The 72,089-nt window shown below is 33.5% G+C and overlaps 4 protein-coding genes across 10 annotated transcripts; 3 read left to right on the forward strand and 1 right to left on the reverse strand.

Annotated features, from left to right (window-relative positions):
* Positions 1-15,742: 15,742 nt before the first annotated feature.
* Positions 15,743-21,280, forward strand: LOC114191713 (26S proteasome regulatory subunit 4 homolog A). The gene is made up of 6 exons (XM_028081071.1): positions 15,743-16,329; positions 17,063-17,308; positions 18,772-18,941; positions 19,075-19,291; positions 19,894-20,034; positions 21,013-21,280. The coding sequence occupies exons 1-6, from the start codon at positions 15,856-15,858 to the stop codon at positions 21,094-21,096; spliced, it is 1,332 nt and encodes a 443-aa protein (XP_027936872.1). The 5' UTR covers positions 15,743-15,855; the 3' UTR covers positions 21,097-21,280.
* Positions 21,281-24,222: 2,942 nt separating this feature from the next.
* Positions 24,223-26,679, forward strand: LOC114190820 (ankyrin repeat-containing protein BDA1-like). Its single transcript, XM_028079869.1, has 2 exons — positions 24,223-25,380; positions 25,704-26,679. Exons 1-2 carry the CDS (start codon positions 24,619-24,621, stop codon positions 26,562-26,564), a joined length of 1,623 nt encoding a protein of 540 aa, XP_027935670.1. The 5' UTR covers positions 24,223-24,618; the 3' UTR covers positions 26,565-26,679.
* Positions 26,680-32,069: 5,390 nt separating this feature from the next.
* Positions 32,070-39,236, forward strand: LOC114190453 (zinc finger HIT domain-containing protein 3). Of its 4 annotated transcripts, XM_028079343.1 has the most exons (9): positions 32,077-32,276; positions 36,685-36,729; positions 37,188-37,290; positions 37,386-37,417; positions 37,655-37,696; positions 38,308-38,394; positions 38,501-38,589; positions 38,722-38,772; positions 38,874-39,236. In XM_028079343.1, the coding sequence occupies exons 3-9, from the start codon at positions 37,217-37,219 to the stop codon at positions 38,895-38,897; spliced, it is 399 nt and encodes a 132-aa protein (XP_027935144.1). In that variant the 5' UTR covers positions 32,077-32,276; positions 36,685-36,729; positions 37,188-37,216; the 3' UTR covers positions 38,898-39,236. The 4 variants fall into 4 exon arrangements, with proteins under 4 accessions (XP_027935142.1, XP_027935144.1, XP_027935143.1 ...); XM_028079342.1 differs by lacking the exon at positions 36,685-36,729 and having other exon boundaries at positions 32,078-32,276; XM_028079344.1 differs by lacking the exons at positions 32,077-32,276; positions 36,685-36,729 and adding an exon at positions 36,975-37,023.
* A 5,410-nt stretch (positions 39,237-44,646) lies between these two features.
* LOC114191853 (transcription factor PIF1-like) lies at positions 44,647-50,198 on the reverse strand. 4 transcript variants are annotated; one of them, XR_003606028.1, is made up of 9 exons: positions 49,696-50,193; positions 48,885-49,605; positions 47,551-47,649; positions 47,408-47,473; positions 47,219-47,284; positions 46,368-46,760; positions 45,846-45,918; positions 45,103-45,203; positions 44,647-45,028 (listed from the first exon to the last, which is right to left on the reverse strand). XR_003606028.1 is itself a non-coding variant. In XM_028081286.1 (9 exons), the coding sequence occupies exons 2-9, from the start codon at positions 49,776-49,778 to the stop codon at positions 45,193-45,195; spliced, it is 1,512 nt and encodes a 503-aa protein (XP_027937087.1). In that variant the 5' UTR covers positions 49,779-49,785; positions 49,905-50,192; the 3' UTR covers positions 44,647-45,192. The 4 variants fall into 4 exon arrangements, 3 of the variants coding, with proteins under 3 accessions (XP_027937087.1, XP_027937086.1, XP_027937085.1); XM_028081286.1 differs by having other exon boundaries at positions 44,647-45,203; positions 49,696-49,785; positions 49,905-50,192; XM_028081285.1 differs by having other exon boundaries at positions 44,647-45,203; positions 46,389-46,760; positions 49,696-50,198.
* Between the last annotated feature and the right edge of the window lie 21,891 nt (positions 50,199-72,089).

A 72,089-nucleotide genomic window follows, 5' to 3' on the forward strand; every position in this document is an offset into this window, starting at 1 on the left:
TTATTACATGTTCATAATAGAGAAAAGCATCATAAACTTTATTACAAAATGCATGGAAGTAAAACATAGAGAAAAATCCCCCATCGTTTGTCCGGCTCCGTCTCTATGCATCGGCATTCTCACCTAGATTTACATCTACTCCCGCATGACAAGTCACACGATCATCGTCAAACACAAACAGAAAGGGTGAGTTGAGAAATAAAATATAATATATTCAATGAATAATAACAATTACCCCTCACCCAATCTATCTTAGCCAATTAATTTATTGACTTCTCTATATTTGTTCCCACCACAATCTCATAACCTATATGAGAAAGATCCATATACAACCTTGGTCTTCCGGGATTATCATGCTCCCACGAACCTACCCGTTTGTAATCCCACACAAGAGTACAAAAGATACGCATCAATCACGCATCTCACATCTCCATTAAGAACCTCCCCACTCGTAACTAATCCAACATATCCCTGGCCAAGCCATCAAGATCATCCATTCAAATCCATCTGCACCGGACCCCTGCCCCTACACTATCGTCTGGCGCTGCCTAAGTGTCGCCAAGGGAAAACATGCTCCAGACCGCCTGACGGTAACTCCCTGCCGCCAAGCGCCACGCTTCAAGTGACCCTTCTGTTTGTGGCTTATCGCCTGGTGGAGCATCCCTTACCGACAAACGCCACACCAGTAAATCATATTTCTACTAGTTTAGGCACAACCACACATTTTCTAGCACATTCAAGCATACCAATCATACAATCAGAATATCAAATTCATATTATTACAGTTCACATGCCACATAATTCATCATCACCATTCTTTAGCACTGATGAAGCATAAGCACTTAAGCCTTTTAACTTAAGATGCTACATAACTTGCAATTAGTCAAGCATATATAGAGAAAACATGTGCTCTTAAGTCCAGTAGTACCATAAAGCATACAATTTCACCATCACAAAATCAATACTACTCCTGCATCCATAAACATCATGCTTCATTTCACAATTCATACAACTCTATCATCAACCAAGACATGCTTAAATATCTCAATAATTATTTTATTCACTTAGTAGCTTTCATATACAAGTGGAAGACCTCCAATTTTTCATTTCTAGATTCTTAAGACATAAAATCAGTTTATCAAAATCAATAGTGTTTTTCTACTCTACTTCTCAATCCATGACTCATACTAATACAAGTTCCATATTAAGTATATAACTTAAACTCATGCATCAATATCACTAAATGTACACCTATACATCATACAATCACACTCATCCCAAAAACCATCCTAGTAATCACAAGTCTAAATTTTCCACTGAGCACACTAAAACCACTACTGGCCACTCAGTATCGTCTAGTGGCACGCTTTATACCACCAGGCGGTGCATCAGGATACTAAAATTTCCAATTTCCTTGCACCTACTGAAAACGATAATATACCCAATCCTTAAATCAAGTTTTAGTTACAATTCTATCACAACAATTACACGTTCAACATGCATTCAAATTTCTATTCATCCAATCCAATCATACAATAATCAATTTCCAACTTCTTACGCATTATAATTTGCAATCAAAACCAAATCCATATTTATCCCTCATTTGCACCCAAACCCCAATTCATCAAATTACCATTTAAAAGCATTTATCACCATTCAATTATGCTAAGAAACATATGATCAAGCTCACATAATTGCAGAACGTCCAACACATCACAAAAACACCAAAAATGTATAGAACTATGCGATTCCAGTGCATATCGCCTAACAGTTCTTCATTGTCGTCAGGACCCAGAAAACCAAGAGGAAATGATTGTGTCACTTGGTGATATAGACGTGTCGCCAGGCGGTTTCTGGGCAAAACCCATAATATACGAAAAATAACGCAGTTCAAAAGATGATTCACACATTCATACCAGATATCTTTCAATACATAGTTAAACGAAAATAAAACACATAAGGCAACTCCCTATACCTGGTTTTCTCGCTCCTAGTGCACTATTAATGATCCTTTCTCTTCCCCAACGCCTCAACCCTTGTTCCTGCTCTAGCACTCTTTTCCAGCACTCCCTTTCTCTCCCTCGCTTGTCAATTTCGTTTCTCTCTCTTACTGTCACACTCACGCACCTTTGTATTCCCACTCAACCTCTCCTTTTCCCCTAATTTTCCAGTCCAAATTAATAAAAAAACTCATTAACACAAAATTAATTAACAATGTAAACATCAATGGTCATTTAAATTGTGCCTTACTTCCCTTAACAGTTCCTCTACGTTGCCCCTCTAGTTTCTCACAGTAGCTCTAGAGTTTCTAGGTTTTTCCTTCTTTAGCAAAAACATTAAACATAAAAAAAAAATAACTTATGCTAACCAAGGTTCGAACTCACATCCTCCCCCTTCAAGCATAACCATAACCATCAAACTATCATATATTTCATGTTTAATTCACACACACACACATACACACACACACACACACACACACACACACACATATATATATATATATATATATATATATATATATATATATATATATATATATATATCATGTTAAGTCCTACCTCCGCATTCACAGTATATTTGTAAAATAAAACACAATTAAATAAACATACAAATGACATACATGTTGAAAGGGGTAGCTATTTCAACCTATATGAAGATGGTTTTGGTGATGTCTACTAGTATAGAATTAGTCCTGTTTTGTTAGATTGTGCATTAGGGTGTTAGAGTGAAAATATCATATGTAAAACAAGCTTGCATTAAGTTGTATTAACCATCAAACTCTTACTTGTGCATTCATAAATCGATTGGCTATTTAACTAATAGATTAACTGAGGGTACTGCACTAAGGAAGTTAAAACACACTCGCGATAATCTATTAGGAAATTCCTAATCTATTAATGACAGTAGAGAACTCGGTATAAAAGCAATTTCTGAAATCAATTGTAAGTGTGGAAAAATTACAAAGTCCCTGTGAAACATTCTGAGAAACTGTCCTTTGAGATTTACAAAGTTCTTAAGCATTCTTGAGAGATCATTCTAGTGAAGATTCAAAGAGATTGATGGTTGATTCAACCTTGATGGGTCTAGCTTGAATCTAGGAGCAAATTGACAAATTTGCACAACAAAAGGTGTATTCATTTCTTGATTCTTTATGATTGTATTTTTGTTTACAGTTGATTCACTGTGTGAAGTGAAGGTCTAGGGGCAATTGTGTGAATGCATTGCTCCTAGGGGGAGTTCTTGATTTGTAGATCAAGCTCCTTAGTCTTTAGGGTCTTGAATTATATAGATGCTCTTGTAATTCTTGGATCTCTATTGAGTTAGTGGAATCCTCCTAAATGGGTTTACTTAAGAAAAGACTGGACGTAGATTCATCTTGAATCGAACCAGTATAAACTACTGTGTTCATGGTTTCTCTCCTCTCTTACAATCTTTCTTGATTGCTTTACACAGTCCATTAACCCAGAACTGTAAAATTGGTTAATTGGGTTATAAGACTTAAAGATAATTTCAAGTTTCAATCTAACTAAGTGAAAGACTCATTATCCAATTCAGATCCCCTTCTTGGTTAAGATTTTTAGACATATATGTTTCAACAATTGGCACCAGAGCTAGTCAATCGCAAGATAATCGATTAGAAAGATCATGATATGTCTAATACATCTCAAACCTTTGCTGAAGGGACATCCATTAACAGGCCCCCTCTGTTTGCTAGTGTAAATTACCCTTTTTGGAAGATTAGAATGAAATTTTTTCTTGAATCAGTGGACAAAGGGATATAGGATGTTGTGGTGAATGGACCCTTTAAACCAATTAAAATAGTGGAAGGAGAAAATTTTCCCAAAGAATTCTCACAATGGACCTTTGATGAGAATAAGAGGGCACACTATGATGTTAAAGCCAAAAATATTATATCCTCTGCACTAAAATTGGATGAATTTTACAGGATATCTATGTGTGAATCAGCCAAAGAGATGTGGGATGTCTTGGAAGTTACCCATGAGGGCACAGATGAGGTTAAAAGAGCAAGGAAGAATACTCTTATTCAGGAGTATGAGATGTTCACAATGAAGTTGGGGAAAACATATGTGATGTAAAGAAGATATTTACACATATAGTAAATCACCTCTTAGCTCTTGGCAAGACTTTTGACAAAGAAGAACTGAATATCAAGATCTTGAAGAGCTTAAACAGGACATGGCAGCCCAAAGTCACTGCAATTTCAGAATCCAAAGACCTCACTAGCATGAACATAACAACACTCTTTGGGAAGCTAAGAGAACACGAACTAGAGCTTGGAAGACTCAAGACAGAAGAGGATGGAGAAAAGAGGCACACAATAGCCTTAAAGAGTGCTATAAAATCTGCAGCAAAACTGAAGAAAGCTGATTCTGCAGATGACTCTAATGATGGAAACTCTGACAGTGAAGCCTTGAGTTTAATGGTGAAAAAGTTCTCTAAATTCTTGAAGTTTAAGAATAAAACTAACAACAACTATGTAGGAAACAAGAATCAGTCCAGAAAACAGGAACGCTCTGACACTCAAACCTGTTATGAGTGTGGCAAAACAAGACACATCAAGGCAGACTGCCCTGTGCTGAAGATGAAGCAGAAACTGGAAGAGAAAAATGAGGCAGAAAAGCACATGAAGAAAAAGAAAGCATACATTGCCTGGGAAGAAAATGATTCTAGCACATCCAGTGAATCTGATGACAGCACTGAGGAAGAAAATAATCTGTGTTTGATGGCTGGAACATGATCATCCAAAAGTAGCGTGAGTAGTTTCAAATCTGAACATGAAGAAAATAATTACTATGAACTGCTTGATGCTTTTAATGAATTGCATAAGGAAGCTTGCAAAAGTCAAATAGCAAGCGCAGAGGAGAAATTAAATGGCTTAAAGGTAGAGTAAAATAGTTAGAAGAGGAAAATGAGAATTTGATAACTTGCTTGGAGAAACTAGAAAAATCTTAAAAGTATCCTAGGTCCAGATGTGAGCACTGCCAAGGGCAGCTAGAAAAGATAGAGTATTTGATGAAAACCCTCTCAAAATTCACCCTAGGAAGATCAAACCTAGATGTTGTACTAGGATCTCAAAGGAGTGTGCTTAATAAAGAGGGAATTCGTTACAGTGGCGACTCTAATCGATTAGGCTCCAGAAATTTCCTTAACATCAGTAAACCATCCTCTATCATTTGCACCTCCTGTTCTGAACCTGGCCATTTTTCTAACTCCTGCTACTTTAAAAACAGCGGGGTTCCTAAAGGGAAATTTAAATGGGTACCCAAAGGCACTGCAAAATAGTCTAACATAAAAGAACCCATGTTTACCTGGGTACCTGCTTCATCAAAATAATCTGTTTTGCAGAAACATGCTGAAGCTAAGCAGTCAATGTGGTATCTGGACAATGGTTGTTCAAGACACATGACAGGTGATAGCAAAAAATTCTGCAAAATCTCTCACAAGGTAAATGGACATGTTACATATGGCGACAATAACAGAGGTAAGATTCCAGGTACAGGTAAAGTAAGGTCCTCATCAACTGTAGAAATTGAGGATGTATTGCTAGTTGATGGACTTAAGCACAACTTGCTTACTATTAGTCAATTGTGTGATAAGAATCTAAAAGTAACCTTTGAAGCTAATCATTGTTTAATCTGTCATGCATCCACAAATGAACTAGTGTTTGTTGGAAAAAGGATTCAGAACATATACTTGGTAGATTTTGAAAACACTTCATTTGATTATATTGCTTGTTTATTTGCTAAAAATGATGAACCTTGGATTTGGCATAAAAGACTTGCACACATACACATGGGGCACCTAAATAAGCTCGTGTCAAAGCATTTAGTCACTGGTTTGCCTGACATAAAATTTAAACCAGATAAATTGTGTGATGCATGCCAAAAAGGTAAACAAGTAAAGACATCCTTCAAGTCAAAACATCATATTTCCACTTCTAATCCATTAGAACTGATACATATGGATCTGTTTGGGCCATCCAGAACTAGAAGCTTAGGTGGAAATTACTATGCACTTGTACTTGTTGATGACTATTCTCGTTTTACCTGGACCTTTTTTATCCCATCTAAGAGTGACACCTTCCAAGTCTTTAGAAAATTTGCCAAAGTTGTTCTAAATGAGAAAGATTTGAAAATCAAGTCTATTAGAAGTGATCATGGGGGTGAGTTTCAAAATGAATCCTTTGAAAAGTTTTGTGAACATCATGGCATCTCTCATAATTTCTCAGCCCCTAGAACACCACAGCAAAATGGTGTTGTTGAAAGAAAAAATCGATCTTTAGAAGAGTTGGCAAGAACAATGCTCAATGACAACTCTTTGCCAAAATATTTTTGGGCAGATGTTGTAAGCACAACTTGTTATGTGTTGAACAGGGTCTTAATCAGAAATGTTTAGAAACTCACACCATATGAAATCTTCAAAGATAGAAAACCAAATGTGTCTTATTTCAAAGCCTTTGCTTGCAAGTGTTTCATATTAAATAATGGTAAATCCAATCTTGGCAAGTTTCATTCTAAAGCTGATGAAGGAATCTTCCTAGGTTATTCCTTGACTAGTAAAGCTTATCGAGTCTTTAATAAACGAACATTAACCATAGAGGAATCCATTCATGTTATATTTGATGAATTTATTGAAAGTCAAGCTAACTCCTCTGGTCCAAGAAACAATGCAGATTTAATTAGCACAAGTGCAAATTTACACAACCTAAATCTGAAATAGCAGCAGATCAATCATCTGGTGCAACTGCAACCTTATCTTATGTAGTAGAACTGCCTACTGATTGGACTGTGCCTAAAAATATGTCTCTTGACAACATTATAGGAGATATCTCTAAAGGTGTTTCCACTCGAAGTCAGCTGAGCCAATTCTGCATGAACGTGGCGTTTGTATCTCAACTTGAGCCAAAATCAGTGAGTGATGCTCTCAAGGATGACCATTGGTTCCTAGCAATACAGGACGAGCTGAATCAGTTCAAGAGAAATGATGTCTGGGATCTAGTTCCAAGAACTAAAACTCAACAAATTATAGGCACCAAGTGGGTCTTTCGCAACAAGTTGGATGATTCTGGTATGATTATCAAAAATAAAGCTAGATTGGTAGCCAAAGGGTACTGTCAAGAAGAAGGGATTGACTATGATGAGACCTATGCCCTTGTAGCACGACTTGAGGCCATCCAGATTCTCCTTGCTATTTCTTCATTACTACAATTCAAGCTTTTCCAAATGGATATGAAAAATGTCTTTCTAAATGATTTCATCAAGGAAGAAGTCTATGTAGCACAACCACCTGAATTCACAGACTATGAGTTTCTAAACCATGTGTATAAACTAAAAAAGGCACTCTACGGACTTAAGCAAGCACCTCGATCATGGTATGAAAGTAGACTCTACTCTCTTCATCAAGAAAGCTAAAAATGATCTACTATTTGTTCAAATCTATGCGGATGACATCATTTTTGGCTCCACTAACACTCTCTTATGTCAAGAATTCTCTAAGAGCATGCAAGATGAGTTTGAAATGTCCATGATGGGGGAGCTACACTTCTTTCTTGGTCTCCAAATCAAACAAGGAAAGCATGGTCTCTTCATTCATCAACTAAATACTGTATTGAACTGTTGAAAAAGTTCAACATGGAAACCTGCAAGGAATCTTCAACTCCTATACAAACTGTTATCTAGATACTGATGAGACATGCTCTGCAGTGGACCAAACTAAATATCGAGGAATGATCGGATCACTACTCTACCTCACTACAAGTCGTCCAGACATTATGCACAACGTGTGTGTATGTGCCAGATTTCAGTCCTGCTCCAAAGAGTCCCACTTAAGTGTTGTTAAACGCATCCTCAAATATCTAAAAGGCATTAGAAACTTAGGTTTATGGTATCCTCATGGTTCCACTATATCTCTGGTAGGATATAGTGATTCAAACTTTGGGGGCTGTAAAAGTGATAAGAAGAGCACTAGTGGAATCTGCCATCTCTTAGGTTGCTCCCTAATCTCATGGCACTCCAAGAAGCAAGCCTGTGTTGCTCTTTCCACTACTGAGGCAGAATATATAGCTATTGGCAGCTGCTGTGCCCAATCCATCTGGATTAAAAATCAACTTGAGGACTATCGCATCTATCTTGATCACATTCCTCTGAAATGTGACAATACAAGTGCTATAAATCTCACTAAAAATCATGTTCTGCACTCTAAGACCAAGCACATTGAGATCCAGCACCATTTTATTAGAGATCATGTGTCAAAGGGAGACTACAAGGTTGAGTACATTGACACGCAAAAATCAACTAGCAGATATCTTTACCAAACCCCTTGCCAGAGAAAGGTTTTACACTCTTAGAAATGAGTTAGGTATTTTAGACATCACTTGCTCTCATTAAACATACTTAGCAAACTTCTATTCTGTTTTAATTTTCTCTTTATTGCTTTGTTTGTGTGTTTTGCTTGTCAATTACTTACTATGTATGTTGTTATGTTTCATTTCCAGTCACATGCATATTGCATATATAGCTAGCATAAATCCGTCCATACCTGGTTCATTTTGTTTCTGCATCTGCTGGTGTGCATTTTGTGTGCAGTCTGCGTAGTTGGTAGCCTAACTCTAGCTTTAATCCATTATCGTGCCCCATTCAGTAAGGTTTCTCACTAATTACTTGCTTCATAATTTCTAAAGAGGACCCTGCTAATCCATTAGGTTAGTACCTTTCTGCACCTAATGCTTCTCTAACTCCCTGCACCCAAGCCCCCCTGTCTTGACCAAACCCTCTGAAACCCTAGGCTTCCACCTTTCCCTTTCCATCTCTGTTCCTTTACTTGTTAGCACCAATCACCCATCTGTCATGGCATCTTCTTCCTCCTCTCGAAAACGCCTTAAGAGGGTTGCAACCAAGCAATGTGATCCCGACATTGATGGCTGGATCAGTGACCCCGAAGCCCAAGACAACTTTAGCAGTTCCTTTCGCAACCACAAGCACGTCGAACTTTCCTTCTTCCGCACTCATGATTTTGCCTTTCTCGAGCTTCTTTCCTTTTAGAACTTGGAGACCTTCGTCCAACTCAAGGGTAATGTCTACCCAGATCTGGTTAGGGTTTTCTACGCCAACTTACAGTGTAGAGAGGATCTTCTTACTTCGCGAGTCAAAGGGGTAAATATAGTCTTAACCCCAGAAATTTGGACCTCTATTGCTGGTTTCCGGATAGTTGGCATTTCGGCACATCGAAGGTTTCCTAGGACAAATCGCTTAGACATCCACCAATCCTGTTTGAGGGATCCCACTGCCAAACGCGATTACAACATCTTTCGGGCCGGCGGGATGAAGAAGGACGAAAGGGTGCTCGCGTTCATCATCGCTTGGATTCTGGTTCCACGCAATGGTAATCACGCTCAACTCACAATTAAGGATGTCTTCCTCATCCACGCCTTCAAATCCAACATTCTCATCGATTGGTCTGAAGTCGTCTATGATACGATGCAAAAACCTATCAAGCTACCCAACTACCCCCTGCCATATGTTTTCTGGTGTAAAGTCTTTGAACATTATAAGATTGATTTCTCTGGAGAAGCTTCCTATACATAGAATCATACTAGTCTGATTGGTGTCAATGCTCTTCATCACATGGGAATGGCGTTTTGGGGAAATATCTGGGGCTTCAATAATGAACCTGATGCAAAACTAGTTGATATTGTCAAACCAGTTGATACTGCTGAACCCTCCTCTACTGCTTCCCAAACTCCATATGAGAAGGAAATGCTGCGCATGGTCACTACGCTTCTCGATTATCATCACACTTGGATGTCCAAGCTGGATTTTATTGAGCATTAACTCTCCTATGTTCAAGAATAACTTGCCCTGCTCAATACTGGTCGTGATCCTCCCAACCCAGTAGCTGCTGTAGACTCTGCAGAAGGAAGTGATAGCGAGCAGTTTGAAGATGCCACTGATGATGAATAACTCAGTCTGATTCCCGCACACACTCGCTTTTGTCTAACCATCCTTTAGGCTTACATTTTGTGCCTTTTAGCCTTAGTCTTTCCTTTAGCCTCTTGTGAGGAGGTGTGTGTTAATTTTAGTTATCCTCACATAGTTCTTTAGATAGGGATTCCTCTCTTTTGGCCTGTACTGCATATGCACTCTGTTTAGCTCTCTTACTGTGCTTACTTGATGAATGCTTAATGCTTGACATTATTACTTGCTGCATATATACATCTCAATTACCTTCGTGCTATTTAAATGCTACTCTGATGTATTTCTTTGTGCTTATCTACCATATACTATCCACCCTATAAGTTTAATTCTCAATTGCTATCACTACTCATCCCAATTTGTTGTCTTCTGCTGTGGATTCTATCACTACTTATATCAATTGCTGCTTAATAATGTTTTTTTTGCTAATGTCTAAAAGGGGAGAAAGCTGTTTTTTATATTGCAGGACACCCAATGTTGCTGTGATTATAGGACAATTTTTGGCCATCATAAAAAAGAGGGAGATTGTTGAAAGGGGGAGCTTCTTCAACCTATATGAAGATGGTTTGGATGATGTCTACCAATATAGAATTAGTCCTGTTTTGTTAGATTGTGCATTAGAGTGTTAGAGTAAAAATATCATATGTAAAACAAGCTTGCATTAAGTTGTATTAACCATCAAACTCTTGCATGTGCATTCATAAATCGATTGGCTATTTAATTAATAGATTAACTGAGGGTACTGCACTAAGGAAGTTAAAACACACTCGCGATAATCTATTAGGTAAATTCCTAATCCATTAATGACAGTAGAGAACTCTGTATAAAAGCAGTTTCTGAAATCAATTTTAAGTGTGGAAAAATTACAAAATCCCTGTGAAACATTCTGAGAAACTGTCCTCTAAGATTTACAAAGTTCTAAAGCATTCTTGAGAGATCATTCTAGTGAAGATTCAAGGAGATTGATGGTTGATTCAACCTTGATGGGTCTAGCTTGAATCTAGGAGCAAATTGACAAATCTGCACAACAAAAGGTGTATTTGTTTCTTGATTCTTTATGATTGTATTTTTGTTTACAGTTGATTCATTGTGTAAAGTGAAGGTCTAGAGGCAATTGTGTGGATGCATTGCTCCTAGGGGGAGTTCTTGATTTGTAGATCAAGCTCCTTAGGAGAAGATTGGACGTAGATTCATCTTGAATCGAACCAGTATAAACTGTTGTGTTCTTGGTTTCTCTCTTCTCTTACAATCTTTCTTGATTGCTTTACACATTCCATTAACATAGAACTATAAAATTGGTTAATTGGGTTGTAAGACTTAAAGATAATTTCAAGTTTCAATCTAACTAAGTGAATGACTCATTAACCAATTTAGATCCCCTTCTTGGTTAAGATTTTTAGACAGATCTGTTTCAACAATACACACAAGACTCGAACTCAAGCCCTCTCTACATACTTGAGTACTCTCAACCACTTGAGCAAACATTATTCCTTGTTTAGGGCTTATCAAGAAACTCCCTTAGGTTATTCTTAATCTCTCATTCCTCGTACCTTATTACTTATCATTTGGATGAATTTATTGGGTCTTACATTTGGCGCTTGGCGATGTAAGTGGTCCTGCCAGGCGGTGTGTTGTAGAACTAGGCTTGGACAATGGGCTTGGACTCGGCGACGCCAAGTGTCCTACCAAGCGATCTGGAACCAGACAGCGCCAAGCGATGTGTGTGATGCGCCAGGCGATTTCAGGTCTCGAGCTGGATCGCGTGGAGGATTCTACACAACTTTATATGGAGGTCTTGAGGCGATGCTTTTCTGGGGGCCAATTACGAGTGAAACTTGTATTGGGGTAACACGTGGCCACTCGAGGTTGTAGCCTAGTGGTTTTGGAAATCCAGTGGAGTGTGCGAGATCGTGGCTCGTACGGATGGATTTTGGAAGAATGCCCTCCTCAGTGTTATTCGACGAGTTTGGTAGTCTTGGGACAAATACGAACTGTGGTCGTATCAGGGAACTCCACTTGGTGTTGCGGATTGTGGCTGTAACAAGTTTATTTCCGCATGTGGATTATAGGTAGTGGCTTGTAGTCGGAGGAGCGAGTAGACACTCGTGGCAGTAAGGATCAATCAAAGTAATCATCAATGGGTGTAGAATCAAGAGGCGTCTAGAGGAAAATGTGAAAGTTTGGGTCTGAGATTGGAGTGTATCAGTAGTGTCAGGGGTTTTAATTTGTTATTATAATGTACCTTATGATGTATATTTTATTTTTGAGCTCATCCTATTTGTGTGTGTTTGGCGATGATCATGTAACTCGTTACATGGAAGCAGATGTTGATGCATGTGGAGCACATGGATACTTAGAGCTGGAGTGGGACCAACATGAGAGTTTTTACATAGAAATACTTTTATGGATTTATGAATTATTTTTGTAATCAGTATTATGAATCGTTTTATTTTTGTAAGAGGTGAACATTTTTATGGATTTTGTTTTTGGCTCGTTTGAGATAAAGTTTTACTTTTTCTCGCGGTTTGGGAAAAGGATTTCATTAATAAATACAATTTATTAATATTTTTATTATTTTAATTTTAAATAAGTAATTTTCGGCTAGGATGTTACAACTTGCATTTGGTGGTGCCACAAGCACCTCAACATTCAGTATTTGGATTTTTCGCAATTTTGGCATTTGATATTTGGATGTATTGCAATTTTTGCATTTGGTATTTGAATCTTTCACAATTTTGGCATTTGGTATTTGAAATTTTCATAATTTTGACATTTGGTATTTGGACCTTTCACAATTTTTGAATTTGGTATTTGGATCTTTCGTAATTTTGGAATTTGGTTTTTGGATCTTTCACAATTTTGAAATTTGGTATTTGGATCTTTCACAATTTTGGCATTTGGTATTTGGATCTTTCACAATTTTGGCATTTGGTATTTGAATCTTTCACAATTTTGACATTTGGTATTTGGATCTACCTTTTGCAATTTTGGCATTTGGTATTTGGACCTTTCGTAATTTTAGCATTTGGTATTTGGACCTTTTGCAATTTTGGCATTCTCGTTTGGGTCATGTGTTTGCATCTCATTTAAAGTTTTTTAGCGGTCTACTGGAGTCTTAAGTACTTTGGACCGTCATGATGTTTCTAATTGTAGTGGTTGTAAACTGACAAAATTTTCTGCTTTACACTTTCGTTGTTTTTTGTTTTTATTTGACAAACTCTTAATGTATTTAGATGTAGCATTATGAGTTTGGGGATGGTAGCATAGGCCCATTTACTTATTGCTCTTAGGGTTACCTTTATGTGTATATATAAGACATCTCTTGTAATGTTTTAATACACACTCAATAATACATAATTCCCTTATCCATATATTTCTTTGTTCTTTGTTTTCTACACTTTTGTGATTGCAGTGGCTAAAAAAGAGTTCAAGATTGCTTGTTTATGACCATTAAGATATGTTCAAATCATTGATTTGAGTTTTCTTTGTGTAGGTAGAACATCTTGTGTTGGAGTGTTTGGAGCAAAGTTGAGTTAGACACTCAATATAAGTAAGAGAAACTAACTATTTTGTTTATTCTTTTAGTATATTAACTGGTTGAGTAAGGTGAATGAGAATTTGATGAAATATGTATAGTAAATATGATTGTTGAATACTAATTGAGATTTGTTGTTGAATGTGATTATGTGGTGTTTTGTATGGTTGAGATATTGTTATTGAATTATGATTTATGGGATATTTTAGTTGTTGTACGATTATAAATCATTGAGAAATATCAACTAAGTCAACTAGTTCTAATTGAGATAATTGAATGTAATAAGAAATTAGTAAGATCACTTAAATAGATCAAAGGGATCAACTAATATATCTATTAGATTTTTGCAATTATGTAAAGAGAACGGTAGATTATAAGCTGTGTATATTAGTTTAGATTATTTGGTTTAAGGTTTTAGAATTGAATAATACCTTTTATGACTTATAAAAGAGAGAAAAACACCGGTTGGAGCTAATAATAACAAATTGATATATTTATTAGTTTTCTATGTTATGCAGATAATAACTTGCTAGACGATACCAACGATGGATAAGCTAGCTAGCCGTTGAGCGAGAGTGAAAATTTAAATTCTAGAGAGAGTTTTAAACAATACACTCGTTGAACGAGCTAGACAATTGTAGAACGAGAGTGAAAAATTAAAATTCTAAATAGAGTTTTAGACTATAGACTTAATGGACAAACCATAACTCGTTAGGCAAAAGTGTTCGAAATTGCTCCGAGGAATTGTGTTGATGTGAAAATGATATTATTACAGAACGAAAATAAAGTTATGAAAATCCAAAGAATTCATAGTGGTTGGCTCATTTTGAAAATTTTGAGTAATTGACTCGTTTTGAAAATTGAGTAATTGACTCGTTTTGAAAATTTTGAATAACTTGTCCATTAAAAGAAAAAGGAAGATTTTTGGAAGAAAAATAAGTAGTTTAAGATTTCAGAAGAGAAGTGAGATAGACTTAGTAAATTCAATTTAAAAGCCATTATGATTATTATCTAGGGCTTAAATATACATTTGGTTCCTATTTTTGTTAAAATTATTCAATTTGGTCCCTATTTTCGTTGTTTGTTCAATTTGGTCCTCATTTTTGTAAAATCGCATTCAATCGAGTCCTTTTGGCAAATGGTGTTAAAATTGTTAACGGAATAGTGACACGGTGGAACTGTTTGGGTTACGTGTCAAATTTTTGGCAGTGACGTTGGCATAGTGAAATTTTATGGCCGTTGTAGGTTTAAAAGTTAGTGAAATTGATTTGGGGAAGAAATTAGGGTTCGAAAGGTTTCAAGCAAAATTGTGCCCAGCAAGAAACTTGTGCATAATCCAGTTGGTGATTCAAAATTCGTGTTTGAGAGGTATGTCTCCTCTTGCTTGACAACCTCCAAGCACAATCTCGAAGCTTCAATCGCAAATCACTCTCCAAGCGCAAATTCCCCTCTTCGCAAACCCTAATTGATGAACAAGAAACTCCACCACCCAAGAACCCTAATTTTTCCCTTTCTCACCAACCCTAATTTTTCCCTATCTCTCGACCTCTCGAATGCCCAATTTCAATTTTTCACTCAACGAACTCTCGAACTCTCAAATGCCCAATTTCCTCTCGAACTCTCGCTACAGTAAACCCTCAATTCAAATTTTTTAGTTTTTTTAACTTTACCATGTTTTATCTTTTTATGTAATTCAAACTTTTTTCTCCAATTTCTTTTCAACGAAAACACTGTGCCAACATGTGTCATCATATATTAAAAATTTTGACACGTAACCCAAACAATTCCACGTGTCACTATTCTGTTAACGTTAACAATTTTAACACTGTTTGTCAAAAGGACTCGATTGAATGCGATTTTACAAAAATAAGGACCAAATTGAACAACCAACGAAAATAGAGACCAAATTGAATAATTTTAACAAAAATAGGAACCAAATGTATATTTAAGCCTATTATCTAGTGTATGTGATGTTACATTTTGTAATTAATATAAAATAATTTTACAATAATTTTTGAGTTTTATTAAAAACATATTAAATATAAAATTTTTAATTACTTAATAATTTTTTAATAAAATTTAAATTAGAAATATTTAAATTTATAAGAAGTTAAAATTTGATGAATTAAATTTTTAATAAAATTAATTTAGCATGACATTTTTTTTATTATTTTAAGAAAATTGGAACCAACTAAAGAGTCTATTAGGTAGATAGACTTGACAGAAGACCACATCACACAATTTTGAGCTTCTCTACCGGTGACTTGGAGTGAACCCTCGTTGGGGTGTGTCTACGCCTTCTTCACCTTTTGAATTTTGGAATCCATGGGTCAGGGAACTCCGGGCGGCATGAACCGGCAGGGCGACCGGAAGCCGGATGGCGGCGACAAGAAGGAGAAGAAGTTTGAGCCTGCGGCGCCGCCGACCCGCGTCGGGCGGAAACAACGGAAGCAAAAGGGTCCGGAGGCGGCGGCGCGTCTGCCTACGGTGACTCCGGTGACGAAGTGCAAGCTGAGGCTACTGAAGCTGGAGCGAATCAAAGACTACCTGTTGATGGAGGAGGAGTTCGTGGCGAATCAGGAGCGCCTCAAGCCTCAGGAGGAGAAGGCGGAGGAAGACAGATCCAAGGTCGACGATCTTCGAGGCTCTCCCATGAGCGTCGGTAATCTCGAAGAACTCATCGACGAGAACCACGCCATTGTTTCCTCCTCCGTTGGCCCGGAGTACTACGTCGGAATCTTGTCTTTCGTTGATAAGGATCAGTTGGAGCCTGGTTGTGCTATTTTGATGCATAATAAGGTTTTATTTTACTCGCTTTACGCTTTTTTGCTTTACTTGTGGAAATGAAATGTGTGAAATTATTGGAAGCTCGTTGCCTAGGGTTTGACTTTGTGATCGATAAGAATCACTAGTTCGTCTGCGTGCGTGAAGCTTATATTAATTTTTTGAACAAAAAATTTTCTTGTGTGGAGCTTTTATTTCCAGGCTAGGTTTTGTTGCTTTTTCATGGTATTGTTGGAAATTGCAGACAAAAATGGCTTATGTGGCCACGATTGCGGTCACTGAGATCCCAAAAGCCTCTTTTGTAGCCAAGACTGCACTCGCAGATTTATTTTTTAAAATCTTATATCTATGTTATTTCAATGGACTTTAACTAGGAAGTCATGGAATATGTATCCTTAGATTGTTCAAGTTTTTATGTGTGTGTGTATGAGGCTGTTGACAGTAGGATGTTGGAGTAGATAGTTTTTGAATAGGAGTCATGGTAAATTGTCTGACATTTACACTACGTATAAGTAAAGAGCAGTCCTATCTTTTCTGAAGTAATGAGTTTAATTTGTGTGATTTCGGAGTATCCGAAGCTGATAAGAGAGTAGGAGAAGTTGTGATTTAAATATTCTTTTGAAGCATAACGTGATCTTTGATTTTGACTTGATTATTGTTTCCTTAATCGAATTGGTCAAGTATCTTGGTGTGGTTCAGGTGGTTACATGCTGGTGGTTTAATGATTGTGTTCTGTTTTTTTTATCAGGTTCTCTCTGTTGTTGGGCTTCTTCAAGATGAAGTTGATCCTATGGTCTCTGTAATGAAGGTTGAGAAGGCTCCTCTGGAATCTTATGCTGACATTGGTGGTTTAGATGCCCAGATACAGGAAATTAAGGAAGCAGTTGAGCTACCCTTGACGCATCCTGAACTATATGAAGACATTGGTATTAAGCCTCCTAAGGGAGTCATATTATACGGAGAACCTGGAACTGGGAAGACATTACTTGCGAAGGTTTGCATTAACCTTTGCTTCTTATAGTGCCTTTTCAATGGAGTTTCGGCATTGTCTTTTCTGTCTCTTATTTTCTCCTTTTCACTACCTTTATATTTAGGTGGTGTTTTTGATTTAAGGAATGTTTTAATACTTGGGAAAGTGACATGCAAATAAAAGTTTACCATGTTTGGCAGAAGAGAATAAAAATATTTGCAAGACATAAAAGATTATTGGGAACCTTAATATGTCAATAAATGGGAATAAAACTTTCCTGTGATAGTTGACTACAAAGTTATTGAACTTTCTCTTAGTAATTGGTAATAACTATACTATTCCCAGAAAAGTTCAATAATAATAAACTATATTTTATAAACTTTCCTGGGAATCCTATTTCTGGGAATTCATTTTCAGGAAACTGATTTAGTGGGGAATAAAAGATTCACAGTTCCAAAGTGCTGAGAATGCTCCATGATAAGTTAATGCTATGTGGTTTTGAATAATTTGCTCTAATGTATATGGACAAAAAGAGATTGTGTCATTGTCTTGTTTGTACTGCGTGGAAATCATAGTCTGTGTCTGACTTGTTAAATGGTACTTTAAGGAATTCTCTAGTTGTTTGCTAGCTATTGTTTGTGGCTTTGATGATCACCAGTAGGAAAAAGAGAATACAAACACAGAATTACTGAGGTTCATTGTATTATTGGAATTCTGAAACTATTCACTGCTACTAAAACCTAATACTTCACACCTGCCTTCCGCACTCCCCTTTGCTTCCCTAGAATGATGGCTAGCTCAGCTGAATAGCAGGTTTATCCCTCACGTGAACCCAGCCACCCTCCTCGAATATACCTTCCGTAGGGTGGCTTTTTTTTGGACCTAGGCCTAACAATTTGTCTTCCTCTAAATCCCTTATGTCCAGCCCAAGATTACTGTCATGCTTTTCAGAAGTTACTGATGGCATAAGGAAGTGGTTATTGGATGTCACAATGAAAATTTCTCTGTTGGATTTGAAATACCTGCATGCACAACTGACACTGTTAAGTATGACCAATCTAGTAATGTATTGATATTGAAGACTTATGCTACAAGATGTTTTCATCCCGTGTTCACTCTTATGTGATGTCTTTTAAATACTTCCATTCCATGTTCTTTTCACTGCCATGCAATTGAGTGTATTGATTACTATAGATTCTAAAGGTGCATGCAATGTCAAAGTTGTTTAATCTTTCTGGTTGGTAGAAATTACTGTAATATTGTCCTTGCAATTTATAGACTCTTTTAGGAATGAATGGAACTATTTGTATGGAAAGAAGAAACTGACAAGTTACTTTTATTCAATAATCCTAGAGTGTATATATTCTTTGATCTCTTAAAACAAACTTGACCTAGGCAGTTATAAGCATTACTGACCTGGGTCTTCTAATGCATGATTGTCTGTAATGCTATTTCTTTTAATAAGATAATGCCTTTTGTGTATTCAGGCTGTGGCAAACTCAACATCAGCTACATTCTTACGTGTTGTTGGTAGTGAATTGATACAAAAATATTTGGGAGATGGCCCAAAACTTGTGAGGGAACTTTTCAGAGTTGCTGATGATCTTTCTCCTTCTATTGTATTCATTGATGAAATTGATGCTGTTGGTACAAAGAGGTAATTTTAACCACCCCAACTTCAACAGTCATGATAGGGTGGAGGTGGAAGAGTGATGTATTGTATCACTCCATGAGCTCCTATAGGATTCTTTTCCTATATTCATTAGCTTACCAGTACACTGTTTTTACAGGTACGATGCTCACTCAGGTGGAGAACGTGAAATCCAAAGGACCATGTTAGAGTTGTTGAACCAGCTAGATGGTTTTGATTCAAGAGGAGATGTAAAAGTGATTCTGGCAACCAATAGAATTGAAAGTCTTGATCCAGCTTTGCTGCGACCTGGTCGAATTGATAGGAAGATAGAATTTCCTCTTCCTGATATCAAAACTAGGAGACGTATTTTTCAGGTAGGCATGATTAATTTTGTGAGGCAATACGCACACTATGTTTTTGGTTGTGCTTTATCGTGTGCTCTTTGTTTTTTGTTTTTTAATTACAACATGTGTTCAAAAAATCATATTAATTTTGAGGCAATACGCACACTATGTTTTTGGTAATGCTTTATCGTGGTCCATCTAGCTAGATGGTTTTTCAGGTAGGCATGATAATTGTGTGTTCAAAAATTTATAATAATTGTGTTATTTTTTTGAAAAAGTAAAATATTAAAGGAATTCTGTATTATTCCTTTTCTGCATGAACTAAATATGTAATATGTTTCGGTACCAATAAATTACGAGAAACTATCACTGTTCTTATAAAAAATTCAGTAGTTGCAAAATGATCTGAAAAAGCTGTTTTGCAGAATTACCTTTATAAATGGTCAATCATGGGAAATAAAATTATATTTTTTTTTCTCAAATGTCTCTTAGGAAGCTATTTAAAAAAACTATTATTTTCCTAAATAAACTAATCCAAATTCACACAATGTTATTTCTTTGGAATTTGTGTGATATCTTAATATGCATGCTCTGTTCAACCATACCTAAAGTTTTCATACTTTTAAATTAAGATACACACTTCGAGGATGACATTAGCTGATGATGTCAACTTGGAAGAATTTGTTATGACTAAAGATGAATTCTCTGGAGCTGATATAAAGGCAATATGTACTGAAGCTGGTTTACTTGCTCTGCGAGAACGTCGAATGAAGGTGAGAAATCTCATCGTGGCTCTATTGTTTATGTGATATAAAAATAGTCTTGAATGTTTGGAGGTTTCTAGTTTTTACAAGCTCATTTTGATTAGGCTATGTTAAGCCAAGTAGAACTGACTATTGCTTTGGTGGATTTCTTCAAAAGTTGCAATTCTAGAAATCTTTCTCAGGGAATGGGTAGCTGTGAAAAGAGGAGGGCGGGGGGGTGGGTTATAAATTATAATGCTAGAAATCTTTCCGAGGAAATGTAAAAGAATATTCCTCAACTCTATCTCGATGAATGTGCAGGATTGAATAATGCTGTACCTGTAGAGTTGATTTTGTGTATTTTTGTTGCAGCTCTATTTATCAATGTTTTTTTTGTTAGGAAATGTAAGAATGTGCATGGCATCCTTTAATCCTGTAGTACGAAAAGAAAACGAAGCTAGAAATAAGTTGGAAAAAGAAGAGAAAAGAACTCGTAACCATCCTAAACTATTTTTTTTTTTTGCAAATATAGATTCCTTGAACTTCGTTTTAGTTTTAACCAGTCTGCAGACTTCTACTCTTTTTATATAATGAACCCTTCTACTAACTTGGGGTTAAGTTACTAATGATAAACAAAACTAAACCTCTTTTAGTTTTATTTTATAAGCGAAACAGTATACAATGATCCTAAATTTTATGCCTTGCAAATAAACTTGAGATTTCGCAGTTTATCTCGAATATATTTTTTTGAATCTAACAGTTTTTAAACTATTATTTTTAAGTTAATAATAGTAGTAGGAGTTTGAGGATTAATTGGGATGAAATGAAATTTGAGTATACCTTTCTGTAAAAGGCAGAGATTTTCGCACCTCCTCTTTTTAATGTATTTGTTTGTATTCTCTTTGGTTTGTATTGTATATCTATATCTATATCTATAAAACATTTGAAGTGTTCTCTCCCTAATTTATGATATATAATTGCTAATATTTGTTCTGTTGGCTCGTTTAGGTGACTCATGCCGACTTTAAGAAGGCCAAGGATAAAGTGATGTTTAAGAAGAAGGAAGGGGTGCCTGAAGGGCTGTATATGTGAAATAGTTCCTATATTATCCCCAGTCCTCTCGTCCTTTTTTTAATGTACTAGTCACGGGAACAAATGTCAATTCATTTGTATTATGCAAACAAATGTCATTTATATTTTGGGGGCTTTGAGTCTCGAACTATGATTGATTTTAATTCAATATATAGTTTTTCTACCAATTTCATTGATTTGGAAATCGATCCATATTCTGTTTAGTCATGTTAACGATGACCATGCTTCACTGCTGTTGAATTATAAAGCTCAATTGACGAGAATCTGATGTTTAAACTCTTGGAGGGACAGTCTGATCGTTACTTTCAGAAATTTACATCCGTCGACTATTGCTTGGGGAACGATGCTTTTAGCTTTAACTCTCACTCCGCTTGGTCTCTGGGTATAAGAAAAGGAAGAAAACTGCATAACCACAAGAATTAGTTATTGAGAGAGAGAATTTCCCTGTTTGATAACATGTATACGATTATCAAAATAAAAATCAACACATTCTCCTTCCTTTTGGAAAGTATTCTGGAAACATTTCAAGATGTTTGTTTGGTAATGAAAAGGGGCTTGTCTTAACTTTTAAAGGGTCCAATGAGCTGGATTTTTTTTTTATGCTGAAAGCAGGATTTGATCATTAAAAATTCGGCAAACACCATGAGGGAAACATATTTGGTTTTCTGGCGAAAGGAGATCACACTTTTCAAGTTTCAACTTGGAGCCCTATGGAAGAAGCGAATTTTAGATTCACATTAAGTTATAGAATATTAATTAAAACAATTTTAGTTAAATGTTGACATTTTGATCCCATCGTGCGGAATTAACCATGTCCATGAACTGAAACCATTTACCGAATAACGAAATTGAAAAGGAAATAAAAGGTAAATACAACATAAAAAAATTTTAATTACTGAAAAGATGAAATGATAAATTATTGATCTTGATACTTGGGACATCGAGATCCTTGGTCTTCAACCAAGCTCAGTTGTCAACAATCAAACCCCTCGATGGAGCATAGTTCAGCAAACCCACACACACGTCCTACATCCCATTTTTTGACCATCATTGTCTAAGTACAACATGACCTTGCTTCCTTCCCTTCACCCACACTTCTACCCTAGACGTCATATTTACGTGCCGCGTTGTTTACAATCGATTTCAAAAACGCAAAGTAAAACACGAAGATGCTTCCTTTTCCTTATTATGCAAGTTTTGTTATGGTTTTCCTGATGCTCTCTTTTTCATCTAAAGATCTTTGATTGAATAATAAGGTTTTTTTTTTTTTTACATGGGGCAGATTTGTCTCGGAAATGAGCAGATAAAAAAAAAATATTAGACATGAGTTAAGTCGTGCTCAGTCATGATGATTTTGAAAACAAAATTATCTAGATTCATGATGATTTATATGTAAATAGATAAAAAAGTGAAGTCATCAAGACTGGTGACGATTTATTTGTAAACAATTTTGCATTGAAGTTGGCAAGGTGACGATTTCCAATTGCGTTCGGGAAATTAAAACGTCATGATTCATAATGACTTTACATGCACAGTCATGACGACTTCTCTTGTATAAAAGTCGCCAAGAGTCATAATGATTTTTATTTTAGATTTTTTTATAATTGGCGTGTTGCTGTGATGCTTGTTTAAGTTGTGAAAATTAGTTTTGTTCTTTTCAGAAAGATGACACATTATTCATAATTTAAGATATATATTTAGTAGAACAAGATGAAGATGAAGTGTAATTCATAATTAAGATTTTGAAAAGTACAAAATATGAATACTTAATTATGAAAGGGACAAGTTCCCTGTGATGACTTTCATTGTGACAATAAGAACATTTTTTTGCCTTATCAGGATTTGTTGATCCATTTTGTTGTGGATATGAGTAATTGATGATCGTCCTGATGCCCTAACCGCATGCAAGGGTCTTGTATAATATTTGACACTGTATTGATGGACCAGTAATCTTTATTTTTAATCAGATGAAATTAGACTTCATATGTCTTATTAATGGTACGAAGGTTGTATACAAGATGAATGTATATCGTGAAGTCTAAATGGGAAAAAGAGCACACATGTTTTGCAACCTCAAGCATGGCATCACCATCTGCGCACAATCTCAAATCTTCATCAATGCCTTTTAATCCCCTAAGAATGTATTTTCAAGGTTCACAAGATGTTGTTCACTTTCCTCAAACTAAATAGAGTGATGAAGATAATGAACCCTCCAAGCACTACAAGAAAATCGTTGATTATCTACGAAATTTTTTTCCTGGATAATTTTGTTTTATCTACAAAAATATTTCGTAGATAACAACTATATTGGTAGGTAACACAAAAAAAATAATTATTTATAAAATTTCGTACATAAAGATAAATAACTTTAACAAAAAATTTTCATACAAAAATTTAACTACGAAAGAAATCATGGAAAATAAATATTATAAAAAATAAAATAAAAAATATTATATACGAAAATAAATTTCGTATGTAACAATTATATATATTTTTTAATTAAAAATAATATGTTATCTACGTTTAAAAATTTCGTAGATAACATTTTTTCACCTACTAGCCTTAGGTTTTATTTGAACTCTGCTTACACATCTTCACGACATTCTCTTATCTCCCTTTTCACCTTCTTTGTCACCTTCACCACCTTCTCTAATCACCTTTGACACCTTCTCTAATGGCCATCGTGAATCCAGTCGTCGGCAAACCTATTGTCGTGCAACCCTCATGCCAACACATTGTGGAACCCTAGCATTGTCAAACCCTTGTTCGATAGAAGAATTTTCGCTGAATCCCTCATCCCCAAGGTATTATCTATAAACCCTAACTCCAATTTCACACAAAATCTTTTTCTTCGCTTCGTTCTCAATCGAACTATAGCTTTTTGCGAACCAGAGCTCGTTGTCGTACTCAACAAAGAGTCCAAGAAAAGACCTACACGTGGCATCAAAGGTCACAAATAAATGTATTTCAAGTATTATGTAATATAAACTTTTGTGTATGGTCATCAACACAATCTTATTTATTTGAATTTTACTACTTCCTTTCCTTTATTTACAATGACGAACCTTCATCATGACAGGGACCTTGCCCCCCTCTACAATTTAAACTATTTTTTTTTTAATTTTAATATATTTGGTATCTCCTAAAATTTTTATACATCTATAAAAAGAATTTGACACTCCTAAAATATTTGTTGAAAATTTGTCACTGCTTATTTAGACCTTCTTGTCAAGATTCTTATCGACTACACCTTTTTGTCTGTTTACATAGAAATTGGTCCAGACGACTTTGTTTTTGAAATCATCACGACTCAAAACACGGTAACCCGTTTTCTTTTACTTGCCCAGTTACGAGACAAATCTATCCCATGTATGTAATAAAACCGAATAATAAACATTTTCGGGAGACAAAAAAATTATGAACAACTTTACTTGATTTGCTAACAAAATACCTTGACTAGCTGTGTTGAATCTTTCTACAATATTAGTGCTTTTCGTGTTCGAGTCTTTCCATTGATTGATAATGTCAACGTCGGAGACTATTTCTTGGTCACGTCTCATGGATTGCATACTGGGTTGGTTGTTGCTTCTTCTGTGTGATACTTCTTACCTTCTATATATATCAACAAATTCTTTGGCTTTCCTAAGAAAGATCTTTCATTTGGTTACCCTTGTAATAATAATGGAGGTGAAGGCAACTCAAACTGTAGAGGATCACACAATAGCAACACTCTATGAAGCATCACTAAAGGGTTGTGTAAGTACCCTACACACCCTGATCCAAAGGAACCCTCTAATTCTGAATAGAGTTTCACTCTCTCCCTTCACCGAAACTCCATTATACATAGCCTCTTTGCTTGGACATTTGGAATTCTGTGAGGCTCTTGTCAAGAGAAAACCCAGTTTAGTTAGTGAAGCTGACTCCGAAGGACGTTTCCCTCTTCATCTGGCTTCTGCTGAAGGCCACACTGAGGTTGTGAAATCACTTTTGCTCACAAACCCTGATCTTTGTTATGCTGTGGACAAAGATGACATGCTTCCTCTCCACTTTGCTGCAATGAGAGGACGCGTAGGAACTATTCAGGAGTTGATCAAAACAAGACCAGACTCCATTCATCGTATCACTCACAATGGATCTGTTTTGCACTTTTGTGTTAGGTTTAATCATTTGGAGGCCTTGAGATTCTTTGTGCAATCAGCAACAATGAACCAAGACTTTCTGCTTGCCAAAGACAAAGAGGGTAACACACTTCTGCATTTAGCAGTGAAGCTCAAACAAATTAAGGTACACCATTTAGTATCTAAAGCGTCTCAGATAAATAGATCATTAACCACATATTCTGAGTTGATTCATGAATTAGACCCAAAAGCTCATTAAAATAAGTTTTAAAAGTCAACAGATTCAATAGTGAAAAATGAGGCACAAACCTCTATTTTTCTCTTTCTATCTCACTTAGTATGTTATGTTCACAATTTGAATTCTCCCCTAAGTTTTTCTCCTCTGTTTTTTTACTTTTGCTGTACTTTAAAATACAATGATAAACAGATTTTGATGTATCAAAGTATATTAAAAATACTATATCTCAGGTTGTTCCATAATTTTTGCAGACCATAAAATACTTACTCACGCTACCAGAAATGAGAACAGCAGCTAGAGCTTTAAACGAGGCAGGTTTAACAAATTTTGAGGTGTTAGAAGAGAGTGATCCAAGAGATTTCATAACCCTAAAAATCCAAAACATGCTAACTGAAGCTGGAGTTCAAATCATCAACGCAAAACAACAAGGGTCATCATCATCATCATCAGCATCATCAGCATCACCAAGCATCATCCCTACTCAACCAGCACAAGAATCAAAGAGAATGAAACTCTGGGAGACCCTATGGCTAAAGTACCTGCAATACCGGCCAAACTGGATCGAAGAGAAACGTGGAAGTTTGATGGTGGTGGCGACTGTGATAGCCTCCATGACTTTTCAGTCAGCAATTAATCCACCAGGTGGGGTTTGGCAAGAAGACACACACTCTGGTGGACTCAGTTGCAGTTCTTATGGCACATGTAAAGCAGGCACTGCAGTTTTGGCTTATGATTTGGCACATGATGGGTTTCTAAGATTCGCCACCTTCAACAGTGTCTCATTCTTTTCTTCTCTTTATGTGGTGATGATTCTCCTTAGCGGGCTTCGGGTTGACAACAAGCCCATGATGTGGATTTTGACCATTGTGTTGTTCTTGGCACTCTCTTCAATCGGTAACACCTACATTTCTGCACAGCGATTGGTGACACCACATCACCTTGCCCACAAAGTTGATACCGTGAACGCGTCTTTCTCTACGGTTTGGAAAATCATAATTGCGATTGTGGTTTTGTTTCACTTCCTTCACTTGCTCATCTTATGTGTCAAGAAGTTCCGAGTGAAGCCGCTATCTAGCTCAAACCAGCTACCACTGTTCACGGGATCAGATTGATGAATGAATGAATGAATACTTTAAACTATTCCTTCAACTTATTATTCACATAATTAATTTGTTTCACTATGTAATACGTTCCCGATAAAAGCAACATTTCTGATCAGATCATATGCAGAGCTTTCTTTCAATTATTTTCATTTCAAATAAAATAAAAATTACATTTTTACACTTGTAAAACTTTGCGTTATGATTTCTATTAGAAATTACAATTTTTTTTAATAGATTAAATTTAATAATAATAATTATTATTAAAAAATAAAAATTAATTATATATATAGAATTATTATAAAATACATATCTATAATTATTATAATTTATATATAATTATATATCACTATAATATATATATATATATATATATATATATATATATATATATATATATATATATATATTATTTTGTTGTAAACTTTTGTATTTATGCGAAGAAAGTTTTAGAACAAAATTTGTTTTGATTAACATGTTTTTTTATTTTGAAATGTGAGCTTTTTTTCGTCAATCGCCGCTTTTTGTGTTTCTATGGTATAAATAAAAGAATGGTATGTCATACTTAAAATACAAGTCAAGTGTTTTAAAATTGATTTTTTTATGTTAATTTAAAATATATTTATTTCTGTAAATACATTAAAAGAATGTTCCATCATACTTAAAATACAAGTCAAGTGTTATAAGTAGATACAGAAACAGAAAACTACAATCTTATTTATTAAACTACAATCCACAACACAAATTAATCCCATGTTATTCTTTAACAACTTATACTTATACTCATTCATACAATGTAATTTCTAAGACAAAGCTAATATAATCTGATCTATCATAAATTATGCATTTCATGAGCTTTTATTGCTAAGTTTTCTTTGATTAGAAAAATTATCTCATTCACACCTAAATAAGTGTTTCAAGGAACCGACCACCATAAAACATGATTAATTATGTGATTGACATTATACTCAACAATGGTAGATTATGTGGCACTTTGACCATAACCAATTATCCTACCCACATAATAGATTATGTGGCACTTTGAGCGTAACCAATTATCTTACCCACATAATGGATTATATCTTATCTCTAACTTTTAATAGTTGAACCACACACATCTATATTTCCACTGCAGTCCACATATTCATTTCCATTCAAATTCGCAACCTTCATTTGATGCAGACACACTCATTTCTCACCAGATTAACATATTCTTTCCACAAGATCACTGAATTTTCATAGACAAATAGATGTCATTGTAATAGTAAAAAGAAAAAAAAATGTAATCTCACAATTTTAAAAGTAATTAGCTTAATTTATATTTAAAATGACTTAATTACATTTTAAATTCCTAATAAATTTGAGTATTTTTAATTGAGTATTTATTATTATTTTTCTATTGAATTCTAAATAATTTTATATTTTTCAATCTATGTTTTCTATTAACCGGTAATGTGACTGCTATTTTACTTCGTTACCTTATTTAGTTGATTCTACTTATTATTTTGTGTTAATATTAAATTGGGTTTTGACACGGTTTTGCTCTTTTTTAGTTAGACATGTAATTATTTAATCAGTTAATACTTGATCGTTAGGTAGCCTTATTATTTAATTATTATTTTAGTATTGATTTATTGTTTTAGAATTGAAATATAAAATATCTATGTAACAGCTGATGCAGAATATTTTTTCGGATATCAAAATAAAGATTTTGGGTTGTGTAAAAGTTTATTGTCAGGTTATATATAGTGTGTAAAAACATTTTCTACCTTCATTCCTTGGTTCTGTTTTTTTTGGTATAATAAACAAAAGTTAATCCTTTTCTAGAAAGGAAGATGTCCTTTTTTTTTGTGTGGTAAATATAGTTTTAAGAATCTGTTTCAGAATTCAATTTTCTTACTACATCCCGGTGAGGTAATCTAAAATCCTTCTTTATTCTACTTAATGGTGTTGTTTATGTCATTCATTCGTTTGTTTTGTGATACGGTTTTTTTCTTGATTTTGATTCCACTTACTGTTATGGTAATTTTTTACCTCAGATATTTGTGTTTTGGATAAGAAATTTTATATCTTTGATTGCATGTAATTTATTTCTAGTGATCTTTGTGTGTAAATGTGTATAGGAATATCTAGCTTTTCGAAGAAGATTTTATGGTTGAATGGGGGTCAAAATTGTCATTTGGGATGAACTAGTTTACAGATCCAATGGAGAATGTTTTTTATATGGAGTTTGAGGAAGGGTTGATTAGTAACAAATTGTTTCGTATATCGTCTAATTTTGAAGAGTTCTATGACCTGAATGACGTGCATTATATATGTATTCTATTTTGTGGAGATCGATAGTTTCGATTAAGGATTTTTAATATGGGTTGGGATGAAATCTGATATCCTAGCTTAGCAAGTGCTATTGTTGTTGAGGAAAATTTGGTATGGTCTCAATTTTTGTCTTCATTGAGGGTGAAGTTATGTCCAACAAAGGTTAGTTTTTGAAATTGATTTTTATTAACTTTTTCCTATTGCATAGTTTGTTTGCTATGAATGTAATGTTGAGTGTTTTTTCTCAAAACATTTATTTATCAAACTGGATGCATTTTTTTACTTATTCTGGGAGAAGAAGGTTCTAAATGGTAGGAAGATGGAATTGATTGATCCTACTATGAAAAGGTTTAAGTTTTAGTATTTTGTAAAGCCTAGTGGTAGACTTCATTTAAGTGGTGCTTTTAAAGAGATGATTAACTACTATAATTTGAGGAATGAAGTTTACTTACATTTGAACTATGTTTCCGAGAATGTATTCTTATATAAGATATTTTCTTTAGAAGGTATGGTGTTGGATTATGTTGGTGGTACATGATCTTCTTCTGGTGTTGTGAATTATCCTACAAACACCATTGAGAATGACATTGATGTTTCATTGATTAAACAATTAAGTCCTTGTGATGTTGAAGGTTCCTCGCTAGTAATTGTCTTTTTCTTTTAATTGTATTTTTGGTAATTTGTGTATCGATTATATTGTAATGTTTGGTTGATTAACTATTTTTTTTTCAATTTTAGTACCTGAAATCGTGCTTTGTTGCTACTGCATTTTCGAAGTCAAGGAAGAATTACCTACTTTGTGTTTGGAATGCAATGTATTGACCATGCTCAATCAAATGGTCTGGAAGAACTCCAATTGAATGTTATCTCAGCTCTGGATGGAAAAGATTCGTGAAGGATAACTTATTAGTTGATGGGGATTCCATAAAGTTAGAGGTTGATAAAGAGTATAGAAAGATTATCCATGTTAACAAAGTTTAGAATGTTTGTAATTTTCTGTAGTCAGAAGATTATGTTTTTTTGTTGTGGGAATGTTTGTTTATTTTCCCCTTTCAATTATGAAAATGTCCATAGTATTTGAGGTGAAAACCATATATTAAGGATATTATTATGACTTTTATGGTTTGATAAGTACTATATTTGAAACGTATGTTAATTTGTTATAAAACGTCGATATAATTTATTTTCTTTTATTTTTATCTTGCTTTGAACAATGTTTTATAATAATGAATGTTGAGAATCATAGAATAATGCATTATAAGAATGTCAAAAAATGTAAGTTATTATATAAAATTCATTACAAAATTATAATATTAGGAAAAATATCGTTATTTAAATCAAATTAATACATCAAAGAATTGAATTTGATTCCTATGAATACATATGTTTCATGTATTAATTATTTTGTTCGTTATTTATAATTGAATTAAATTGTAATTATTTCACTCGTATAATGGTTATGTATTAATGACATACGTTAAGTATTTTTAATTACTTTTTTTGAATTAAAACATATTGATGGCGTTATCATTTAGTAAGAACAATACATGACGTATATAAGAAGATGATTTTAGTAGTGTCATTAGTTAACATGTAAAAATAATCGGGTCGATGAAGCTATTGTTAGGTTAGGTATCTTGTGTTGATCGGGATTTGGGAAAATTGCATTATATTAAAGTTGTTTTCTTTATAAAAAATGAAAATTGAGCATATGTATGTATCAAAGTTATTGGTGACTAGATTCAGTTAGACAAGTTTAGAATTGAATTATAGAGGTGTAGATAGAAAAACATAATTTGTTAGTGGGGTCCAGAAATCATTTATTTACTATTATTTTGTTTGATGGGGTGTTGGTTAGTTTTGTTTTAAACAATAAATTACTTTTTTGTTAAGAATATAATACACAGTATGTAATATTAGAATGGCATAGTAGGGAAGGTGGGCAAGGGAGAATATTGTTGTTGTGTAGGTAAGCAAGAAACCGTAGTTTTTTAATTTTGATTTTGCTTGGAATTTTGAAAGTAAGTGTTATTTTAGTTTATATGTTGTGTAATTAATTTAAATTTCGTGGGATTCTTTATTAAATTGAATGAAATGCTTATAATTATTATTTGAGTTTTTTTTTTCAAAATTTATAAAAATGTATCAGTTGTTGGATATGATTTTCAGTTGAAATTGTTATTTAACATTATTCTGCGAAGATGATGTTCATAGGTGAAGCACACATATAAGGTTACTGTTTATTGATTGTATATAGTTAGAATAAATATAGAAAATTGTATATAATAAATAATCATGGAATACTGAAAGTTTGAAGTTAAGAGAGTTTTGAATCTCTTATACATTTTGGAACACTTATTTGAATGCAACATTTGTTGTAGAAGTTAGAGGTCTTTTTTCATTATCATGGATTAAGATCTTTAATTCTGATGTACTATGAACCTAGAAACAACAATGTACAATTGTCCATAGCTAAAACTGGAGTTGGTAAGTATGATCTCACAGAACCTAAGGAAATGAAATTATATATTACTTGGTCCATAATACAAGGCTCAAAATATCCTATTGTAATATTACAATAAGGAATCCTACACTAGGTCTTCACACCCTCCTTAGCCCAAGTGAACATTAACTTGAGCCTACTAGTGAAGCCTAATCTTCTTGGATCCTTTTAGCCATGGCTTTTATGGTTGATCTTTCCATTACATTCTAATCATTTTGGACAACTACGTTCATGACTGACTCTTCACGCAATGAAGTGGTGATGAAAGAATTAGAAACCGTGTTTCTACACATTTTTTTAGAAAAATGAAAATAAAAGTTTCTTAAAAAAATAAAAAATAAAAAAATTAATTAAATATTTTAATTTTAGTAAAATTACCATTTTTTTAAGGTTATGATGATAAAAAAAGGAGAAAAAAAAAGAATCCAAAGCCCAAATTACTTTTACATCACCTTTCTTTTCTTTTATTCTTTTTACACATTTCTTATAGTTGTTTTTGTTTCTTCATTAGACCCAATTTGCTCACACCCTATTTTTATACTTTCTTTTCATACTCACACATATGCATTTTCTCTTCACACTCACTCAAAATCCTCTGCTATTATCTCGTGCCACGTGACAGTCAAACTCGTCATACCTGTCCACGTATTTGTTTTTGACAATACGTTAATGTGAAATACGGGGGAGGGAAGGGACGCTGGGGGATACTATATAAATCTCAAAGTTTAGATGATTTGGGGATTGGTGCTGGAATACGAAAAACCAGAGTGGTATGGGGAAAATCGGGAAGAGGAACAAGGAGAGAGCAAGTGAGAAAGAGGAACGAACACAAAGTAAAGAAAATTGAGAGCAAAAAGGAGCAAAGAGAAGAGAAGTCGAAGCTGAAAGAAGAATACACGACGAAGGTTTTTACTCAATTCTTCATCTCCTTTTCTGAATTCTTTTTCTTAATGCTATGATTGATAGAATTTTATTTAGTTTCCGTGCATTTCTCCTACAACTCTGCCGCATATTTCCTTGTCTTCATTACTGTGTTCTTGTTTACCTCTATTGCACCTTTCTGCCGATTTACAGTTACGGAACAAACTTAGAAACACATAACATAACAGATCATGAATTACGGAAATAGGAAATGTAGAGAAAACAATCACGAATAAGACTTAAACTGTTTTACCTTGTATTAGAAATAAAACTTAGTTTCAAACTTCTTTCATTCGCCTCCATTTTATCCTCTTCGTCTATTCAATGTGATTGGTGTAAAAGTAAAATAAAAAGAGAGAACAGAGAACTGGATGACATTTCAATATGGTTAAACGGAGTTTGGTTAGGATTGGCGTTTGAGTAAGGAACTGAATGACGCATGATAGAAGAGGAAGAGAGATGATGCTTCTCGCGGCGGCTTGGGTCACTCTCCAGTCTCCAGGTTTGCGGCGAACTCCGATTCGATGGCGATTCTTTCACCGGCGCCGGTTCCGATCGAGCGCTTCATCGGAGTTGGCTGTGGTCCAGGCTGGCGCATTAGCGGGTCTCAGGTTTACTCCCATGGTGTCTCGCGCCTTTTAAAGGAGGTGAAACGAGGTGTAGCTACGAATTGAAAGTGGCGTGGCTTGAGCGAGGCCAGGACAAGCGGCGGCGAAATCTCCTATAATCCCTAATATTGTCGGAAGAAGGAGATGATTAGGGTTATATTGAGATGCATGTTAAAGAATAATAGTAAACAAAAAAATAAAAATAAAACAGAATTAAAAGATAATAAAAATATAATATGAATATTGTTTTTTTAAATAATAAAATAGAAAAAGATGGATATGAGCCTGCCCACTCCAATTCATTTTTTACCCCTTTTTATCATACATACACCCCTTTTTGTTCTCAATTCTCATAATACCCGGCTTATAATCTTTTCTTTCACGCAGCAATTTTAGTAGCAATGCTTATTTTTTCATAAATACTAATTTCTTTAAAAGTAAAATTGTTATTATAAACTTTGTATAATAATATGGAAAATTTTTAAGTATCTTATTGAGATTTATAATTAGAATTGTCACTTATTTAAAACTAAAAAAATTTAGTTATCATGCTAAGTTGATAATTAAAATTTTTATTTCTTTAAAATTTTAAAATTTAATTATCAAGTTAAGTTTAATACTTACTTGATAATTAAAATTTTTATTTGTGTTAAGAAAAATTGATTATCATGACTCTTAGATTTGAATGAATTAAGATTTCATAATAATTTTAGAGATTACTAATTATCACAAGTATGCGCTATTGAGTAGTCTAGGGACTTGTCAGCGCTCTCAGTTGAAGAGTTTGTCAGGTCATTTGGGCGTAAGAGCAGCAAAGAAGGAAGAAGAAATATGAGTCTCTCAATCAAGTACTTTAACCAAAGGCAACCATAAAGGAGAAGAAGGCACCCTACACTTAGAAAACTCAAGGTCGTAGTGGTAGAGGTAGAGGAGGATATGAAAAAGGTAAAGAACAATTCGGTCAATAAAATTTGTGTGGCCGAGGTTGAGGTCAATGGAGAGGAGATTAGTCAAGCAACTTAAGCATACAGTGCTTTAAATATAGAAAGCATGGTCATTACGCAAAAGATTGCAAGTCGGAGAAGCGCTACAGTTGTGGCAAGGTCAGACATTTCACAAAGGATTGTTGATCTAAAAAACATAAAGAAACTAACTTTCTCTCAAATGATGTTAAGGAAGAAGAAGGGGTAATGATGATATCAAGCAGTTCGGGTACCGAGCCAAGTTCGAACTGTTTTGACAACTCAGTTTGGTACCTTGATACAAGAGCAAGTAATCACATGTGCAAAGATGTGAACTTTTTTAGGGAATTATCTAAAGTTAAGGTCAGGCACATGTCGTTTGGAGATGCATCTAAAGTAGCGGTATAAGGCTGAGGTACAATCTTGGCCGACACCTCTTCTACTGGGAGAAAAACGTAGTTTGTGGAAAGGAGAAGAAGCTCACGCGACCCAACAACGTCGACGTCGACAATGGCTCTGTTTGGGAGCTCCACATAGAGTGACATTAGGACGACTATGAGATGATGATCGACGGCGAGTGTAACGACGAGAGAGAGTGACTTGATGGCAAGTGGGTGATGTAGCTCAGGAGAACGAAGAAGCTCAAAAGAACAAAGAAGAAAAGGGCTTAATATCAAAAGATCGAAGCCCTAATCAGGTGTGCTTTGAAGAGGCCGTGTAGGAGGAGAAATAGCAAAAGGTTATGGAAGATATGCATTACTGAACGCAACTATACATGGGAATTGACTGATCTGCCAAAAGGAGCTCGACCTATTGGCATAAAATGGATGTATAAGAAGAAAACAAATGTTGAAGGAATAGTTGAGCAATATAAAGCTCGACCTATGGTGAAGGGATACAAGTAGAAGGAAGGAATAGACTACGACGAGTGTTTACCCCAGTAACAAGGTTGGAAACAATTTGGTTGTTGATTTCCTCGACAACTCAACATAGATGGCCAATCCTGCATATGGACATGAAGTTGGTAACATGAATTAATTAAAGTATAATACAATAGTAGTAATTACCATGGTTATCAAACTTGCGAGCTAACTCGTTAACTCGGACGAGTTTACGTTTCTAGTCACGACTTTCGAGTTAACTCGGAAGCAAACTCGTTTTTCAAGTGAACTCGGTAAAATCGGTTGTTGACTCAGTCAAACTCGCGAGTTTGGAACGATTTGGCGAGTTCGATGAGAGTAAAAAGTTTAAACGAAAGAGTCCCTTGGTGGTGCGCATTTGTGAAGAAAACTCTTTTGGGATTAGGATTTAAGTGTTTTCTCATTCAGCTCCTTCTTCATTTCTTCTTCTAAAGTACTCTCCATCGTGCATTTGTTCAACCCTTTCTTGTCGCACATGGGAGCTTGAGTTCATGATTGCTCACGTCTGTGGTGGTGTTCGCGGCCTACAACCTTCCTATGTTGCTTCCTTCCTGCTGCACATAAGGTTGCTACTAGATGTTGTCCTCGAAGGTTGTTGTGCTCATAACATAAGGTTGATGTGCTTTGGTAAGTTAGGGAGTCATGAAAGTTAGGACTTCTGGTGACCTTTGGGCTCAAAATCTTTATAATACCAAGGCACTTTCTTTGTATTATGTTAAATATTAAATATTAAATATTAAATATAATATATATAATTATTTAAATTTATTATAAAAAATAGTTAAAAATATTTAAAAATACAATATGTTCAACTAATAATAATATTAATAATATTTCAATAAAAAATATTTATAATATCAGATAAAAATATATTATTATATTATTTATAAATATTTTAATATTTTTTATCTAAAGTAAATTCTTACGAGTTTACGATTTGAGTTTACCGAACTCATAAGTTGTTTACCTTAACTCTCGAATTTAATAACCTTAGTTATTAATTATTGGTTCTTTGTAAAAACATATATTCTCTCCCATTGTACTAAATCATATGATGTATCGAATTCCAAATTATCATGGCCTCGCTAAGAGTAAGCACTATACCAAAATCAGTTTTTAAAACATGCATTCAAATGAGACGTTGAACATGTGTTTTGATTAATTTAATATATGAAGAGTAAATAGTGTCTTTCAATATCGTTTTCGTTTTTCTTTTCTCATCCTCCTTCAACACGTTTTCGATTTCAATTCCTTTCCAATCTCATTCGTGTTTGTTCTGCTGATGTTTGTTGAATCAGAATTATAAATAGATCTTGTATATGCTTTTAAAGAATAATGAGAGTTTTTTAATTTGGTGTAACCCTTTATAATCTTCCTTTGAATTTGTGAGTGAATATTGCTATAGAGTGATCTTGGAGTTAGGTGAGAGTGGTCTGAGTTTTCTGAAGAGAGATTGAGTGAGAGGGAAGTGTAATAGCTTAGATATTACACACTCGTTTTACAAATTTTCAACTCTATATTTAAGCTTTTGTTTCTTTCCTGTTGTTTTCCTTTATTTTCATTCAACAATAAAAGTCACCATGTTATGTTACCTATAAAATTATGTTGAGACTAAGAAAACAATTATATAAATTTTTTTAAAACTCAATAAATAAAAGAAATTAATAGAAATTTAATTCTAATACTTAAATTTATCGTGAATTTGAAATATTGTTAAACCTTAAAATATTTATCAAGTAAATAAGTCAAATGGTTTGTTGAATTTTGTAAATAGAAAATAATAATAATATTATCTCCAAGAACATTTTAATTATTTATTATTTTTCATATATTTTGCCACTAATGTTTTATAATGTTAATTTGACCTCTTACGATAAAATTTTGTCATCTTGCCCTAATCAGGGACACATGTATTGCTACACCAGCCGTGAACATCATCCAGTATCAGTTAAGTAACTAAAACAATGTCCATGAATAAAATTAAGTAAATAAGATAATTAGTGTTGGAAATTCATTGATAGATATTAAATACTTTGTCACCTACATATATAATTTCATTATTGTATAGACGATTAAGAAAAGTCGTACTCAAAATAAAATTGATAGACATTGAAATACTTTAAAAAAATATTTATATAATTTTAGTACTTGCAAAATATTTGTAAAATATAACTAAATCGGTTATTTTGCAGTTGGTTTGGTTGAAGCGCTTTCGTCTTTGAATTCCCAAACCAAAACCGTGTAATTATTTATATACACTGAGCAACCTAGCGCTTTCGTCTTTCTCTTCTTTCATACTGATGAAGGAGTGATAGCATCAATCTTTACCTTTTCCATTGAAATGGTCCAGTCTATTTTGTGGGGTTCAGTTGCACAGAAAGCATAAATAAACGCTTCTTTTTCAGTTTCAGGGACCCTTTTATTTTCCTTCACAATGGGTCCTCGACAGTGTCAAGTCTGCAACGAAGCTCCGTCCAAGTACAAGTGCCCTTCATGCTACTTACCTTAGTAAGCAAAAAAACCCAACCTTTAGTTTCTTCCTTCAAGCTTATTGTTGTTAATTTTGCTTTTGAGAATTCTTGGGTTGTTCCTTCTTCTTGCAGTTGTTCTCTGGTCTGTTACAAGAAACACAAAGGTATGGCCTTTAATTTATGGGCTCCTCATGTTGGTTGCATGCACGTTTCATGTTTGATGTAATGCGGGAAGGGTTCCCAAGTCAATGGAATGGAAAATATCTTATTCTATCTTCTTGTGCTGCTTGAGTACTAGATTCTGACTTCCATGGTTCTTTATTATTTACTTTTACATATCGATCTTTATTGGCATTTGATACTCGATTCTGGAATTGATCAGACATACTTCAATGTTGCAGAATTGCCATGTGTCAAGCCGCAACCTTTGGAGGCCTTAACAAGTAAGTTTTATTCACCTCCCGAGGTAGTCTCTATATTATGATTGATTTTCCTTGTCACCTCTCCCATAGCAGATATTGGGATTTGTAGTTTTGTATCGATAGGTTCATGTCATTCCATTGCATCATTTAAGAGGAGGATTCTCTTTTCATGTTTTCTTCTTACCTGCCTTATCGATTGTGTATGTTGAAGTGAAGGGCATCCTTGTGGTGTAATGCTCAACGGATAGATGGGGTTTGGGGAAAGGTTGAACCCATCACAAGGTCCATGCTAGGAAGCCTTATCTTGTGATGGAATTAGCAAGATGCTAACTCCATGACAACCTTACCTTTCATATGCTAAAGTATTATGCAAAAATTTCAGTTTGACATGCGGCAGAAACTTAAGTGGCGTGTAATATCTGCTCTTTAGACATCTTCCTTGTAGTTTCCTGAAATTTTGTTATTCTTGGAAGTGCACTGCACTTTGACGTCAAACTAAAGCAATCAGCAATGTTTAAAGTATGGAATAAACTTCTTGTTGTTTTCGGAAACTAGAGTCCATGTAATAATTCATTTTCAGTGTTGGTAAGCATTTTGGGGATCTGATACTAACGTTTCTTATTGTTCATCAGCCGCTGTTTCAGAATCACTTGTAGAAAAGGCAGTAGTAGTTGGTGAAACAAGTGAGGTGTTGCAAAAATTCCAACTGGAGGCCATAGGTATATAAGAATGCCCAACTTGCAGGATCAAAGTACCAAAATGCAGTGGTGGATCCTTCATATTTGTTAAATATTTATAATGATTATGATTGTATTTTTGCTGCAGCCTCTTCCAGTGAGATTCGTGATTCTTTGAATGATAAAGCACTTCAGGATTTAATTTGTCGAATTGATTCTTCCTCAAATGCAGAGGATGTAAGAAATTCCTTTTTTCCCATCTCATTATATTTTCTTAAAATTTTCACCTGTGTTGAATGTGTTAGTTTTAATACTCATCGAGGAGAAGTTATAGAAAAATTTTATTTAAATTTTGTGTTTCTCTGTTAGGAACTTGATAAGGCTATGGCAGAGGAGGCATTTCGCTTGTTCACTGACAAGGTACTGTTATATGTTGCTTCTGAACAATCTCTATAGGGTTGAGTCATGTTAGATAAATTCAAGTTGTCAAATACCTTTCCTTTTGTTCCATTGATTTCCAGATTTTATCAACCATCAATCCCTAACTGCAAGCACCGGTTGCTGAAAGGAGAATTTGTCAATCTGAAAGGAACCGCAGATAAGGCCTCCCCAATTTTGCTGGTTTTGGTTAATATTTCTTTTTCATTTGCACAGTTTTTCGCTGTGATTCAGCCGTCAATATATGAAAAATGTTGAATCTTCATTGTGGCACTGTGTTGATAAAAAGATTGATTTTCCTTTGGCTCCCTTGAGATCTCGTGTAACGTTTTCATTTAACTGAATTTCAAGTCCCGGTGAATTAGTGTTTGTATTGATAATGACATGTGTTACGTGAACCAAGTTGGTTATTTAATAATTGGAGATGGAGAAAATTATACGATTTAGTATAATAATAAGATTTAATTTTAATTTTAAATTTTAAAGCTTTTAGTTAATTTTGGTAATCAAGAGTTAACTGATTGAGCTGAGGTGGATTTAGCAAGTGGTATTCAGAATTCAGATATATTATAGTGAAACATATGATTGATACCATCTCAGATGTACTACGTTACCTTTTCCAAAAAACAAAATTAAGTTGTTCATTATAGCTCTTGTAAGAGCTTTCTTAAATTTTTCTCTCCATAACGATGTGAATGTGGATGCTGGTTTCACTATCTCTTTTTTTACTGTCATTTTTATTTCAAATTACAAATTTATTCTCATCTTCATGTATTTTGGTCCTGGATATCAAATTTTTGCCCTGTCTTCATTTGTATTGAGGAACAAACATACTTGGACCTGTCTTTGTATTGTAAGGTTTCAAATATTAATTAAACAATTAAAACATAAAATAAAAATAACAATGGAATAAAGATGATACTATCTTGAAGATTTTTTTGAATATCAAAGAAAAAAATCATAATTGTATAAATATCAACTAATTATATAATAGAGTAAATAAATTATAAGATTTAGGATAATTATATAAATTTGATAGATTATCTAATAAACTAAAAGTGTATATAATTTAAAACAAATGTAAATGTGACGATAAGTATTAGGACAGAAGATGTGTATATATATACTCAGTAACTATACTTCTACTACTGTATTCAGTCAATATAAAGATCTTTTTATTAAAATGAGTACGGTTTCGAATAATATCCATAAAGTTTTTATCATTCTTATTTATTTATTTGTAATCGAAAATATGCACGGATACAAAAAACTTCCATATATATATATATATATATATATATATATATATATATATGTTAATAAGTTTAAAAAATATATATTATTATGCTATCCATATTTTTGAATATTTGTTACATGTTGATATTATCATATGTATATAATTTATGTTTTTTTGTCAGCTTATAATTTATTTTAAAATTTAATGGTAATATTTTTAAATTATTTGTAATTTTTATTGGAATAATATTTTAGAATCAACCAATCAAAATAAATTTGTTTATAAAAACGTTAATAATTGAATAATTTTTTAAAATTTGAGTAGAATTATGCTTATTTATTGAGATCTATGAAATTAAAATTTTTTATAAAGAGATTCATTTTATTTAGATTTATATTTTATGTGAAATTTATTTAAAGAGATTCACATATTTTTTTACACCAAATGATACTGTTTGTTCAAGGTATCCATCCCACCAATGTGTAACTTTTGTTCATCACTGGTTTGAACATAAATAAGTTGGATTCTTTTTTTAATATACGTCAAATTAAATTCGAGTTATTTAATTTACTTGTTAAACAAGTTTCAATGAATCGGAGATGAGTTGATATGTAATCAATAAAAACCTATTATAACTTTTTTTAAGATTTATTTTATTATAATTATTAATTTATTTGTTAAATTATATAAGTTATCATTTTGATTTTTACTTACCGTATGAAACAATTTGGAAAGGCAAAAATATGTTTAAATGAACTTAATTTATTAACTCATTATGCGTCAAATTAAATTACAAGGTTTTCAATATTTTTTGAGCCGTGAATCATGTCACTCACTTTAACAATACTCTCTCATGATAAACATTCATCGTAAGTCGTAATGTAGTTTAAAACACCATTAAAATAATTTACTTGGTTTCTTACCTTAATCGACTCAAGTGCCAAACTGATACAACATAATATCTACTAAACTGATACAACGTAATATCTACTAAAAAACACAGGTACTTCGTGTGACTATCCACTAAACCAAAATGTTGAACATTTTATCTTCCATCTCTTTTTATAATCATCCTTTTTTTTATGTCTTTCTATTTTATCACATTTTATCACATCTTGTAATAAATGTTGCTATTTTTTTTTCTTTTTGATTAATAATTCTTTATTGTTGAAAATCAATAATTTCGTTTTTATAATTTTTTAATTGTTCCAAAGTCATATAAATTGAATTAATTAAATTCAATTTTCTCGTTTGATCTCAGAATAATCATTTATCCAAAACATATTTGTTTTTGTTTCAACTTTCCTTAAATGGGCCTAAGCTTTTTCGACCTGTTCAATGATGTTTTTCTGTAATTCTTTTGAGTTTCGAATAGTTCTCCAGATTTTTTGCTTTCGATTATCTAATAAATTACGTAATGAAAGTAGTGTGACACCCCATTTAAATAGAATAAATCTACTTAATAAAACATCACAAAATTATAATATTAAAAGAGCAACTAGATGAACAGTATATAGGGATTCACCATTATAGTCATCTATGAATGAACTTAAAAAGATACCAAGGCACACTAAAGGTGCCATGAACAAAACATAATCTAAAGAGTTTTAATAGTTTTGCAAAAGAGATGCTCATAGAGCAAGGAATTACATAGGCCTAGGGGCCTTAAGGATGCTCATAAGAGCGGTCCAAACTAAATAGCATTGCCACCACAATGAGATCTACCTTCAGTATTTCCCCCATCCGCTCCCACCAATAAGGTGATCATCGCAAAAGAGAAAGCAAAACAAGAACAGACAGAGATGAAAGGGTAAGCTAGTGGAAAATGATTTTTAACATGTTATAGCAAGCCGATACTTAAAACAGTTCGCAAGCATGCAACCCTAGTAGGCACAAAATCATGTTATAGCAAACAAGCAAGACACTATGACTCAATTATCCGGATACATATAATAAGATCGGATTCACTAGACGCTTGCACTTGTGGTGGCCTCTACTGCTCTGCAGAGCCATTGCCAATGGGTTTCACCCTACCACACACAAGGTTAGCCTTCAAGCATTTAAGGTCCTTATCCTGTCAAAGACTAGGGTCTCTCGCTACTCTCACCACTTGGATTAGTTTGCTCTAGGTGAGACTAATTGATCCTTTAGAGTTTTGGGATATGATCCTTACTTGAATTCTTATCTTAATTATATACACTACTCACCACCATAAGATCTCCCCATAAGACTCATGGAATTACGTCTATCTCACACCAAATTCATGTTCCTCATGCCATAACCACCATTTTTATTTCAAACATCCAATTCTCATGCCAAAACACCACCAACCAACAATTTCATGCCTTAATTCATTCCAAGCATACCACTTTCAGTTCTTACAAACCAAATAACACATGCATATTCACATACTTCATGAATTTTCAAGTTAAACAACTAGCCACGAGTTAATAAGGAAAATAAAACACAAATCTACACAATCTCGCTTAGGCTAGAAGCCTCCGACCAAGCAACAAGGACTGTGTCGCTTAAGCTAGGCTCTCTCGCATGAGCGAGCGCGTTACAGTGGCACTCTGCAAGCTCTCGCTTGGGCGAGATTACCACTCGCCCAAAACTGAAGTCCCTCGCCTAAATGAGGACTCGCGCAGAGAATGCAACTGGTTTCCTCGAGTGCTCGCTTGGGCGAGCTGTTTTCGCCTGAGCGAGATGATGCGTCGCTCAAAATAAGAACTCTCTGTCTAAGTGAGATGCTTGAGCAGAACTAGGGCGAATATTTGCTATTCTCGCCTAGACAAGACGAGCTCGCTTGGGCGAGAATATCAGTTCTCGCCACTATTCCACGCATGCAAAGCCAGAAATAGTCCCACAAAACATTGTAGTTCAATCTCACACGAGCACAAGCATTTTCCAATCATTTTATGCATAAAACCAAAGTGAAAACAATCACATACAACAAAAAGCAAAAAACCTAGCTTTGATTACCTTGAGTAAAGTTGAGCTTAAGGAAAAGAGAACACGTAGTAAGAGGAATTCCAAGACCAGAAGCAACTTTAAGAAGCTGAAAACATAGCAGACAAGAACAAAAAGAGATTGTGATTGAGACCCACACGAAATCAAGCTTAAGAGGAGAAAGGAACCACAAATGAGCTTGAACTTCGATTCTACTTACACGGAAGTGGTTTCGATTCACTCCAATGAGGAAACTGTATGTGCCCTAGCAAAGCTTCTGCTGTAGTAGAGAGAGTGAGGGAAAGGAACATTTTGAAAAAGAGTAAAGTGAGAGTGAGTGGGGCAAGAAAGGGGTATTAGGGTCCCTTGAAGGACTGGCCTTGTGCCCACAAAAAGGTCAAGCCCAAAACGATTTTAGAGCTGAGAAAATGGGGCTTACAAATCCATTTCAAAATATTTATGATTTCTTCCCAAACCAAACATGAATCTTTCGATTCATTTGGCTTAGGATAATTAAGAAAAGTTGTTTGGATAAGAGAATGAGAGTGAAAAATAAAGAAAAAAATTAATATAATAAATGTGAAAAAAAATATAAAATGATATATTTAATAAATTGACCAAAATATCCTTATTATAAATTAATTTTACTTAAATATTAAATTATAATTTTACTGTATTTTCTTCATTTAATTATTTTTATTATTATTTTTAATTACCTTTTATTTTACTATTATTATTATTATTATTACTTTATAATTTTTATTATGTTATATGACAACCACAATTATATAGTAAAACTTTCTTCAACCTTCATGTTGCATACCATTTGAGTATCAGTGCAAACCATTAACACTATCACAATACATCATTATGGCCAACGAAACACAACAAACACAGTAATCATAATCCATTATGGTAATGTATAATCGATATTGACAAAAAAAATCACATAATCGATTACTCCTACACCCATAATCAATTATGTTCTTGAAAAATTGCCCTAATCTCATTAACTACCAAAAACAATAATGACACCTAAGCAACAGATAGAAGCTTTGCAAAACAAAGTTCAGATGAAACAATGATGACTTTCGCAAACCAATTATGAGAAAAAATAATGAGCCAAGCACAACCAACCACGAAGCTAGTAATAAGGAAGACAGAAACAGGAATGTTAATTGCTAATATTCCACGTGTATTTCTCCTTCTTTCTTCTTATGTCACCGACAGACCAAACTGAAACACGTGCAGTTTTTTCTCATTGCATTTATGATCATATCATTCAAAACAAACACAATATTATCTAATGGTCGATTAGCGGAAACAAATACAGTAGGAATATAAAATGTACCTTCTATTTCAGCAAAAAATGGTGGACATTTATCAGGCTTCAAATAAATACCTCTTACATACTTTTTTATTCTATTTTCAATTTGTGTAGCAATACAAATAAATCATAATAACTAAAAGATGTTAAATTTCATTATAATTATAACAAAGTTTAATATGTAAAAGAGTAAATATTCTTCGCTAATATTTATTTAAATTTGACATTATAGCTCACCTTATAAATTTTAGAATTTTGCTGTGTTCACTACTCGTATATTCATTAGTGTTGATTCTTGTCTGGCTTATACATGCTTGGCCAGGAAGAATAGTGGCAAGAGGCATGAAAAGGAGGGACTGTTTTTACTTATTTTTCCATACAAATAATCACCATCATATGCTGATGAATGTCTAGCGGTAGAAAATTGACAATACAAAACAAAATAGGGAGCAGAACAGGATCTGAATCCAAGTAATTTCTAAACAGAGAGGACCTTCTACGTTTATTGTAAACTGTATAAAGAACTAGACTTCCCCTAACATATAATTTCTAAAATAGTATGAACGTTTAAATGGAGGAAAAAGTGCAGAGTAAAAGTGCAGAGTATGAAAATAATTTACATGTTAGCTATTTGATTAACTTGTTACTGAGAACTGCTAAAATGTTAGCTCTCCCTAAAACACCACTTGGCTGCTTTTGTATAGATAGGGCCGGTGAAGCTTAACCTGCAATGTGCACAAGTTGGTTTCAATGATAGTGTTATTCTTATCTTGTGCATTTTCTCGCTAAAGAGACTTACAATCCCCTGAGGTGAGAGTTACTTGTGCCAGCGATCCAACAGTGAGCAGCACAATTGAATTGTCAACTCTAGATTGTAAATATCAACCAATCATGTTTCGTCTGAATATCAACAAAAAAGAACGGACCTTAGACATTAGTGGTTGGTTTATAATGTCCATCAAGAGTTACATAACAAATATAGTAAATTACATTTCTCTCAAAATACTCACATTACTTTCTCTCAAAAAGAACGGACCTTAGACATTAGTGGTTGGTTTATAAGTTTTTTTTTTCTTTCTCTAGCTGTGATTTTTATTTCTGATTAATAACTTGTTTGAAATACTCACAGACAATTTTATAGTCAATAGTAGAGGAACTTATATTTTTCCACTAAAGTATTAAAATTAGTAATGACAATGAAAGTTGAAGGAATAGACAGAATATTGTTGGGACACATAATTATTTATCATTGTTTCAAAGTTTTTCTTTACAGATTAAAGTGTAATTCATATTTATTTTTCTTTACTAAGGGAGTTCATTTTTTAAAATTAGAAAGATGTATAATTTAAATATATGTTAAAGGAAAGAGGGTAATTTATTGACAAATAGTATTTTGACTAGTCTGACATATGAAGTAAAATCGCACTACCACATTGATCTAAAAGCTTAAGAGCGGTCCAATTGGATTTCAAAAAATAGCATGTATCTTTCATAAATATATTAAGAACAAATTATATTTAGAAGACTAGAATGGTAATTTACCTGACTGATGTTTTTCTGGATTCTCTTGACCCCTACTGGTAGTAGGCTTGCTCACATTTGGTTGGTTCATTGCCTGATTCAACGTATGCAAAAAGTTAACATTAATGTTCGTACTTTTGTACAAATTCGAAAAGCAAAACACGAAAAGACTTCACCAAAATATAAAGAAAGAGGTATACTATCAACCCTATTGACCTTTTCTTTTTTTCAACCTTCCAGTTTGGGTACTAAGAAACAAAATCGGGAGTCGATGACAGAAATATAAAAAATATCACTTTTCTGACGAAGTGTACAATAAGTAATTTGGCCTGTTTGTGATTTGCACTGGAAACCAACACATTTTTACCAAGTATATCTCACCCCATGAAGGGTATTACGATCATACTTGGAATCTTTGGGATGGAGCCATGGGAACCAGCCGAGTTTTCCTACCGCGTTGCGTTAGGACGATGCACCAAAGAACCCTCGCCCCGAAGTAAAAATAACCGAGGAAATCAAACATAGCATTAAGGACAAGTTTACCTGCATTAATTGTAACTGCACCTGTTGGAGGCCGACGTATTGCTGATAAGGATCAGTGAAGTTTGGGATACGTGATTGATCTGGACCTTGCGTTCCAAGTGCGTTAAGCATACCATTATCTGACAGATTTGGTGCTGCCATTCTGGATGAATCAGGGGCAGAAACATGGGGAATATGGAAAGGAGGCATAGGGGGAAACCTCGGTCCCAAATGACCAGCTGCAGTTGCTGCTGGCAAAGTTGAACTACTTAACATATTGGGAAATGGCATTACCGGTCTGTTCATTCCCATTTCCATGCCCATACCCATGCCAATTCCCATTCCCATTGGCGGCATATACTGCTGGATTCCAGGAAACATCATGGGTACCATGCCGCATCCCATGGACATCATCTGCATGCATAAATTACGTTCAGTTTTCGTTACAAATGATGATAGTATATTATCATGCAGCGTTAATACGTATGGTATGAATAGTATATAATATATAATATAACCAATAGATATATAGTATATGGGTGATAAATAGAGAGACACAATTGTAAAACAAGCGTACACTTCAATCAACAACACTAAAATTTTCATCCAAGTAAAATAATTCCAAATACAATCTCTTTGGCTCTGTAAATCACCATGCCTCTTTCACTTAAAACGAGTGAAGTTTTCCCTAATAAAACTTTTCAGTAAGAATGAAATGGTCTATTACTTTGTTTTTCCATCCTAATTTTTCTTGCCTTTCCTCCTTAATCCTTTTCTAAGCTTGACGAGATTTTATAAATTATGGATACAGGAAAATAACTATCACCAATTAGAATGCTCATTCAATATTTCACTGTATATATAAGATTTACCTGCACTTGTAATTGCAGTGACTTCAAATATTCAATTGCTTCATCCAACATTGAAGCTTTGTCAGACTATCAAATTCAGAAAATGAAAAAAAAAAAATTTAAGAGCTATTAGAAAGCAAGTAAAACAAAAATAATGTCAAGCAAAAAACAGGAAAAAGAAGTACTGGGAAATTTAATAATTCTGTTGACCTTGTTACATCGAGGTATAAGTTCTTGCAAAGCTTTCATTTTTTCATTAATTCTATCTCGACGCCTCTGCATGAAAATGCAATGATACTTCAGAAAATGAGAAAAACAGAATGAAATTTAAGGAAAGTTATGCAAGTATATACCCTCTCTGAGAGATTGTGGACTTCTGCAGCACGGGATCTCTTAGTAGATGTAGAACCACGCCCTTGTTTTTTAGCTTCCGGAGATTCAAAATCAACATCCTTTTGCGGTGAAACCAATGGAGATAAGAATATAGAAGCAACATATACCATAAATTTATACATATGACATAATGTAAAAGAGTCAACAAATATGCCATTATCTATTAAATAATAAACTATCGATCCGTCTCATCTGTTCCAACGTTGCTTCCATGGGAAGCCACCATCTTGTAAATCTTACGTACAAATTTTCATTCCCCCTTGTTTATAGTAAAATTGGAAAGTACCACAACTTAAACCCAAGCTTTCCCTGCCCCCATCAAACTTCACAACCATGTCCAAGTCATCTTTTAATCATAATTATGAGTCTCCTCGATCGTGAGAGATTAGAAGACAATTCTTGTTTAATAAGATCAATTGAAATATTAAGGTTTACAGTTTTCCAAAACGGAGGTAATGTGCAAGTCCATGATGGGGAATTAGTTAACCATCGTACCATCTTCAATATGAAAAAAGTTCATGTTTAATTGCATCCCATTTACATTCCATTACTTAAGTCTATATATACCTATTACAACTCAAACTCGAACAAACAATGTCAACAGATAATAACTAAAGCACGACGCCATTAAACAGTTTGTTCAAGGGGTGTTGAACATTGGTTTGGTGATCTCTACTCGTTTTGTTCGTTTTACATTGGCGTCAATTGATAGCATTCAGTGTGGAAAATACCTCATGCCCTCACTAGATCAATTAATGTTCACACGTTTTTCGCTTGTCTAGTTTTTCTACCCTACTTTCCCGCGTAACTGTTATGCAAACAAAGATATTTTGACCAAACTCACACGTTCAGTCAGCATCATGACAGCTTAATTCCTTTGTATTTTGACCTCCGTACCTAGCTGGTAGATATTTCGTTTGGCTCAGTTTTTTAAAATATCAAAGGAATATAGTATATAGTAATATAGTAAAATCGTAAAAATATGCACATGAGTCTCCGTTCACCAAACACACCCTGCTCCTCGGTTATGAAGATTTGAATCTTCCAATATACACGTGGCACCACCGTGTGTAACCGCGTTGCGTTTAAGGGTTTCGATGGAGAAACGACACCAAAGTCATGTCCATACACGGAAAGTTTGATGATTAGTAATGAGATAGACGTTGAATAGAATGCAGGGGAGCGTGCTCACGTAAACCCACGTCACTCCCCCGGTGCACGATAGCCAAGACTAACGCATATGGAACGTGTGAGAGTTCGAGAAGAAATAAAACAAACGAGTTGACTCACTCACCTCGCTCTGAAACTCCGATTCGTCCGGTTCTCTCCCCTTCCTCTTCCGGTCCACTTCCCTCTGAACTGGTTCCGCGCTCCCGCTTGAACCACCAGGAGACGACGTCACCGTCACATCGCACGTCGCCGTCTCCCTTCCTCCAGACTCCGCCGCCTTACCTGCATCAGCGGGGGTCACGCTTGCGCGACCAGTTTCAGCGTGCTCCGCCGTCGCGACGGGCGTCTCGCACGAATCCACCACCGTCGGCTGCGCCGTCGTTGTCTTCGAACTCGACGACGCATTGGCGTGGTTCGAGAAGTGTGCGAAATTCTGCATCCTGTTTGCCGCCGGCACCTGCCGCCGAGACGGCGGAATCGGCGGCCGAGGTGCCGGATGCCGGAGCTCCGTGGTGCGAACGGAGGATTGCACGGCGGCGCTGTTTTGGTTCTGACTCGCTATTACGTTTGTCGGCGGGTTCAGTATGTCGGCACAGAAATCGTGGTGATCGAAGGGAGGAGGATCTTCTTGGATTGGATAGTGAAGCCACGAAGCCATTTCGTCTTCTTGCATGAACAAGTGTTGGTTACCGTAGTTTTCTGCTTCAGAGTATCGAATCTCCCTCGCCGGAGTGACTCCGCCGGAAACCAACGTATTCGGCGGTTTTCTGACCGGTCGATGGTTTTGGCTCTGCATCACAACCTGGCCGTTTTGCCACAACAGTTCCATGATCTCGTCGTTTTGCCTGTTTCAATTGTCGTCGCATTCACTTACTCGGCGCAGAAAAAAAAAAAATGAAAGGAATTGAAAATAAGAGCGAAGAGAAGAGAGTTACATTGAGGGTTTCTTTGAGACGGGAATTGGGAATTCTTCGTCATCGTCTATTTGGATTTCGAAATCTGGAACACAGTGATTCATTTTGGTTCTGTTGAGTTGAAGCATAAAAAAATTAGAAACATTTCCGAAAAATATAAAAATTAAAAATGATGAGGAATATGAAGAAGGTGTTGTTAATGGAAACTGAAGAAGCAAAAGACAACTTACTGTTGAAGCAGTTCAGCATAATAAGTGAAGATTTCTTTGTTTGGAACTTAATTTTTGTGGAGAATGAATGAGTCCTTGAAATGAATTGGTATATCTTCTTCTTTTTTTATTTTTTCTTTTTAGTTTTGAAAAATAATAATGTTTAAGATTATTGTGGGGAAGAGTATGCGGTGTGTTTGGGTTGGAGCTGGGGTTGTTGCTGTTGTTGTTTGTTTGCCTTTGTGCAAAGATAAGGCGTTTCTCCGAATAATGAGAAGAAGCTAAACGACGAAAGCGATTTTTGACGGTTTACATTATTTCACTTTTTTTGAAAACACAGTCAATGATCCTGTTAAAGAAACAATAAAAAGTCAATAATTAGTCATTTTTGTTTAAAAGTTAATATATTTTAAAATCTGGCTTAAAGATACGGAGTGTAGTACCATTCACTAATCCAACAAATTAAGAGAATGGATTGTTTAAAAAATATACTTGAACATAAGCATTGTTTAAACACACTTTTGTATGTTTGGATACGAGAATTGAGAATTGATTCTGGAGTGCGTTTTGTGGGGACACGAGTTGTTACATATGGCCCATACTTATTTATTTCTATAATATTACATTCTTAGTTTTTTATTCTTCTCCCCACAACTTTATATATATTTGTTAATGCGTAACGGTTTACTCATAATATCATATACACTGGTATATGTTTATATTTTGTCTCAGTTTTGGGTTTGCTTTTTCACTTATTGAGGTAATATCGAGATTAGTGACTGACATAAGTGAAAAACCATTTTGTTCAGATTCATAAATATTAATTTCAATTCATCCTGTTTCAGATTAGTGGCAGACATTAATGGGATACTTCTACCTTGTATTGTGTTAACCTATTTCAGATTTAAAATTTATGGAAAAATATACAGTTAAGAGTACCCTTGCTCTTTAAATAAATTAATTCAACTTGACTTAAAGATAGGTTAAAGTTTAATTGATTTTCGTAGAATTAGGGTATGAAAAGTAAAAGAAAAGAACTTCGTGCAAATATGAGTTATTATTTTATTGTTTATTTCATTCCTTTTACATTAAAATTATATTAGTTATCGTTTCTAATATTTGATTTTATGGAACGAGTAAAATCATACATTTTAAATAATAAAATGTAAAGTTATAATATTTAACTAATATAAATTTTAACCTTCTTTTAATAATTGATTATGTTATTGTTGAGTCGAGATATACAAGTCAAATCCACGTGTTTATTGATCAACTTTTTGGATCATGATTCCTCTTATTGGTTTGAGATCTTCTAGGTATGTAGGATTCTCTATTTGCAAAGATACTCTAATGCTCTTGCTCTTAAGTAGGATATGTGTGTGAAATAATAAAAGCAGTGAAATTAATGAACAATGATACTTTTTATAGTATTTTAATGGGTTCTTTTATGGATGATCTAGGTTAGATAGGTCAAACCTAGTCTAGGTTATCTTAGGGTATTTTAAACTCAAGTATGTCTCCTAATCATTAATTAACTAATCCTTATCTCATTTTAGTGTCGATCAAGCTTATGCAGAAGTTTCAAGATGATGTCATTTTGTGTTGACAACATCATCTAGGTTTTGTACTATACTATAGCCCTTTTACTTGAGGTTTTATTTTACAAGAAAAATTTCATTTCTTTAGTTCTCGGATGACATATTATTATAGCAGTCCCCAAGTCTTAAGGACCAAAGGAATGAAGGGACTTAACAAGATTGATAGGTTAGGGATGTTAGGTGAAAACTGCAAAGGTGATGACCATGACTAGCTACTATATACTTTGTCTCAACTATGGAGAGTGTCACACAAGCTTGCTTCATGTTAGTCCATGATATCAAGCTTGAGCCAAGTAGGTGACAAGTTCCACTTATGCTTTTCCTATCTAATATTCACCCTACATAGTCAGAATCTAAAAATCCACTAGGAGATATCTTAGAATTACAACAGATGAAGACATCTCTAGAGCACAAGTTTGAAGAAAAACTCATATCCATAGTTAGGAATAAACAACTGGCTGAAGCATAAGCCGATGAATTTCCTAATCACATAGAATTAGCATAAAAGGTTCATGATCTATTATGGATTATGCTAAACAAGTGATTCATTATAAGTTATATTTTGAATAAGTTTCCTTACATTTGGTCGCCTTAGGACGAATATTGCAAGGTGGCACAACCATCCATGGTGTTCCTCTACATCTAGACTAGGCACATGTGATGGTTGATGATGTTAGAGATCTGCATGCTCAATTGCCTTTACCAACTTCAAAGGTTCAATTTATTGGAGAGGCCTTAGGCACATTTGTTGCTTGGCCTATAAGACTAACCTTGCCATTTGTTGCACAACAACAAGTAGTACATTATCTTTTAAATTTTTTTTTTAGATAATTTATTGATACATGAGCTAAACTTTTCGCATATATTTATTTCACGTCCCTCGTCATCAAAAGAAGGTGCAAGACCTTGTTACTGATGAAAATGAGGAAATGATAGAAGCAAGGGATGATCCACTTTCAAGACTAGGAGACGAGTTGCCTAAGATAAGGAGAAGACCAATAGGCATAAAATGGGACTTTCGTTTGGTCTCAAATGTCATGTCCCATCTTACATTATCGTTCCTAATGCATTGGAGGTGTATGATAGAGACAAGATGTTAAACATTTTGTTATCCATCTTTGGTGCACGTAAGTAGTAATGTGTCTTATATATTTACTATATTAAAATTATTGCATTTGACGTATAATTATTGTCTTAGGTATATGGATGCAATGAGTGTGGATCTAGGCTGGTTAGAGGTGTATGAATTTTTTTAGCCCTAAAGCATTCAAAAGTCTAGCAACACAAGGGCACCAAATATATGACAAAATGAATTGCCAACATACGAAGGCATATTTACTTGGCTTTATATATTGAAGAGTTAGTCATACTTAGTTAGCCTTTTTTTTAGCTTATGGTAATTACTCAACTAACCATTTCTCCTTCATTGTAGGTCTCGTTGGCAATTAATGTCCTCATTACTGAAGAGTTCGTAATTGTATGGTTTTGTTCCATTCATAAGAAATTCAACTTTGAAGTGAAGAACTTTATACAAGGGTGATGTTAAAAATTTCATAACACTCAATTAGTATATAAAAATTATGACAAACATGTTTTCAATTTAACCAGAGTTGTGGTTCTGACAAACCAATTCAAATTATAACTTCTAAGGATAGAAATCGCACCTTAAAATAATTACTGTGTATAGAAGTTATATGATATTAATTTTTCCTTTTGATATTTAGTGTAATATGCAGAATAATTCTTTCAAATGTGGGTATTATGTCATGCACTAGATCAAAACTATCATTAGGGAAGGAATCATTCAAAATTGAATAGAGGTGTGTAAACACTTACAACTTGTTCATGAATTGTAAGTTTGAGGAACTCTGTACATGCTAACATTGTATCATTGTTTTAGGTATTTGATGATCATTCACCTATATTAAAGAACGACATGCTCGAAATAAGAAAGGAATGGACAAGCTATCTTTTTAAACATTTAGTAGAATAAGATTAAGCTTTGATTAGTTTTTTCTTTTAAGTTAGTTAGCTTTTTTATTCATTATATATTTATTATGACTTTGTAAAATATACTATAAACATTATATTTGGATATATATGTTGTTATGGAAAATTTTATGGTTTTTAGGTTTTGATTTCATGCCAAAACCAACTAAATTTTAAAAAAAATACATTTGTTATGGCATTAACAAATATAAATTTATGTATGTCAATACTAAAAAGACGAAAATTTACATTTGTTCATGCCATAACACATAATATTTGGCACAAAATTGGAGGAAAGATATGCTAACATTTACATTTGACCTTTCTACCCCAAACGTAAATTTATGTCTAAAATTTATACTTGAGATGTGAACTTACATTTGTTATCTTAAAACATGTAAATTTACATCTCCTAAATCTACATCTGACATAAGCCAGACATAAATTTACGTCTCCCGAATCTACCTCTTCAGACCTAAGTCGGATGTAAAAAACTTAAAATACCACATAAAAAACTTTTTTTGTGTTAGTGATTCCTGATAAAGATAAGACAACTCAAAAGTTGAAATAATCAAACAAAAATAAATAAATTTATCAAACACTACATGTTAAATTAAATAGATAGTCAATTAAACAATGAGACCTTGTTTAACGTGTCATTGTTCGCTTTCTTACTTTGATTATTTATAATTTGTTCTATGTATGAATTAAATAAAACTAGTAAAGCTGCAAGATAATAACGTATCTTGAAATATAAAAGAAAAATAAAAAATATTTCATTTACAATATTATTTGTCTCGAGCTAAAAACTGCTTTAAATGTCAATATCTATGTGCTTTGATATAAGTTTGATATTATTTTGATCATTAATTTATTTTACTGTTAACATAATATATATATATATATATATATATATATATATATATATATATATATATATATATATATATATAGCAAAGTTTCCTTTACTAGTGAAAAATGCTTGAACGTTGAAAAATATATTTGAAACCATTCCATATCAAAGTGTTCTCTCATCTCAAAGAAGAAAGTAATCAAGTAGAGTTTTAATGAAGATATTTCAAATGAAGATATTTCAAGACAAAAAAAGCTTTTGAGCAAGGAATTTTGAAGATGGTATTGAAGATTCTATCAAGATTTTCCTTACAAAATACTGAATAAAAATATGCTAATATAAATAAATAAATAAACGAATATCAGTAATAACAAAGCACTCAATGGTTATCTTTTCAACAAATACAAATTGAGACCAATTTGAATAGGAAGAAAAACAAGAAGCAATTGAGACCAATGATTCAACATACTAAGTTGATAATGTTTATGGAAATTGTATAGACTAAGAAAATAGTGGGTTAGGGGAGATTAAAAAGGATACTTGAAGAGGTTTATACTTGTGATAATTGGAGACATTTATACTTGTGATACCTGGAGAGATTTATACTTATGATACTTTAATAGGTTGATACTTGTAAGTTGGTAGGGGTTTTTATACTCGTTTGAAATCTATTTCATTTTACTAATGGAACCTCTTAAGTTGTGTGCTTAAGAGAGAACTGGACGCAACCCTTGAGTTTTGATAAACTAGTATCAAAATTTTGTTTTATGCCTGAACTATTTTTTGTGAATTATTTCAATTTATTTTGTACGAAAAGAATCTAGGCTTTATTCACCCTTCTCTCCTGCCTCTAGGGGAACAACAAAATCCTTGGGATTCGTAAGCCTTCTTAAGAAGGGTGGACATCCCTAGTCATCCAATGAAAAAGTTTAAATTGCCTTTAATCAAATCATACATTGTGAAGCACACTACACCAACGTTTTGGATGAAGTCCAAGGTCTTGCTCCAAGACCTCGATTACATCCAAGAGCACAACCTACATACAAACTAGAGCAACCATTATAACATCCCGATCGGATATTACTAATTTAAATAATAAAATAAAATTATAAGAGTAAAACTTCATGTATTATAATTCCATTTCCCAAAAACATGAGAAATTTCAAATCGTTATTACATCATAATAAACCAAATCCATAATGTATAATCTCAAATAAAATATAAAGTCAATCACGTAAGTGTTTACAAATTTATTCAAAAACATTAAAAGCTCTAATAAAAAACTTCTCCCAGTCTAGCCCCCATTCTAACTCTATGCCTCACCAGATCCACTTGCAACGTTATCTTCTCCCGCGTACCACGTACATGATCATCGCCAAACACAAGCAAATAGGATGAGCTAATAGATAAACAATATATATATATATATATATATATATAACATATATACATACAACCACACCAAAGAAATTCCATCCTTTGATTCCATATCACATGGCCACCACCATGTCATCCATGGTCTACGTCTTTAGACGAATATCACAAGATGTCTTGCTGCCACACCTACAAGCCACAACTTGTAGAGCACATGCGGGAAACCAGCTAGAGACCATACTCTGTAACGCTAAGTAGAGTTCCCAATACGAACATAGTTTGTAATGTCCCAAGACTACCAAAGTTGTCAGCCACATACTGGGGAGGACAATCTATCTGGACCCATCCGTACGACCCACAACTCGCACACTCATACTGACAACACTCGCCAACCCGAGCCACAACTCAAGAGTTCTTTGTGTTCATCCTTCATCCCGAGCCACAACTCAATAGATGCCATTCTAAGCCACAACTCAAGGAATGCCACGTACTTAAGTCCTATCCCGAGCCACAACTCAAGAGATACGTTCTGAACCACAACTTAAGGAACACCAGCAAGCCGACCTTCGAGATATCATCAAAGCCTTGTAAACCACACACATCCAAAGCAAGCAAAACATAGTTTCTACCTCTGCAATATCGCCTGGCGCTGCTCCTGAGTTGCCAAGCGCAACACGCTTCCAGATCGCCTGGCAGGGGACACATGCCGCCAAGCGCCAAGCGCCCCTGATGCCCCTGTCCGTAAGTGTCGCTTGGTGGGACGATCTCCACCGTCAGGCGCCACGCGTTCCAAGTTTTCTCTGTTTCGTAGCTATTGCCTAGTAGAGCAAACCTCATCGTTAGGTGATACACCAATATTCGCGCAGTACTGGTTTTCCAAGCACATAGGTCAGATTGCACACTCTAAGCTAGGTATCAAAACTCATGTTGACTTCACTAAGTGAATTACATCAATTCTCATGTGTTTAACTTGTTACCAATGTATTTATGTCCCTTGAGGTTCATTAATTCAAGATTACCCATACTTAGACTTGCTTAAGTTCAACCTTTCGAATTCACAATCTGCCACTATTAATCTCATAATACTTATACTCTATCATTTACCCCAATTAGTACATGAGCTTCTACTAATTTTCAACTAACATAACAATTATAACATAACCATATTCACACCACACTTCTAGCTTAGGCAACCTCAATTAGCCTGGCTTTCTACAATTTCAATCTGCCTTCCTACCAAACCTAACTCTGGTTTAGTTAACCTGAAGTCCACTATCAAAGCATCCAAATGAATCCAAACATCAATAGCTTAACATTCTTGCACAACCCCATCTCATGCATTACCTCTCCTTTTAGTCCCTATTCAACATATCCAAATTTTCATTTAATACTCCAAATGTCCTAGGTTAATTTTACCAATTTCCCCACTGCACGCCAAAACATAGTGCCATGATTTTGGCCCGGTGCCTGGTGGCAAACATGGTGCCGCTAGGCGGCGCATACGAATTCTGGAAAATCTCCAGAATTTCTTGCACCTCGAAACCCTAAACTTGCCCTCATCCTCATTTGGCCAAATAGGCAGATCATAACACAATTAAATGCACTCGAGTATTAAATTAACATACAACAAATCACTCTCAGTCCAATTCACATTGTAATTGATTCCTAAACCCAAGAATCCCCAATTATTCAAACCTTAGAACGAGAATAGGCCATAATCATCAAATTTCCCCTTACCACATCATGATTTCACAATTATTCACTTCCATTTAATCAATTAATGACTTAAACACCCTTTCCACCGATCAAAAATCGCCCAAAAAGCCCAAAACATTAAAATCGAACCAGTTTGGCTTGCGTCGCCTGGCGGGTGTTTGTCACCACCAGGCCCTTCATCCAGAAACCCAGAAAATTGGGTTGAATAGCACGCGTCGCCTGTCGGCCAGATCATGCCGCCAAGCGGTCCCTCTACAGCAACCTAGAATTACGTAGAAAGACATGTGTCACCTGGCGGCAGTTCATCGCCTACTCGGTGATTTCTGGAAAAATTCCAAAAACCCAAAATTTAATTAAAGACATTGGATATTCATGCATAATGATACTATATATCAAGAATTAGAGTTTATAACACTAGACAACGAGTTATAGCTCCCCTAACCTGGGTTCCTTGCTCTAAAAGTGCGCAAATCTTTGAGTCCTAAACATTCAAAGTTCATTAGTGGTTGTTTTTCCAGCTCCTCTTGGTTGCCCATTGTCAGCTAGGGTTTCTCTGCCTTTTCACATTCATGCCAAAACTAATTTTAGCAAAAAGAAAGCTTAATTTAGATCTACCAAGGTTTGAACCTATAACCATGCCAATGCCAAATCAATGCACAACCATTCAACCAATTCATATTTCGTGATAATTTCTAAAATTCTAGGATTATATTATCACTCATCATGATCCAACACATTATTAAAATAATAATAAATTAAATAGCATATAAATGGCATACATAAAACTTGAACCCAAGTCCTCTCAACACCACTAAATACTCTCAACCAATTAAGCTAGTACTTTTCCACATCATACTTGTCAGTATTAAATGTTATAAAGGCTCCCACTACCCGCCTTTCCTAATTAATTATTTATTTAATTAATTAAATTTCGCAGATCGTACAACCGTAACCTACAACACTTCTTAAGTTACTACTCAAAAAAAGTCACCCAATTAGCTTATATTCAATAGTAATGACTACCAATCATAGAGCTTACATAACCATGTTTGATAGTCTTTACAAATTCACCATTCATCAACACTACCAACCCTTTGACCTTTTTCCTTTAATGTCTTGTGCACATGTCCAACAAGTAGTTTTTTGGTTAAGGGACATTCCAATCTTTCTTGAAGGGAACTAGCTACTTTTGAAGGTGATGTTCACATTGATCAACCAACCAATGTTCAAATCAGTTTAAGAGATGAGGATACTGAAAGAACATAGACTGGAAAAGGAGCTGAGGATGGTGAATCATCAGAAATAGGGGATAGAGAATTCTTTGACCAAGTAGTTTGCTCTATAATTCAATCAAAAGGGAAGTTAGATGAGGAGGATGAAGACTAAAGTAGAAAAAAAATGAGTTGCATTTTAATGTTTACCCCTTAAATTTTGTTTTTAATTTCTTAAATTATAGTTGTTAAATGATTTTAGTTTACTTATTTTGCTTTTAAGTGATGAAATTGTTTTGATTAAATCATATGTTTTGATGATAGAATTTGTTTGCATTTATGTACATATCTTTTTGGAGTTTAATGCTAATATTTCTAAAAAAAAAATTGGAAAAAGGACTAAAGGCCAAATGTAACTTGATGAACTATGCTTAAAATGAACTATAAGGACTTAAAAATCAGGAAAAGAGATCATTCTTAGCTTTCAATAATTTCAAAATGCAAATGCATGAACTTACACAAATTTGAAAAATGGCATAGGGAGAACAAGCCTTTGTTAAGTTTTTCTCAATTACATTTGTGTGATGTTTTTATTGCTATTATGTATAAAAAGCATGGAATGGATTAAGACATGTTTTTGTGTTGCAAAATTTAACCAAATGCCAAAAAGCTAACCTATATGGAAAGAAGTACTTTGCTATTTTTTTTTTTAACCTTAGCTATAAATAAATCATGTACCTCGAGTCTATTATTGAACTCTAACCCTCCCTATCCAAAATAGGAGAGAGAAATATGTGTATCAAAATAGTTTTAAGCAATGGTGTTTAGGACTATACAAAGAAATTAAAAGACACAAGTGACATCAAAAGTGAAAAAGAAACAAAGATTAAAAAGAATGCACATAATTATGTGAAGAAAATAAGAAAAGGACACCACATACCATGAAAGGAATGGAGAAAAGATAGGTGTTCAAATACCATATCAAAAAAGGAGTAAGGTTTAAGAAATGTATGTTGTGCTCCCATTTTGATTGATGATTAATTTGTGATAAAAAAACAAGTTTTTAATAGCTTTGTGATAAAAAAAAATAAGTTTTTTTATATTCTAGCCACATTATGACCCTTCAAAAGACCATAATGATCCATGTTGGTTATTTATACATGGTTTAATTGAAAATGGAACACGAAGTTAAAGTTTTAGACCCTAAACTATGAGAGATTGTTAGAAATTAAATTGACTCATACTCCTTGTAATATTATTTTTTAAGGTCAAATTCACTATAGAGACCATTGGCGAACGTGCGTGTTATGATGAAGGGGTCATGGCTCCCCAAATTTTTTTATACTTATATAATTTATTATATAATTTTAAATATATTTTTTAAAATTTAATATTTTTAATATATTTTATATATTTGATATTCTAAAAAAATTTATATATCTATATCAATACATAAGAAAAAGTTATTTTTTCTTGTCCACATTTATTTTTCAATTTTACCTTTTGAATATTTTTTAAATAAAAATAATTATTTTCTCAATATTATTTTTTAAGTGATCATTTGTTTAATTTAACATCTTTTTATTTAATTATTTTTTAAAACTTAATCACTATAAATAAAAATTAATTATAGTAAAATTATAAAAAGTATTTATATTTAATTTTATAATTAAAATAATAACAAAAATTATAATTTAATTATTTTTTATTATCATAAAAAATAAATACAATGTTTTTACTAGTTTATATAAAAGACTTGGGATTACTCTTTTGGTTTTTATTTTAGTTCAAAATATCAAGTTGGTCCTCTAGTTTTTTTAGTTTCAATTTGGTCCCGATTTTTTAAAAAATGTTGCAATTTTTTTTTTTTTGTTAAATTTCTTGAATTGTATCAAAGTTTTTCCATAAAATTGAATAAATAATGATGATTTTCTTTGTTGATGTAATTGACATAATCCTAGTGTCAATTTTGATGAAAAATTCTTATTTTGCTTCAAAAAATTTAACAAAAAGGATCAAATTGCATCAATTTTTAAAAAAATTGGACCAATTTGAGACTAAAAACAACTAGAGGATCAATCTGACATTTTTGAACAAAAGAATGAACCAAAAGAATAATTCAATGGACCAATTTGAGACTAAAAACAACTAGAGGATCAATATGACATTTTTGAACAAAAGAATGAACCAAAAGAATAATTCAACCAAAATTTTAACATCCCCAAAATATAAAGATTCGCCATTGTTTACCACACACATAGAAAACTATAAGAGAGAAAATTTGAAGTGTTAAACGGTAGAAGCTAAACAATGAAGAACAAAAAAGAATCACATAGAGAGAATTAACATCGCTCGATTGAAGTGTTAACAGACTTCAACCTACATCCACAAGAGAATTCAATTAATTACATTACAACTTCCTTCAATTTTTGTCTCAACAAACTCTCACTAAGCAATACAACTCAAACGTTCTTAGTTAGCTTTCACTAATGATACAAGATCTTATTTCTTATAATTTACACATATGAAGCACATGTATGGACTATCGAGGAAAATATGTAAACAATGCTTCCCATTGCAAAATGTAACAATCACTAAATGGTTTCACGAAACAGACTATAGCTTAACAGATGCGAAGAGAATAGATGGGCTACTAAGTAGGGATGGCAACGGGGCGGGACGGGGATGAGTTTTGCTATCCCATACCATCCCCGTAAAAAAAAATTTATCCCCATCCCCATACCCAAATTCACTGGGTATCAAACTTTTGTCTTATCCTCATCCCCACCGGGTAACGGGTATAATCTCGTACCCATACCCGTACCCATTTTCTTACTACTTTAATTTTAATTTTAATTAATTTTCGTAAAATAATAAAAAATTACGATAAAGTAAACATAATATTATCAAATATTCAATACTAGGAGGATGATTGTTTATTTGATATCAAATACTTTGAAATAAATTATAATTGTTTACATTTTAGATTAGAATATCATATAAAATTTCATAAGAACCAAAACATTTATTGAATTTGCAAACATTAATGAAACCTAGTTGATAAAATTTAAAAATATTTAAAAAAATTATAAAAGGAAAACAAATATTCAAATTAAAATATATTTTAAATGTTTGTTTACTTCAATTTTTTAAATTCTAATGAATCTCTTATTTATACACTAATAAAAGTTATAATACATCACTTGATTAAAATTACACAAAGAACAAATAACAAACATAATAATAAAATAATAAAATTTTAACATAGATCTTGTATCTTTTGAACTCTAATATATGTTGGATGTTGATAAAAAAATATTCATGGTAATTATATTAAATTTTTCTATTATAGCAAATAAAAGTTATTTATATAATTATAGTGAGAAAATTACAGTATGATTGATAATGAGTTAGAAAATAAAAAATAACTAGATAAAATATATCAAAATAATATTATTTGTGATGAAAATAAACAACAAATAAAAATATTAAAAAAATTAACAAATGTGTATTTTATAAACAATTCGAGAGACTATTGAAAGAAATCACATAATGCAAAAAAAAAGTATAATTAAAGGTATGATAAGATGAAAAATACATTAGAGATCTAATAAAACTTTTCAAATATCAACATATATACTTAATGGTTGAAAAATAACAAAAAATGTTTTAAATAAAAGAGTTCTTCAAATGAAACAAAAATTAATAATAATAAGTAAAGAAGTTTTTTTTTATATTACCTAGTAAAGGAAAGGTTTATGCTATTAAACACTTAAATTGAGAGTATTAAACATTATCAGGTGAAAGAAAAATATACAATAAATAAAAATATTAAAAAAATAATAGAAATATTCAAATGTGAGACATAAACTTTTTTTAATTGACATACATCATTTTAACATAATTAATAAATGTTATGATAAGTTGAAAAATATATTGGAGATGTGAAAGAGTTTCATGACAAACCAAATAATTAGAAAAATAAAAAATAGAATATATATATATATATTTATATATATATATATATATATATATAAGGTTATGTAATTAATTGTGAATATTTTAATAATTTAAACAAGGACGAAGATATGGCGATGACGGGTATTATAGCGGGGATATGTACATACATATACTCATACTCATCCTCATACCCAATTAAAAAAGTAGGGGATTCCCAATACCCATACCCAGTCAATGCGGGAATTTCCTGTCAAAACGGAAACGGGTTCGGACAATACCCACGGAGACGGATTTATTTGCCGTCTCTACTAGTAAGAAAATTTGTTGTATGTTAATATTGGATAGTCTAATGCTAATCAAACAATGTAGGAACCTTTAACCAAGATTTTTCCTCACCCCTTCTTTACATTAATTAAGCTTATTAAATTTTTTGTTAATTAATTAACTCTTCAAATTTTTAAATCTACTCTTATAATTTAAAATCTAACTCTTTTTCTTGTAAATCTAAGACACAAAGTTCACTTCTTAATAGTGATGAAAAAGAAATCGTCAAAAAGATAATAGTAATAATAGAAAAGGCAAAACCAATATAAATAATAAAAAATTCAATTAAACATCAATAATCATCCCATACTAAACATCTATCCTAAAGTAGAGAGAATTAGTCCTACATTATTTACTAAACATAAAAAGAGAAAATCAAAAGTTCTAAACAAAGAAGAAAAAGCTATGAAAGTTTACATATTTATATTAATATGTTGATCCCATATATAAATTTACATATTTATACATTCATTAAATAACATCCCATGAGCGAATAATCTCTTCAAACATATAAACTACAAAAAGAATTTAATAGGTTTGATATAAAATAAAAGTATACAAGATAAAAATTTACACCATTTAATATACAAATAATGTTAAATAAAATAATATTAAATACTGAAATAAAATATTTAAATGTTTAAAAATTATTTATTACATTCACGTTTGGTATAATGCATAAAAACTTGTTTAAGTGTTATTCGTCGTAAGAATGAATTAATCTTTTCCCAAGATAAGTAGTAAACCGATTCTATAATCATTGCAAAAAAAAAAATTTAAATAATTTTAGTAATAAAAATATGTTTAGAGACCAATTCTTTTAGTAGTCAAAAATCTTGGTAGTTAATATTAGTAACCAATTTAGAGACCAAATTATAACAGAAATTATTTTAGTTACCATTAATTTTTTTGTTCGTCGAGTGACATTGTTAATGTCAATTACTACATACGAGGTATCGTCGTTTTGGAGTCTGAAACTCCGTTATTTATCCTTAGAAGATATCTCATAGGTAAAAGGAAGAAGGGGTATTTAAATCGCACTTGACTTCAACTCTTAAATAATATGAGACTATTAGGTATACAGAACACTTACAAAAAGTCAGCTTTATAAGTTCTAAATGTTAAAATGAAATGTTGAACCTAAAACCTTCTCACTCTATCTTCTAACTTTACTATTAAGTCAATCTTATAATTCCAGCTAATGATTTGTGGTAGTACATAGATTATTTAATACTTGGTAATTATAATTTAACCGATGATTGAAAATTGAGGGAGAACTTCTATTAAAACTTTGAAAGAGGGTTTCGTTGTTGGAGTGATGTGTATGAATAGAAGAATTGTGACGAAAGGTAATCAAAGAAATGATGACATGTGGTGTGAGGACATAATGTGAGATGGCACAAACAATTTTGTAGCTTCAAGATTAAGTATTATTAACCATAATTTTCGTTAGCTAGGTTTAGTCCCTGGATTTGGTTTTCAATTAGTACCGTATTGTTAATTATAATTAAATTTTTCCCAAAAGTCAAATCACCGATCATGTGATTAGTCAAGACTGAAAGCCACATACTTACATATGGGTCTAATAAAGGTACAATCAACTTAATGTTTTGTTTGATAGCGATAAAATAGAATAGGAAGAAAACAAATGAAAGAAATCTTGATTAGTATGAAATAGATTAAAAAAAATAAGTTTGAAATTATTTTTCTTTTTTACAAATGTTTTTTCTGATATTTTGTATATAAAATTTTCATTTTTATAATTTTCTCAAAAGTATTTAAACTAACACATTAAATAATAAAATAAAATATCTTAAATAACAAGTTTAGATTAAAAATCAAATTAGGAGTGAAAAAACTTAAAAATTATTAATAAAAAATATTTTTTTATAATTTATCTGATAAACAGTGCATTGAAGTAAAATTTTAAATACAAGATAAATTAATAAAATATATAAATTTTGATAATTTATAAATAAAAAATATATTTAGGCAAACATTTTACAACTTCATGAATTTTCCCATTGAAATGTGAAGAAAGTAAGGAAAAATTGGTATATTTATCTTACTTTCCTTCTTTTTTGTGAGAGGATTAGTCCTTCAATAACTTGTCTTCATAATAAGCAAAAAAATCATGTACCTTCCTCTTCCTATCTAAAAATCAATGGTATGTTGATTTAAGTATCTCCAAGCATACCTTGTATAACATCCCACTTAATAGAGATAATTCTACTAAAGGAAATATCACATATTTAATACTTCAAGCAAATAATCATACACTAGGAGTTCTTATTACAATTATCCAAGACATTAACACAAAACTGATATATTATCACAATATAAAATTGTAGCTAAAAATGGCAAAAGATAAACTTTACAAAAGTTTTTCCAAAGATAGAACTTACCAAAGAAAACAAATCTAAAGAACTAAATAGTTGCACTGTCATCACCATCGCCAAGCGAACCAACACCTGACTCCTCATCTGCTCACACAAAATATTGGTGATCATTGCAAAAGAAGAACAACACCACAAGAAATACACACAAGATAGGTAAGCTAATATAAAAACAAATGTTTCATTAATCATAAATTAAGTCATATCAGGAAGTTGTATAATTCACACCATTATAAGCAACAAGCCACATCGTTAAAGACCCATTTGACTAAATTATCTGGATAACAAGCATTAAGGTAGAACTACTTAAAGTTTAGCATTTGTGATGGATAACCTCCACCCATAAGGTTAATCATATACAGGTTCCTAGAACTACAAACGATTATTCCAACCAGGACCTCTTGCTACTTTCAACTCCTAATTCATTCTCCTCTACATGAGTGTGAATGATTAGTAGAGTTTCAGGATAAACTTCCAAATTTCGAGTCCCTACATCAATGCACACTAAAGCACATGGATTTTCCCTTGAAAATCCATTCATCATTCTCGATTAACAATCAAACAAGTCTCATACATTATATCGTCAATATACAACAAACATATCCATTGGCAAGGTCATCATCATCATAATTTCATACATAATTATATTCCAAAAGTTCATATCACCTCATACATTCACATAATCACCAAGTAATTTACACAATAGCTTAACAACACATATGCAAATTGGTTGGGGGGTTTAAAAAAATAAAACTACAACTTGCAAAAAGATCCAATAATTATGTTCTTACATTCAAGTGAAAGATATTTGAATCAAGAACTTGATGCAAAAAGAATCAACTTGATTGTGTACCTATTGAAAAAGTTATGCACTAAACAAGTGAAAAAGGTCAAAGCTGTCAACAACTTAATCTACGGGAACCTTTCAAAAAAACATTGCACTCTCTATAGACTTCCAAACAGAGATCACAACTGTCAAATCAAAGCATCATATGTTTAGGAGCTTCTGTAAAAGTTTCAACTTGATTCGACGGTTAACGAAGCGAGAATTCAAAATTTTATGAGGTAAGTAAGAGTTGGAAAGCTCAACTCGCCCAATGAGATATTGGACTTGCCAAGTGAGTTTGCATAACTCAGAAACCTAAATTCCGCAATTTGACAGCATCAAGTCAACTTAAAACCTATTTTAAGCCTTGTATAAGTTAGAAACATTTCCAATTCCACGTTACAGTCTCAATTTCCATCAAATTTATCTTAAATCACATGTATCCAACAAAGAACAACATCAACAGATGTGCCCAAACATGAAATTTGGGATTTTTCATCTCACACCCACAAAGAACAACATCAACAGATCAATTTAAGCTACCAAACACAACATCAATACAAAACCAAACATTCAAACAAAGTCAAAATGCAAAAAGTAAGGTTTAACTTCCCTCACCTTCAAAGATAGACTCGAACTCTAAGAAACTCCAAGGCACCTTCGAACTCGCGAAAGTTCAACCTCGACCTAGAGACAACGTGTAACGTGCAACCAAGAAAAGAAAAAAAATAAACTACCCCTCTAAAAGGGATAACCGTAAAAGCATTAGGCAAAAGAAAGAAAATGTCTTATTTAAAGACTTTGAGTGGCAAAAGAGGGGATAGGGAAAAATTGCTACAGTCTCTTACGAAGGCTTCTTCTTCTCTCAATCTCTGTGAAGGCGGTGCCTCTTTCTCTGTTCCTATGTTCCTTTTTTTTTTCTTTTCTGATTTGATTGTAACAACATTTAGCTTTTGGGTAATAAAATTATCTTTGGTTTCTTCAATGTTTCACAATTCTTCCAGAATACTTCTTTTAGCTTATCTGTTGCATACTTTTTTCTAGTTTCTTGACACTTGTATCTTGTTCTTTTTTTTTTCTGGTTACAAGGTGCTTTCATTGACTCAATGGCCGAAAATACTCGCATGAAGGATATGCAAGCCCAACTAACACGTCACGACGAGGAAATTCGCCGAATCGTGACCTTGCTCGAGAATAGTGAGGCAACTTCCCAAGAACGAGATGATTCTTTGCGCGACTTGGTTAATCAAGCTAATTCCCTCAATCAGAATCATTTCGAATAATTATAACGCTCCTTGGAAACCCTAATTCTTCAGTCAAATCCGCGCATTGGGCAGACGAACCCGTTACAGCATGACCACACCAGCACAACGTCTTCGTTCCAGGTACGTGAAATTTCACTCAAATTTCCTCATTTCGATGGTCTGACTCCTGTTCTTGAATGGATCTTCAAAGCAAAGAAGTTTTTTCAATATCATCATACCCCAGACTTCGACTGCGTCAACATTGCGGCAATGCATTTCAAAAAAGATGTTGTTCCCTGGTTCCAAATGTTACATCGGATGCATACTATCAAATCTTGGACCGACCTTACTTCAGCTTTAGAGACACAATTCGGACCATCTCCGTTTGAATGCCCTATGGCTTCACTATTCAAATTACAACAAACAGGTTTTGTTTTTGATTATTACTTACAATTTATGCATCTTGCTAATAAATCTCAGGGATTGTCAGATGAAGCTTTGATTAATTGTTTTGTGGGGGGATTAAATAAAGATATCCGTAGAGATGTTATAGCTATGACACCGTTTTCTTTGATGTGTGTTGTTTCTTTAGCAAAGTTATATGAAGAGAAGTATATGCCTTCTATTACCTTACAAAAATCATCTTTGCAAAATTCGATTCCCAAATATTCCTAGGTTTTGCACATTGTTCACAACTCTTCTCCTAGTGTTAACTCAAACACTAAACCATCTTTACCTGCTCTTCTACCTACTCCATCCTTACCATCAACAAGACCTAACAATACTAAAAAGATTTCTCCTGCCAAAATGCAATTAAGATGGGAAAAGGGTTATGTTATTTTTGTGATGATAAATTCACCTTTAATCACAAATGCCTTAATAGACATGTTATGATGTTACAACTAGAAGAAACTAATGAGGATCACCAAGAATTACAATCTGAACTGCAATGTATGGATTCTCATAAGGAAGATCACCACTTATCTCTTAATGCACTAAAACGAGGGTTAGGGGTTGGAACAATACGATTTCAAGCCTATATAAACCAGTTACCCATTTCTGTTTTGATTGATGGTGGTAGTTCTGATAATTTCATCCAACCTAGAATTGCAAGATCTTTAAAATACCCAATTGAACCGGTTATTGCTTTTAAAGTGATGGTAAGTAATGGAAATTATATTGTTGAAGGTCGGATTAAAGAATTAACCATCAAGGCTCAAGGAAATAGTTTTTCTTTTCCAGTATTTTTATTACCCATATCTAGGGCTGATTTAATTTTAGGAGCATCTTGATTAAAAATTATAGGACCTCATATTGCTTATTATGGAGAACTTCGTTTGTAGTTTCTATATAACGACAAATTTACAATTTTGCAGGGCGAAGTTGACCATAAACCAGCATATGCTAATCTCCATAATATTCAAAGAATGATTCACAGTGATTCTATTTCAGATGTTTATCCTATGCATTTGCTTAATAAGGATTCCTCACCCTTACAGGAGGTATTGTTGGATATGCAACCTGCATTAGCAGAATTATTACGTAATTATGTTTCTATTTTTTCCATTCCCACGAGTTTACCTCCCACAAGATCACATGATCATGCTATTCCTTTAATAGATGGCTATACTCTTGTTAAAGTAAAACCCTATAGGTATCCCCACAACCAAAAATCTTAGATAGAAAAACTAGTTGATAATATATTAAATGAAGGAATTATCCAACCTTGTAAAAGTCCTTTCTCATCTCCAATCCTGTTAGTTAAGAAAAAAGATGGGCCTTGGAGGGTTTGTACTGATTATAGGGCTTTAAATGCTATCACTATTAAGGATACTTTTCGCATACCAACAATAGATGAATTAATTGATGAATTGTTTGGGGCTACTTATTTTTCTAAGCTTGATTTAAGGTACGGTTATCATAAAATAATGGTAAAGTTAGAAGATAGGCATAAAATGACATTTTGAACACTTCATGGACATTATGAATGGTTGGTGGAGCCATATGGTCTCTCCAACGCTTCAGCCACCTTTCAATGTCTCATGAATGATATTTTCAAAGGGATATTACGAAAATTTTATTTTTTTGATGATATACTTGTTTATATGTCACATTGGCATGATCATCTTAATCATTTGGATATAGTTCCGAACATTTTAAAACAACAACACTTATATGCTAACCTATCCAAATGTTCTTTTGGAGTTAAAGAAATAGATTATTTGGGACATATTATTTCTGGAACAGAAGTTGTTATGGAAATGTCTAAAATAGAAGCTGTCAAAAATTTGCCTCAGCCAGTTTTCATTAAACAACTGTGGGGTTTTTTGGGGTTAACAGGGTACTATAGACGGTTCATTAAAAGTTATGCACAAATAGCTACCCCTTTAACTGTTTTGCTTAAGAAAGACTCCTTTAAATGGTCTTCTGTTGCTAATGAATCTTTTGTTGCTTTGAAGCAAGCTATGGTTTCTACACCTATTTTGGTTATTCCCAATTTCTTTGAACCCTTCATTTTGGAGACTGACGCATCAAGTACTGGGGTTGGGGTTGTCCTTAGTCAAAATAACCATCCTATAGCTTATTTTTCAAAGAAATTATCCTTTAGAATGCAACATCAATAAGCTTATATATGTGAGTTTTACACTATTACGGAAGCTCTAGCTAAGTTTAGATATTACTTGCTAGGTCATAGATTTGTGATTAAAACTGGTCAAAAGAGTCTAAAAGAGTTGTTGGAACAAAAATTACAAACTCCTGAACAACAACAATGGTTACCAAAATTTTTGGGATATGATTTTATAATTCAATATAAACCCGGAAAAGAAAATATTGTTGCTGATTCTTTATCTAGATAATTTGCTATGGCTTAGTCTGCTCCTACAAGTTTATGGCTTGAAGAGGTTAAAGAATTCCTTCAACAGGATACTACCTTACATGACTTGTATGATAAGTGTGTTAGTGGTTATCTTCATGATTCCAATTATTCTGCAAAAAATGGCTTGCTTTTTTGGAAAGATAGACTGGTAATTCCTTCCAATGACCAGCTAAAACACAAAATTTTTTATGAACTTCATGTTAATAAAATTGGGGGTCATGCGGGAATTGCTAAAATTGTTGCTAGGATAGTTTCTCAATTTTATTGGCCACATATGCATGCTGATATCCGCAAGTTTGTTCGTGACTGCTCCATCTGCCAACAAGCTAAATCTAATCATGTTCTTCCAACTGGTTTGTTGAATCCTTTACCTATTCCTAATCAGGTTAGGGATGATATTGCTTTGGACTTCATTACTCATTTACTTTTATCACATGGCTATACTAGCATTATGGTTGTTGTAGATAGGCTTTCTAAATTTGCACATTTTATCTCTTTGAAAACTGGTTTTACGAGTAAAATAGTAGTTGATGCTTTCATTAATAATGTAGCTAAATTCATGGTTTTCCAAAATCTGTAGTTTTCGATAGGGACCATGTGTTTATAAGTTCTTTTTGGCAACAACTTTTTAAATCCCAAGGAACTATATTAAAAATGAGCTCTTCATATCATCCCCAAATAGAGGGCCAAACAGAAAATCTAAATAAAACCTTAGAGATGTATTTAAGATGTTATGTGTTTGATCACCTAAGTAAATGGCATCATATGTTACCATGGGCTCAATACTGGTATAATACTTCTTTTCATCATAGTATACATATGTCTCCTTATAAAGCTCTATTTGGCAGAGATCCCCCTTTGCTGGTACCATACGTCCATCAAGTTGATGATCCTTCAACTTTACAAGAAACATTGTAGACCCGAGATGCTTTACTACGACAGCTAAAAACTAACATGTCAAGAGCCCAAAATTATATAACTTGTCAAGCAGATAAGAAAAGGAGAGACGTCCAACTAGCTATTAGTGATATGGTTTTAGCAAAGTTACAACCTTATCGTCAACAGTCGCTAGCTTTAAGGAAAAACTATAAGCTAGGATTACGTTACTTTGGTCCGTTTGAAGTGTTGGAGAAATTTGGAGTTGTTACTTACTAGTTAAAAATATCTGCTGTGGCGAGATTACATCCAATATTCCACATATCACTCATGAAAAAGTTTCATGGCCACTACAATCAGCATTGTTTGTCGTTGCTGCTTACTACTTCTGAGTTTAGACCAGACTTACAACCTGAGAAAGTTCTTGCAACACGAGTAGTCATTCAAGGTTCAATAGCAGTTCAACAACTTTTGATTCAATGGCAGCATACTGAAGCAACAAAAGCGACTTGGGAATTTGAACAAGATATCAGAAAGTCTTTCCCAACTTTCAACCTCGAGGAAAAGGTTGTTTCTCATGGGGAAGGAAATGTAACGTGCAACCAGGAAAACGAAAAAATAAACTACCCCTCTAAAAGGGATAATCATAAAAGCATTAGGCAAAAGAAAGAAAATGTCTTATTTAAATACTTTGAGTGGCAAAATAGGGGATAAGGAAAAATTGCTACAGTCTCTTATGAAGACTTCTTCTTCTCTCAATCTCTGTACAGGCGGTGCCTCTTTCTCTATTTCTCTATTCCTTCTTTTTTTTCTTTTCTGATTTGATTGTAACAGCATTTAGCTTTTGGGTAATAAAAGTATCTTTGCTTTCTTTACTGTTTCACAATTCTTCCAGAATACTTATTTTAGCCTATCTGTTGCATACTTTTTTCTAGTTTCTTGACACTTGTATCTTGTTCTT

This window comes from Vigna unguiculata, chromosome 7 (genome assembly GCF_004118075.2).
Source record: "Vigna unguiculata cultivar IT97K-499-35 chromosome 7, ASM411807v1, whole genome shotgun sequence".
Lineage (NCBI taxonomy): Eukaryota > Viridiplantae > Streptophyta > Magnoliopsida > Fabales > Fabaceae > Vigna > Vigna unguiculata.

Bases quoted from the DNA above. Each gene is read 5' to 3' on its own strand.
- LOC114191713 (XM_028081071.1), top strand. From the start codon at position 15,856: ATGGGTCAGGGAACTCCGGGCGGCATGAACCGGCAGGGCGACCGGAAG. The intron at 16,330-17,062 runs GTTTTATTTTAC...TTTTTTTATCAG, and splicing joins CTATTTTGATGCATAATAAG to GTTCTCTCTGTTGTTGGGCT. The intron at 17,309-18,771 runs GTTTGCATTAAC...TTGTGTATTCAG, and splicing joins GGAAGACATTACTTGCGAAG to GCTGTGGCAAACTCAACATC.
- LOC114190820 (XM_028079869.1), top strand. From the start codon at position 24,619: ATGTCAACGTCGGAGACTATTTCTTGGTCACGTCTCATGGATTGCATA. The intron at 25,381-25,703 runs GTACACCATTTA...TAATTTTTGCAG, and splicing joins TGAAGCTCAAACAAATTAAG to ACCATAAAATACTTACTCAC.
- LOC114190453 (XM_028079341.1), top strand. From the start codon at position 37,276: ATGCTACTTACCTTAGTAAGCAAAAAAACCCAACCTTTAGTTTCTTCC. The intron at 38,395-38,500 runs GTATATAAGAAT...TTTTTGCTGCAG, and splicing joins ATTCCAACTGGAGGCCATAG to CCTCTTCCAGTGAGATTCGT. The intron at 38,773-38,873 runs GTACTGTTATAT...ATTGATTTCCAG, and splicing joins TTCGCTTGTTCACTGACAAG to ATTTTATCAACCATCAATCC.
- LOC114191853 (XM_028081284.1), bottom strand. From the start codon at position 49,802: ATGCTTCAACTCAACAGAACCAAAATGAATCACTGTGTTCCAGATTTC. The intron at 46,761-47,218 runs GTAAATCTTATA...TTATGCATGCAG, and splicing joins CACTGCAATTACAAGTGCAG to ATGATGTCCATGGGATGCGG. The intron at 45,919-46,367 runs GTAAACTTGTCC...ACGTTGAATCAG, and splicing joins TGCAGTTACAATTAATGCAG to GCAATGAACCAACCAAATGT.